General features: G+C 46.1%; 18 protein-coding genes across 18 annotated transcripts; 7 read left to right on the forward strand and 11 right to left on the reverse strand.

The window, feature by feature from the left end:
- Positions 1-651: 651 nt before the first annotated feature.
- HO173_000048 (uncharacterized protein) lies at positions 652-2,882 on the reverse strand (the record flags this gene model as incomplete). Its single annotated transcript, XM_037301999.1, has 9 exons — positions 652-858; positions 917-1,432; positions 1,480-1,747; positions 1,799-1,888; positions 1,936-2,060; positions 2,110-2,275; positions 2,353-2,422; positions 2,500-2,594; positions 2,653-2,882. 9 exons carry the CDS (start codon positions 2,880-2,882, stop codon positions 652-654), a joined length of 1,767 nt encoding a protein of 588 aa, XP_037170578.1.
- A 6,377-nt stretch (positions 2,883-9,259) lies between these two features.
- HO173_000049 (uncharacterized protein) lies at positions 9,260-11,294 on the reverse strand (the record flags this gene model as incomplete). The annotated part of the gene is made up of 3 exons (XM_037302000.1): positions 9,260-10,645; positions 10,748-10,755; positions 11,288-11,294. 3 exons carry the CDS (start codon positions 11,292-11,294, stop codon positions 9,260-9,262), a joined length of 1,401 nt encoding a protein of 466 aa, XP_037170579.1.
- A 1,026-nt stretch (positions 11,295-12,320) lies between these two features.
- Positions 12,321-12,997, reverse strand: HO173_000050 (uncharacterized protein; the record flags this gene model as incomplete). The annotated part of the gene is made up of 3 exons (XM_037302001.1): positions 12,321-12,651; positions 12,867-12,922; positions 12,965-12,997. The coding sequence occupies 3 exons, from the start codon at positions 12,995-12,997 to the stop codon at positions 12,321-12,323; spliced, it is 420 nt and encodes a 139-aa protein (XP_037170580.1).
- A 241-nt stretch (positions 12,998-13,238) lies between these two features.
- HO173_000051 (uncharacterized protein) lies at positions 13,239-14,354 on the reverse strand (the record flags this gene model as incomplete). Its single annotated transcript, XM_037302002.1, has 2 exons — positions 13,239-13,828; positions 13,895-14,354. The coding sequence occupies 2 exons, from the start codon at positions 14,352-14,354 to the stop codon at positions 13,239-13,241; spliced, it is 1,050 nt and encodes a 349-aa protein (XP_037170581.1).
- Positions 14,355-15,600: 1,246 nt separating this feature from the next.
- Positions 15,601-16,565, forward strand: HO173_000052 (uncharacterized protein; the record flags this gene model as incomplete). The annotated part of the gene is made up of 2 exons (XM_037302003.1): positions 15,601-15,803; positions 15,875-16,565. The coding sequence occupies 2 exons, from the start codon at positions 15,601-15,603 to the stop codon at positions 16,563-16,565; spliced, it is 894 nt and encodes a 297-aa protein (XP_037170582.1).
- Positions 16,566-17,411: 846 nt separating this feature from the next.
- HO173_000053 (uncharacterized protein) lies at positions 17,412-17,876 on the reverse strand (the record flags this gene model as incomplete). Its single annotated transcript, XM_037302004.1, has 1 exon — positions 17,412-17,876. One exon carries the CDS (start codon positions 17,874-17,876, stop codon positions 17,412-17,414), a length of 465 nt encoding a protein of 154 aa, XP_037170583.1.
- A 1,381-nt stretch (positions 17,877-19,257) lies between these two features.
- Positions 19,258-21,293, forward strand: HO173_000054 (uncharacterized protein; the record flags this gene model as incomplete). The annotated part of the gene is made up of 3 exons (XM_037302005.1): positions 19,258-19,367; positions 19,456-20,362; positions 20,433-21,293. 3 exons carry the CDS (start codon positions 19,258-19,260, stop codon positions 21,291-21,293), a joined length of 1,878 nt encoding a protein of 625 aa, XP_037170584.1.
- A 1,380-nt stretch (positions 21,294-22,673) lies between these two features.
- HO173_000055 (uncharacterized protein) lies at positions 22,674-23,591 on the forward strand (the record flags this gene model as incomplete). The annotated part of the gene is made up of 2 exons (XM_037302006.1): positions 22,674-23,016; positions 23,086-23,591. The coding sequence occupies 2 exons, from the start codon at positions 22,674-22,676 to the stop codon at positions 23,589-23,591; spliced, it is 849 nt and encodes a 282-aa protein (XP_037170585.1).
- Positions 23,592-24,306: 715 nt separating this feature from the next.
- HO173_000056 (uncharacterized protein) lies at positions 24,307-26,046 on the forward strand (the record flags this gene model as incomplete). The annotated part of the gene is made up of 3 exons (XM_037302007.1): positions 24,307-24,393; positions 24,451-24,904; positions 24,956-26,046. The coding sequence occupies 3 exons, from the start codon at positions 24,307-24,309 to the stop codon at positions 26,044-26,046; spliced, it is 1,632 nt and encodes a 543-aa protein (XP_037170586.1).
- A 637-nt stretch (positions 26,047-26,683) lies between these two features.
- HO173_000057 (uncharacterized protein) lies at positions 26,684-27,821 on the reverse strand (the record flags this gene model as incomplete). The annotated part of the gene is made up of 2 exons (XM_037302008.1): positions 26,684-27,615; positions 27,674-27,821. 2 exons carry the CDS (start codon positions 27,819-27,821, stop codon positions 26,684-26,686), a joined length of 1,080 nt encoding a protein of 359 aa, XP_037170587.1.
- Positions 27,822-28,663: 842 nt separating this feature from the next.
- On the reverse strand, positions 28,664-29,776 carry HO173_000058 (uncharacterized protein; the record flags this gene model as incomplete). The annotated part of the gene is made up of 1 exon (XM_037302009.1): positions 28,664-29,776. The coding sequence occupies one exon, from the start codon at positions 29,774-29,776 to the stop codon at positions 28,664-28,666; it is 1,113 nt and encodes a 370-aa protein (XP_037170588.1).
- Positions 29,777-30,410: 634 nt separating this feature from the next.
- On the reverse strand, positions 30,411-31,355 carry HO173_000059 (uncharacterized protein; the record flags this gene model as incomplete). The annotated part of the gene is made up of 1 exon (XM_037302010.1): positions 30,411-31,355. One exon carries the CDS (start codon positions 31,353-31,355, stop codon positions 30,411-30,413), a length of 945 nt encoding a protein of 314 aa, XP_037170589.1.
- Positions 31,356-34,298: 2,943 nt separating this feature from the next.
- On the forward strand, positions 34,299-35,958 carry HO173_000060 (uncharacterized protein; the record flags this gene model as incomplete). Its single annotated transcript, XM_037302011.1, has 2 exons — positions 34,299-34,411; positions 35,010-35,958. 2 exons carry the CDS (start codon positions 34,299-34,301, stop codon positions 35,956-35,958), a joined length of 1,062 nt encoding a protein of 353 aa, XP_037170590.1.
- A 1,309-nt stretch (positions 35,959-37,267) lies between these two features.
- Positions 37,268-38,332, forward strand: HO173_000061 (uncharacterized protein; the record flags this gene model as incomplete). The annotated part of the gene is made up of 1 exon (XM_037302012.1): positions 37,268-38,332. The coding sequence occupies one exon, from the start codon at positions 37,268-37,270 to the stop codon at positions 38,330-38,332; it is 1,065 nt and encodes a 354-aa protein (XP_037170591.1).
- Positions 38,333-44,345: 6,013 nt separating this feature from the next.
- On the reverse strand, positions 44,346-45,020 carry HO173_000062 (uncharacterized protein; the record flags this gene model as incomplete). Its single annotated transcript, XM_037302013.1, has 2 exons — positions 44,346-44,815; positions 44,894-45,020. The coding sequence occupies 2 exons, from the start codon at positions 45,018-45,020 to the stop codon at positions 44,346-44,348; spliced, it is 597 nt and encodes a 198-aa protein (XP_037170592.1).
- Positions 45,021-51,253: 6,233 nt separating this feature from the next.
- On the forward strand, positions 51,254-60,616 carry HO173_000063 (uncharacterized protein; the record flags this gene model as incomplete). The annotated part of the gene is made up of 12 exons (XM_037302014.1): positions 51,254-51,742; positions 51,803-51,892; positions 51,942-51,999; positions 52,052-52,385; positions 52,437-52,965; positions 53,012-53,573; positions 53,625-56,139; positions 56,289-56,668; positions 56,716-58,475; positions 58,524-58,847; positions 58,917-59,666; positions 60,443-60,616. 12 exons carry the CDS (start codon positions 51,254-51,256, stop codon positions 60,614-60,616), a joined length of 7,965 nt encoding a protein of 2,654 aa, XP_037170593.1.
- Positions 60,617-60,778: 162 nt separating this feature from the next.
- On the reverse strand, positions 60,779-61,567 carry HO173_000064 (uncharacterized protein; the record flags this gene model as incomplete). The annotated part of the gene is made up of 1 exon (XM_037302015.1): positions 60,779-61,567. One exon carries the CDS (start codon positions 61,565-61,567, stop codon positions 60,779-60,781), a length of 789 nt encoding a protein of 262 aa, XP_037170594.1.
- Positions 61,568-62,117: 550 nt separating this feature from the next.
- On the reverse strand, positions 62,118-63,128 carry HO173_000065 (uncharacterized protein; the record flags this gene model as incomplete). Its single annotated transcript, XM_037302016.1, has 2 exons — positions 62,118-63,066; positions 63,121-63,128. 2 exons carry the CDS (start codon positions 63,126-63,128, stop codon positions 62,118-62,120), a joined length of 957 nt encoding a protein of 318 aa, XP_037170595.1.
- Between the last annotated feature and the right edge of the window lie 338 nt (positions 63,129-63,466).

Here is a 63,466-nt window from a genome sequence, read left to right on the forward strand (position 1 = left end):
ACGGATGTGGGATTGCGGACGGGGTGGATGCGTTAGGAGGAAGGACGGAAGCAAGCAAGGAAGGAAGGAAGGAAGGAAGGAAGGAAGGAAGGAAGGAAGGAAGGGATCACACTGTCCCCCAACCCGTTCCGGAAGATGAGAGAGATCAGAGACAAACACACCGGAACGGAAACGGGGGAACGGGGATCCACGCTAGGGATCCGGAGTCGGATTTCGGATCTGGACGTCCTACCCATATTGCCGTACGGAGGTTGGAATGGGATAATCTCGCGCATCGAAATGTGTATATTCGTTGTTTTCTGACTATGGGGCTGCGGGACTCGGTGGCTGGCTGGCTGTGGAGAGGTTGGGTACGTTGGTAGGATGATTATTGAGGTTCGAAGATGCCTGCAATGGCTCGGTGGTTGATGATGCAGTTCGGGCGATCCGGCTGCCTTGGCCAATAGCTTTATAGGGTGGAGAGTTAGTGTGGGTGGTCGAGGGTCGAGGATCACTGGTTGGGGTTCTGTCACTCGACTTGAACCGCTTTGGTACTGGGAATGTTGTGCGATAATGTGTGGTAATTGTCACGAGAATTGATTTCTACAAGGATCGGATAAAAACTATGTACGATACCAAAATGCCAATCCATGCTCTTGGAGCTTTCCATCCTTACATGTTGTAAATGCTTGTCGGCGGTGCGTAGCCCACCAAGCGATCGTTCTCTCCAGGCCTGAACTTAGCCTCTTTGGAGAACTCGTGAGCGCTCTTCGACAGTTCTTCGACCTCGGAGAATTCAAACTCTTTCTTGCTCATGAGGTCGTAGACGGCCTTGGGATACTCAGGGGCGATGTTGTAAATCTGGGCCAGATACTTTTTCTATATGATACTTAGCGATCCCTTCAACGGCAGCCTATCGTCAGCAGAATTTTCATACCTGAATGATCGGATAATTCACGCGCGAGATCATTTTTGCGGTGTTCTGATGAGTGTGCTCTCTTGCAGTATCACTCATGACACGCCTATAAAGTTCCGTGGCCTGCGCATATTCACTCTTCTTGCCTTCATGCGCGTAATGGGACTTCCTCGAAACCACGTTGTCGGCAACGGTGTAGGGCGCCTCGGCAGTGTCAGGTCGGAAGGCATTCTTGAAGCTGTTCGGCACGTATTGCTTGTTACCGGCATGGTTGGCATCGACGCGCATTGCTCCGTCAAAGTTGAGACTGGAATAATTACCGGCCATGAAGGGGCAGTTGACCGGCACCTGATGGAGATTGACGCCAATGCGGTGGTACTGGGCATCACGGTAAAAGAACATGCGGAATTGCAGAAGCGGGTCAGGGCTATCTTCAATGCCCGGCACCATGCTACCAGGGCTGAATGCAGCTTGCTCCACGTCCCGATGGTAATTCTCCGGGTTCTTGTTCAGGACTAAGCGCCCGAACTCGTGCATCTGATGGTGTCAGCCGATACCAAGCTCGTGGGCATTGGGGAAAGTACCGGAAATTGACCTCTGGGCCACACTTTTGTAACATCAAAGGGGTCAAAACCCAGCTTGTTGGCATCGGCTTCATCGGGCTCCATGATCTGAATATGAGCCTTCCAGACGATCTCCTTGCCTTCTTCCATGGCATCCCAAAGCTGTCTTTTGGAATAGTCTGGATCTTCGCCGGAGATTCGAATCGCCTCGGGTTCGGTGAGCTGCTTCTGTCCGGTCTCTGCGAGGAAGTGGTATTTGATATACACGAATTTCCCATCCTTGTTAACCCTGCCTTCCATTAATAAGTGATACACTGATTGGTAGGAGAAGATCAGTTACCATTTGAATGTATGGCACCCATAGCCATGTTCATGGATCCATCCATCAGGAGTCCCATGGTCACTGAAGAACATCAATCCAGCATGATTGCTAGCAACCGTGTTAGCTGAAACTTGAACACGGACAATGTTCCCTACCCTTCTGGTGTACAAGCCAAAAGATCGAAGGTGGCATCGTAATCCAAGAGAAAGTTTCGCGGGTTACGTGCTTGAGATCGGATGACATCTGGTCCCTGGATTGGATCACGACAGAAGAAGATAGGCTGAAGATCAGTCAAACAATGCAGCACTTCGAGTTTCGGCAATCCATACCCAGTTTAAGCCAACGATATCATAGTTTCCTTCTCCTGTATAGAACTTGATGGCGAAACCTCTCGGATTGCGAGCTGAGTCGGGAAACTCGCGTCCAAGGGTGACGGTGCTGAAGCGGATGAAGATTGGCGTCTTCTGGCCCGCGCTCTGAAGGAAATTCGCTTTGCTGCAGGCTTCACCATCAATACCATTTTCTGTCCACCACGCCTACACATTTCTCAATGCAAATAGAGGGTGACCAACGTCAGATTGGACATATCCTTGGTGCACTCGAAATGCCCAAATGCCCCGCTACCACAGGGATGGACCATGCCTAACCAAAATAGGTTAGATGGTTGTCGTCAGGGCACCTGAGAACGTCATGTCAATTGTGGTGACGAGATGACTCACGTTCGAGATTCTTTGATCGGTTGAAGGTCTGCTGCTTTTGGAGCAGGAACGTATCGCTCACGAGCGGAAGGCCGCCAACGGTCTTACTATGAGCTCTGAAGATCTTTCAGCCATCATGTCGTAGGGCTTGAGTGGCGTAGGGAGGATGCTCACGGGTCAGGCCATGGAATAGCCTCATTGTTGGTGAAGTAGGCAGAATCATCCTCTCGCTTGCCGCCCAGGTTCACGCCGGAGATCTTTGCTGCAATCTCAGCCGGACCCTCGTTCGCACTCATGAAAAGAGATGTCTTGTTTGTTCGAGGGTCACCACCTGCAGCTCCAATGGCTGATGCTGTGGCTGCCAATGGATGCTGGATGGGGTTGCTTCCTCCTGCGTTTGCCATGGTGACGATGAAGGTGTGTTTTCGAGATGTTGGAATATGTAGGAATTGGAAGTAAGAGGAAAGACTGAAGTAAATGGAGAGGCAGCCCGGCCGTAGTATGTAAAGTATACATGCTTTTAGGGATGCGTCATTTACGGTATTGAAGAAAAGCTTCGACTTGCAAATGCAAAGGTAAAAAAGAAATACCATTCTCTCATAGGTCCCCTCGATTTGAAGAAAGGGTCGAAAAAACAATAAAACAAAATTATCCCCCTCCCCTCCATCCCATTCCTTTCCTTTACTCTCCTCCGGAGCCGGTAGAATCTGGGTATCGGATGCGAAATAATGATGATGGATGATGTAAGGTACCTTAGATAATACGCCCCGGTTTCATAACACCTGTTTTGGACTAGTAGACAGGTTTAGCAATGTGATTCAAAAGAATAATTTAAAACGAAAAGGGTAATAATCTAATAGGCTAACTATATAGAGTAGTTATTAGTCTTATCGATTACTTATAAATTAAATTACTATTTTATATTATAAAATAGTAATTTAATTATAAATTTATCCTATGTCAGGACCAGCATAGGTGCGATACCAGTATGGGTGAGGTAGAACTAGGATAATAAGGCTACCGAACTATGTAGGTGGGAAGGAGGCATGATATAGTAGGGGATGCCTCCGCCAAGGCCCGCTAGCCATAGGGCTGAGTGGTGTGTCAAGGGTACGCTCGTAACACTATACGACGTTAGCGTAACTACTTATTTAGATATACAAAATTAAAATTACGAAGATAATTAATAGTAGTAGTAATATAATAGATTTACTCTTTATAATCTTATATTAGTCTATTTAGTTAGCTACTTAGCTAGTTACTTAATCTAATATTCTATAAGAGAAGAAATAATATATTACGAAGAGAATTACGAAGATAGTTAGTAGTAGTAATATAATAGACTTACTCTCTATAATCTTATATTAGCTCGATATTTAATAAGAGAAGAAATTACTATAGTAGATAAATACGGAGATTATTACGAAGATAGTTAGTAGTAATAGTAATATAATAAATCTACTCTCTATAATCTTATATTAGCCCGATATTTAATAAGAGAAGAAATTACTATAGTAGATAAATGCGAAGAATACTATAGAGAAACTAAGCGATAGTAAGGCCTTTAGTATTAAAAATATAGGCCTACTCTCTAAAATCTCACGTTATATACTCTTTATAATCTCACGTTAGATCGCTACTTAGTAAGCGAAGAATATTACTATAACTTAATCTACTATCTCCGCGTATCTAGATAATATTATATTATAGTATATTACTATAATAAGTATATAATTAAAATAGAAAATAAGGCTATTTATATATTATATTTCTTTTTTATAATTTCTATAATCGTAATTACTCTCTCTACTATAATAGATATAGATTTAATTATATTAGACGTATTTCTAATAATATTACGCTAAGACGACTTTCTATTAATTAATATTAATATCTTATCTTTTTATCTATCCTTTTAAATTTAAATCTAGTTAATTTATATTTACTAGTCTTTATAATATATTATATCTCTTATTCTTTATTATTAAATCAATTAAATTCTTATTTTCTCTAATTTATAAAATCTCAATAATCTCTTATTATTTATATAACTATCTTAGATATAAAATATCTATTATTAATCTCTTCTTTTAGATTATCTCTAGCTTAATAAAATATTTATATAAAGATTTTAAGTCTATATATATAGATAAAGATATCTTTTTCTAGAGAGTATTAGAGAAGATTTAATTTAGAGTAAACCTTATAATAATTATAATATTAAATTCTAGAAATAATATATAAAGTTTAAAGGCTAATACGCTTCTAATAACTTAATAATATTTAATTAATTATTAATAAATAATATTAATCTTATTCTAAGCGTTAGCTAAGACTATTATATAGTTAATTTAAAAAGAGAAATCTTTATTATTAACAAATAACGAATTTATAAAAATTATAATTTTTAGAGATATTATATCTAACTTAATAAATATAAGACTTCTTTCTTTTATTTACTATAAAAGATAATAATTTAAATATTAAGTATTCTTATATATAGATTCTATAATCTAGACGATATATAATAAAGCGAATATCGCTTATAACTATAAAATAGTAGCGCTTATACTCGCTAGACGATATATTATTCTTTTATAAATAATTTTATAAATAATTAAATTTTCTTCGCTTATCTAAATTAGCTAATTTTTATATTATTTTTAAAAATAATAATAAATCTATTAAATTTAAGAGATTATTTTAAAATAAGTCTTTTATATAACTTAGTTATTAATCTAGCGATATATAATTCTTATAATTTTATATTTATAAACTCGATAATATTAATAAGAAGAGAGTTATCGATTTATAAGCTAATAATTACTATTATATTATTATTAAATAATAAATAAGTATCGAATATAAACGAGGTTATTTTTAGCTTCTTTATATAATATTTATAATATATCTAAAATTAGTAAATATTAGATTTAGTAATTTTATAGAGAGAGAGAATAATATAAAATATTATTCTTAAGAATAATTTTATTTTAGCTAAAGTAAAAATAAAGATATCTCTAATTAACTCGAATTAAGATTATATATATATTTAAGTAATATCGCGTAGATATAGAGATAGCTATAGAATAGCTAACGCTAAAGCGATAATAAGTTATTAACTAGTTTATTAAATAATAAAGATCTAAATAAGAATTCTATACTTCTTTAAGTTATTAAATACTTATACTACTAATCGCGACTTCTTAAAGACTTTCTCGATACTCTTATTCTTAATTTAATTTATAAAATAATAATTAAATATTTATACTTCTATAAGAATATCTTCGATCTTTATAATCTTAAATATATTCTTTTTAAATAGTTTACTAAATTCTTTTTATTAAGATATCTAAAAGTTCGATAAAGATAATTATAATATAAACTTAGATATATAAATTATAATATTAATAGAGTTTTAAAAATAAGTAAGAATATATTAATATCGAGAAGGGTTATAACGTAGTAAAGCGTTTTAAAAAGAGTCTTAATAATCTTAATTATCGTTATTTTTATACTAATTATCGTCTAATTATAAAGATTCTTATTTAGAAAATTTAAGAGACTCGATTAAAGTGTTTATTTTTTTAAAATATAGCTTAATAATAGTAATTCGAAAGTCTATAGAATTATTAGATAATTTAATAATATATATCTCTCGAGAAGTAACTAGCAATTTATATAATTTAATTTACTTTTTTTAATACGTTCTTTATATTAATATCGAGAAATTAATTAAAATATTATATATTCTTATAGTTTAAAAACTATTTCGCTAATATAAAACGTTATTAATTTATCTCTTAGCGTAAAGTTTTATAACTTTAACTATTACTATATTAATAGCTTTTATTCTCTTAATAATAGATAAAGTTAATATATTATTACTTATAATATAGAAAAAGAGTTTAAAAACTAGTAATATAGAAATAATATTATTATATTCGACTATATCGTTAATAGTCTTAATAGCTATTTATAAATAAACCTTCTTTTTAATATCTTAATTCTTTAATTTCGTAATAATTATTAAATAAACTTATCTTAATAAAGTATAATATTATTTTATTAAGTCGATAGAATTAGCGATTTTAACTAATATATATTTTATTTAAATATTTAGAGTTCTAGCGTTTTATCTAAACTCGATATTATTAAAATTAATTTTAGCGTTATAAATAATAATATTAAGAGATTCGATATATATATCTATTTAGTATAATCTAAGTATATTCTATATATAAAAGATAGTTATATTTATTAATTAGCGAGCGATTTAAAAAGAAAGTCTCTTATTAATAATTTATAGAATTAGATTATTATTAATATAAAGAATATTAATAATAATTATATAATTAAAATAGATATTATTCTTATTCTTAAGTAAGAATTTAAAATAATTTAAAAATCGAGAGTACTTTTAATAGAGTATATAGAACTTAATAATTTATTTAAATATATAATAATATTCGAAGTCGTTATAGCTAGCTTTCTTTAGAATTTAAATAAATCTATTAATTAAGAGATAATTAAATTAATAATATAATTAATATAACTCGATATTAATTAGATAGTTAATTAATATAAAATTCTATATTAAGAAATAAGATATTTATAAAAGCGAATAATTAAGATTATAGATTTATTTCTTAAAATAACTTAGTTTTTAAGATTATTTAGATAGATCTCTAATTTATTTATATCTTAAATATATAGTAGAAATAAGATATTAATCTATATTATATAAAAGTCGACTCGATTAATAAATAAACTTATTATAAGTTTTTTAATTAATACTATTATTCTAATTTTAAATTAAATAATAATATTATTAATAGTAATATTTAATTATATATTAAATTCTCTTATATAGACTTTTACTTAATTATATTTAATAGTAAATATATATATAACTTCGATATTTAGTATAATATTATAAAATTACTTTAAGATATATTAATTAATATTAAGAAAGCTATTAGATTTAATAATATTATAATATATAAAATAGCTAAAAAGCTTTAAATAATATATTTAAACTTAATTAATATAATTATAAAAGTAATTATAATAAAGTTTTCAATTTTCTTTAAATTAGTATCTTAAATATTAAGAGTTTAGATTTTAAGATTCTCGATCTTATTCTTTTAATCTTTAAACTCTTAAATATAAAAGTTATATCGCTTATTAATAAAGTCGATAAATCGCTTAGGGAACTTATTTTAAGACTTTTAATATTTTTTATCGATATACTTAATTAATTAGTAGTCTATCTTTTTATAGATAAAGTATTACTTTTTCTAAAAGCTATTTATCTACGAAGACGATCTATTATATTTACTCTAATTTAAAGATTAATTAATATAATACTTTCGATTAATAAAGTATATTATAAATCTAAATAACTCGAATCTCTTAATCTTTATAGTCTCTTTATAATTCTTAATTATAATATAGATATTATTAATTAGCTTTATAATTATAATCGTCTATTATAGAATTATAATATTATATATAGAAATATTACTATAAGAGATAATTATCTTATTTTAAAGTACTATATCTAATTAAAATTCGTAATTTAATTCTCTTTAAATTTAATGAAGTTATTAAATTATCTTATTAAAGATAATTTCTTTATTCTTTTCGAAATTAGCTCGAAATAAGTCTCTTAAATTAATATTATTTTACTTATAAAGTATAAGATAATAATATTCTTCTCTCTCGAAATAGCTTTAAAATTAATCGAAGAGTTATTAAATAATAAGATTAATTTCTTAATAGCTAGAGTAATAATATTTTAATATTATAGATTTTAATATAATTAAAAATACTATTTAAAGAATCTACTAAGGAATCTCGACTTTTATATAAAGATTTATAAAAATTATAAATTTATAGCTAAGACTCTCGATAGAATTTCTATTATACTTCTTCTCGATAATATATAATTTAATTAGAATAATAAGTTTCTTACTATAATTATAATTTTATATTATTATCGAAGTCTTAAATAACTTAATAAGACGAGAATAGTAGATATAGAGCTCGAATAATTTAGACTATAGGCTAAAGTTAGAGAAGAGAATTAAAGTAGAATTCTTCGGTCGATAAGGCGGTTACGGGGAGAGAGAAATAGTATTCTTCGGTCGATAAGACTGCTAATAAGGCTATTACGAAGGGAGAGAAATAGTATTCTTCGATCGATAAGGCTGATAATAAGACGGTTACGGGGGAAAGAAATAGTATTCTATATCGGCTATTACGGCTAAATTAGCTACTATAGAAAAGATAATATTATTACTACTTTAATAGAGAACGATTCTCGTCGTTTAATGGCTATAGAATTTCTTCTTTAATTATATTCATTAAAAATTCGACTATTAAAACCTCTTATTCTTTCTTAATATAGACTCTATTAGTTCGTAGATAATTTTATAAACTATATTACTAATCTTTAAAAAGAGTCTTAAAGTTCTTTTTAGCGAATTATTGAAATTCTTTAGTAAAGATATTAGAGAGAGCGTTTTATTTATTTTTATTATACTCTTATATTCTTCAAAGAATAAATTATTTAAGTCTCTTATTAATATCTATTAATTTAATTCCTTTAAATAGTATATCCTCTAGTTAATATAGAGTTATAGACTGTGTGAAACCCAGAATAAAGAAGCCAAGCGGAATCACAGAGCGGCGTTTCTAAGGCATCATCGAACCTTTTCACAAAATCATGACGGCCCAATATCATAAACACCCATTGAGCCTGCCGTCTGACTTGATATCAAGCAATAGCTGTCTCCGTATGGTCAGGCTCTCTCCAGAACCTTACGAGAGACTCCCATTCGCCGGTGACCGTGTTCCCGCACGACGCCAGCGTTCTTTTCAAGTCCTCGAACAGGGCACTCAGGTGATCAGATTTGGCTTGGCCTACAGGACCAAGAGTCTTCAGCTCGATAGGCGCGGGGTGAAGTTGCTTCGATTTGTTCTGCCGAGACACGATGTTTCTTACTGTAACGACTCCCGAGCCGAGGCAATCACCGATCCTTTGCAAGGTTTGGAAGGAAGAACGGGACATCTTTCGAATCGGATTGTGGGGGGCCTTTGAGATGAGAGCCGCAGCGAGAATCAGCCCGGTGGCGGCCCAGGGGCTCCAGGCGCCAATGTGTTTCGCAGATTCGCTCTGGGGAAAACTCGACAGTAGCACCTCCATCGCGACGATGTTGAAGACGAATAGAAGAACGCAAAAGACAGTCGAGAGGACAGCCCATAGGTAGGCTATGGTCGCGAGATATCTAGCGGTCCTTTTCTGCCCTTGTCCGCCGCTCCTTGACGCCATCCCGTGCCTAGAGCTACTCCCAATCTTAGGTATCCTGGCATGTCTGACGAAGTTGTAGATCACCATCCTGCATTGACGTGGACTTCTCCTACCAAAGCACATAGCCCAGATGCCTTGAAGCAACACGATAGGCCCCATTGCGGTGCCAACTATGAGGTACAAGTTGTAAAAGCGCAAACCATGGATCATTTGATAAGAGTTTTCGATCTCATGGAGAGACTGTAGTTGGAGATCGGAGAGCGAGCGGAAGATCGCTGCTGGTTGAGCAAACAGTCCCTGCGCGCAAGGATCCATACATCCGTTATCGCCAATCCACTCCGCATCGATGAGAAAGTAAGGAGAAGATTTTGCCAGATAGGGGCCTTGACCAGCAGTAAGACCCTGGCCAGCCGTAAGACTCACCGTGGTCCTTGGTGGCACGCAAGCGACCGTCTTCACGGTGCTCTCATTATATGGAGTAAAGCCATACCAAATCTTCCCCAGACACAAGATAAATCCCAAGGTGACCCAAAACGCCCAGTATATGATGATCATCCTTGTTCCAGGTCTACCACCATCGTGGGATCCCAGATTCCTCAGAGTGCTCGACCAGTTGACCAATGGAACTGCGATGAGGCATGATGTGCTCAATATGCCGCAAAGAGCGTAGAAATCGAGTTCGCCATAGGAGGGTCCGAACGATACCAGCATACACATATGAGCTGCTGCAGCGCCCGAGTATGTCAATGCAGCTGCTAAAGCACCCGCAATCAACCACTCGGAATGCGAAGACAAAAGGCAGAACACTATCGTGCAGTAGAATAGGTCCCGTGGAAGACGGCCGTAGTTGCCCTGGAGGGTGAATTAGTCAAACGTTCTGGCTCAGTGAGACGATCACCGTACGGATATGGGGTAGCAGCAAGGTGTGATAATGTTCGTCCCGCTGAGATTTACGTCGAAAGCTGACAAATGAGTGTAAGTAGGTGCATTCGGCATTGTATTCATATCTCGAACGCATGAAGACTCGTTATAGGAGCCAAGTGCTAGAATGTCTAGTTGAGCTTGTGTAGGAAATAAGGAAGGACGAAGAAAGCAAAGGACGAAGAAAGCAAAAGACGAGACATGGACTACGTGACAAGGTGTGTGTGGCAGAATATAAGAGATGAAACGTGCTCTGCAAGATACGGCCGTAAGGATCTTCAGCCTCTCAGCACTAGTCCATCTTTCGTTTAGGGTATGCAATTGTAAGATTGCCTTTCTTTCAGCCAATGCAACTAAGAACGAGAAATCATTCACCAGAGAATATGTAATCTGCATGATCTCCCAAGTAATCACAGGAGCTTCATACCTATGGATGTGGTTGTATGTACTACTATCTGTCATTCGAGTTTAAGGCCAGCGGTCGATAGATTAGCTGGGAAAAAGCTCGCTTAGCTGCTAGCGAGTAAATATTACATTTGGCACTGATGCCCACTCCACAGTGGCCAGGCCTACTTGCCATGGTGAATGAAACTTGTAGAAGTAGCTGTGTGCCTGTGTAGACCGTAAGGTATGTATATTGTGCCCAGTACCATAGAAATTTGGTGGTGATTTGTTGGCGGATTATCGATTTTAAAACTGCATTCTGTAAACTGCGTTTTGATAGTAGGGTATGCAATCCGTAGCCCTTCTTTCAGCCAATCGCAACTCAAGAACGAGAAACACTCACAAGAGAATATGTAATCCCGCACTGATTCTTCTCCGCCAGAGGATGGAGATAATGCTTCGTATGTGCATCATACCACTCGGTTTCACTTAGTAGATAGCTATAACAATATATGCCGAATAGAGATGAAAACCAATGGAAAAAAAGCCTTGTTGTAATTGTTCTTTTGTATCGAACTGTGATATCGGAAATTGCATATCCTAGAAGGTTGAATTTGGAAGCGAAACCGAGTATGAACATCTTATCACAGTTCCTCCAACCTACAAAGCTAAATAATCAGCCGTTATACTCCATCACAACAATTTCGGACAGCGTGCGGTGCGCCTGTTCTACTTTTCTGTTAGTCTAGTATGACGGAAGACTCGGAATAACTCGGTTTCCACAGGCTATCGATCCTTCTTGATGCTTCAGGTGAACTGACACTCCGTCCAGGGCCACAAACCCGCAGCTCGGGGTGCAAGGTCCAACCCGAGCTGTCATCTTCCCGCATCATTGGCTACCTTAATCAAAGACGAACTTCGCCACGCATCTTACGTATCAAAGACGAGCTTCGCTCCAAGCGTCGTCAGATACGCATGATGCCGAGTCCTAGACATCGTCGTAAAGGCATCAAATCCCAACGCCGCAACAATCTGCACCGCTCCCGAGCCAACAGACCATGCTCCGCCCCAGACCAAGAACCCACCTTTCCGTCCCCCGCTCCTCGGCAACCCCCAGGTTCGAAAAGACGGCCACACCCGACGTCACGGCCACCACAGGTAGCAAACTCCCCGTTGGGAAAAACATGAACCTTGTTGCTTTTTTGTTCCTCACTTTTCGACACTAACGCGAACCTTGGCGCAGCATGCCGCATCCACGGGGACGTATTCCTGAAACGCGCCCTCGTCCACACCATCCCGCAGCGTGGAAATCGCAAACCCGGACACGCGGTCTCGTTTCCCGAATCGGGTCACGGGGACACCTGATCCTTTCGACGGTGCCCGCCATGTCGCTGCCGAGGATCGCGGGGTAGGATTTGACGTGGACGTTGGGGTCTTGGATCTTCCCATCGGAGGGGTTGGTGGCAATGGCGCGGTTGCGGATCAGGATCTGGTGGGCGTGGGGACTGGTCGCGTTATGACCGCGAGCGGGGATTTGGGAGAGGGAGTGATTGCTGCGTGGTTGGTCATTTGGGATGATGTCAGCTCGAGAGAAATATCGTGTACATGTTGATCAAGAGGAGAGCGTTCGACTGTGAGGATAGCAAAGTGGAAGAATTAGTAATTGGTGTTCGGAGTTAGCAGTTTTGAATAGGCACTGTTTACATGCCGAGGTCTTATGTTTTGTGAACAGAGCTGCCATATAGCATTGGTTGATCTTTGTCATCACACTATGAGCTCATGAGCTGCACCAGAAGCGAGGGAGCGGCGGTGCTGGGCATATGTCTTGCTGCGTTAGTTGGATCGTCCCGCAGCATTAGTGATTACGCAAATGGCAAGATTTGTGATCAGATCGGTCATTATTGGCGAATCTTGATAGGTACTTCAATTGCTCTGAGCCCTTGTCGCGCCTTCCGCTCTCCATGAGATTTCGGAGCAGGCGGCGGCCCAATCTATCTGCAACCACCTTTTGAACACGCTGGGCCTTGTTGACACTACCTAAAAATTCACGAAGATGTTGAAGGCCAGTAATTGATTTAACTCAGCAACTCGTCTAGCCTTCCTACCCACTGCTTTGCTTCAAGGATCGCCAGATCTCGAACTATGATTCACGACGAAATGTACCTTTACGAAGCCATTGTTCCAACAAGGCTTCTGTAGCTGGCACCCTCGCTCTACCCGATAGTGTCCCTTGGATAGACAGTTTCGCTTTGTCTAGCTCGCCATCCAAGAACGAAAAAAACTCGCTCTGCTTCTCGAAAAGTTTCTGTTCCGAAAGTTTGAGCATAGCAGGCAGCGTGATATTGGAGTCTTGCCATTCTTTGATCTTGGCGTCCATGCTTGCCGACAAGAGCTTGTTGAAGTATTTCTTCAGCTGTATGTGGGTGCTACCATTGCAGTATATCGGAGAGGTTATGCGCTCGCGTGTGGAACCGAAGTCATGGCAATGTATGACGTCCTTGACATGAGATTGGACATAAACATCCCATGGGATGACAGTGGTGAATTGTCCATACTGGGCACCTGCAATGTCGAGCACATACTTCTCGCCATTCTTGAGTGTGACTTGAATGACCTCATGACCGTATTTCGTATTGTCGTTGTTATTAGGTGCTGTTATACCAGCGTTGATGAAGCGGCGACGGTGATTCTTCGTCGAGACCAGGACATCGCTTATCTCCTTGTAGAGTCCTGTACATATATGAGCGATCCAGCGCGATTCCTCAGGTATTCTCATCGGCTCCATGATTCACTCACCTTGAAGTAGACTCTTCACCAGTCCATGCATATATGCAACGGCGTCGGCGCAAGCCCAAGACGCCAACAAGGCTTGTTTGTCCGCGTGATCCACGCAGACCTTGTCTGGAAACGGGACAAAAAATGTGTCCTCATTGAGAACATACTGGATATTCGTCTTGAGGTGTTCCCCGTCGCGTTCAACACTCAAGACATATTTGTCAAAAACCTTCTCTCGGTACATGTAAAAAGCGTGCTGTACAACCTCTCCAGCTCTGAATAAAGACTTGCGAGCTTGGATTGCCTTACAGGCTTCCTTATGGTTATTCCAACCGGCCCGCTGACAACTCGCTCCACAATACCAGGTCGTCTGGACGATACCAGCTGCAGTGTCCGGTACTGCTATACAGCCAGCACATGCTAAGGTGGCCTTCTGCTTGCAGTGCTCACAAGTGATGTGGAGATTTGCCGGAGTTGACATGCTGAAACTTGGTCACCATGTGAGACTGGGGTAAGTTGTAATGTAAAGGAGCCTGGGTCTGGATGTGGGACCTCTGTTGATGAGCGCGTTTCATATGATATCCAGAAGGTACAACAAGGCTAGAGAACTAGTGTGAATGGTTGAGGAGACAGAGATCTTGTGGGCAGATTGAGTTATATGGTAAGAGATACTTGTGTTGAAGGAGAGACATCTTGAACACGTAGGTAAATCGTAGAATTCTGGAGCGAGCAATGTTTTCGGTCAATAATCCAACGAGATCAAAGGCATTTCCAGGAAAAAGTATGCATTCCGGGATGTAGGAATGACGAGAATCTCAGAAGTCAATCGAGGAAAGTGTTGAGCCTCGCAAAGTATGTAAGGTCTTATATCGTTTCCCTGCTGGCGTTCTCGAGGCAAGCTTTGAGTGTCAAAAGGCGATACCAAGCCTGAACAGACTCATCGCGAGTCGACGCGCGCAAATGTAAACACCATCCCTTCCTTAGGTGGGCTCGCTGGGGAAGTGGCCTACCCAGAAGGACGTGAGTGAGCGTGCCCAACGAGCAAGCACACCAATCTCTATACTCAACGCGGGAATAGTACACATCCTGTGGCGCAAGTGTCCCAAGTGTTCACTACTTATGATCGTCCATGCGTGCTTTTATCAGACTCGTCATCTTATTGTTGATATGTAGAACACAATAAAAGGCATGTGTGAGTAAGGTACTGTAGTATAAGGGCTGTACTACGTATATGTCAGTCTGTATTAAGATAGTGGCTTGGCGAAATGTAGCCCTCCGAAAGGTGGAGTGAAATCTTCACACACGAGTACTAGATTACCATGAAGCAAGTTAATACTCTGTACGCTGAATGCAATGAGGTCAATAGCGTCGAGCGGTACGTCTGGCAGGACGCAAATTGCCGAGGTTCGGCGAAGCTGAGGCTATTCGAATGGAGTTCTTCGGCTCAGTAGGCCCAGCCAAATCGGGTACTCCATATGCAGTGATGACTGGCTTACCACAGAGGATCCATGACGCTCTGGCCAGATTGTCCCCATCCCTCTAACCTGCAGTGCAGCCTCGTCAAACATTCTGCTACCACACACCAATCAGCCAATCAAAATGCGCAGTAAGCGAGAGCTGATCTGTCTGCACACGAGAGCTCCAAGAGCAATTCTTGAGGATTGACCAATCGGCCAGTAAAACACATGGGGTAAACGAAGGCTGGTCTGTCTGCGTAAAGGGGCTCAATGGGCAATTTTCAAGGCCTACACCTTTCGCCTACCTCAGTCTTCATTACTGCTGTCCGAAGAACATCGTACACCTCATACAACCCAACATTTGCCTCCTTACCTTTCAACTCACTCGCAATGCTTTCTCTAGGCATGGTCTTTCTACACCTAGTCGCGTTCTCGGCCATAACAACTACAAATGCCGCACCCGAAGCGACCGCGTACGTATACGCTCCATCGATCACTCCATGCACATGCATCAATCAATAATAACGGCTAACACTTCATCTAGCACCAACACAGTCAATCTTCGTATCGAGGCAAATACCTCCACCCTCTACGAAGGTCCCATAACGTCGGGCCCACGCAATATCACCGTCGGTAGTGGGAACAACAAGGTCACCTTCATCTGTGACGACGCCGGAGCGATGCCCAGTCCACCACCACCCGGGAACACCCCCACCGACGCTCTCGACGCAGCCGCAAAAGCCCGCGGCTTCACCTACGGTGGTGGCTTCGACGGCGAGTTCAACGATTTCTATTTCACGAGGATCGGGACCTCGACGGAATATGACAATGGCACATACTTTCAATCCTGGGGCTCCCTGGTTAACTATCAAGTCAGCAAATTCGGAGAGGGACTGACCCTAAGTGGGTGCCAGCAGCTGGTGAAGGCAGGAGATGAAGTCCTATGGGCTTTTATCACGGTAAAGGGCACAGATAGTAGCAATACGGACCTCAGTGTATTATTCTTGAAGTTGGCGCCGACGACGGTGACGGTGAAGAAAGGGAAGGGAACTACGGTGTCCGTGACGGACGGGAGAACTGGGGTTGTGGTGCAGAATGCGAGTGTTGCGGGGGTCAAGACGGATGCCGACGGGAAGGCTACACTTTACTTTTTCGAAACAGGGTTCTTCCAGTACAAGGCTCATAAGACGGGCGATGTTCGGTCTAATGTGATGAATGTTACTGTGACGGACTGATGGGGCTTTTCGACCCGCACGGGGGTATCCTGTACTTGGGGATTTGTATGTATTGTCATTACGATCCTCGTAGGCGGCGAAGAAGCAGTTGCAATTCTGATTATCGAGCTTGATATGGACTTCTTACAATTTGCGGCGCCGTGTCTCCTGTTCCTCCGCAAAATGACTGATGGTACTTGATAACACACAGCACTTCCAGACTCAGACGATGAGCAGAGACGCAATCTTCATCATGACTGCGTTGAGCAAAGATCGTCTAGAATAGCAAACGCACTTAAGCATAAGGAGACGCTCTTGAAGACGTAGCTGTTGAATTTATTTCGTTCAAATCTTCGACCGTGGAAAACTTGCCGTCGATAACTTGTTGGCAAGTCAGGTTTTGTTGCCTGGCGACAAAACACATACAAGATCAACTGCACCCGAGTCCTTCCAAAAGCCATTAGAGCAATCACACTGGACGAAGCAACTTCTACTCAACGTCTGGACACCAACTCATCCTAGATATGCCTACCCGAGCGCGTCAGTACTAGATCTGGTTCTCGTATAGGAATTATCCATCTTGAAACTCGAATCCACAAAGTCTCACTGCCCATGCGTCGACCGCATGAGTATGACCTCAGTTTGATCCAAAGCGGTGGCACAACCCGGCCTTTTGACTCAACAGCGCTTCCATTCCATCCGATCTAATTGACACAGTGCCAGAAGTTCTACCCTCTCCGCACCTTATACTGGTGTCGTGTTGCTCGACGATGCTTGCATCCACGACCCTCAAGTTCGTCGACCCGTGAACGATCAGTCGTTCGTTCACCACGCCGCCTTTGCCGCGTGGTCGCATCGCCCAAGTGCCTAGAGGGTGCCACGCCCGAGTACAGTTCGACCGAGATTTTCTTCCGCGGCTTTCAGATCCCGTCTCCCCGCTGCGAAGTCTGGCTTTCGGAGGCTTTGAGGTTTGAGGAGGGATGCCAACGGTTCTGTGGTTGAGGCGTTTCGAGGGATTGAAGATGATGGGCAAGAACTTCCAGATACATTTCCGCGCGACAAAGGATACGACAGCTGTGCGCAGATTATGATATAATGTCCTGATTTGTATCCCTCGCGACCATTTTTACTATTGCTCGCCCCTGCTACAAAACTGGCCCGAGCAGCATACATGGAGTACACCACGAAGCTTTTGTCATCACTGGAAATCACTGAGCCGACGGAGTCCTCTTCGGCGCTCGGGCTGGTTTTCGCTTGACCTGACGATTGAGTCTCAAGCAGAGTATTCAACGCGACTTCGCCGTCAGGGCACTGGGACTGAACAACAGGCATGAAAGCAAAGGAATTGATCGACGCTCCACCGAACGGGCCGGTTTTGCTAATTTGTTAGGCCTTCACGGCAGCTTCAACAGCTTTAGGATCTTGGCGGAACAGATCGTCCGAAGTTTCAACGCCGCCTCCTGTCTCGAATATTACTCCTGTCATTGGATGATCCTGCAAACTTCCGCCCACATTGAAATTTTCAATGACAACATCAATGCTGTAGAACTGGAGTATGTCCCTTTTGTCTGTCCCAGACAATTCTAAGGATCTTAGTGGAGTTCATCGTTCCCGCAGCCAAAACGACTTCTCTATTTGGTGTAAAGACCTGCCTTGTACCTTTATTCGTGACCACGACACCGTTCGTAATGGCCAAGCCATTTCTGTTGTCCAAGGTGATCTGTCTTACTTCCGATCCGGTCAGGAGGCGCAAAGTACATAATTCAAGTCCGAAATGTACTGGCCCATACCCTCCCTAAGGGGTTTTCCACGGTGCCAGTGTACGGGGTCATAATCGGTTCACTGCCACTTCCAACGTTTCTCTCTCTACTTAAACGAGCTCCGAGTGCGCGCAGACCTCCTCGGGCGGGACTATAGGCGTATGAAATTTCTCGTAGTGAGGTGACATAATCTTCCAATCCCACCCTGGGTTGCCCGAGTCGATCCAAGAGTTAATGTTAACCTCTGAAGGAGCGATGAAGAATTCCCAATTGAGACGACTGGAGCCTCCCAGGGTACAGCCTTGGGGGTAGGTGATAATCCGCCAATCGAGTTGATTTTTTTAGGGCCATACTACTTGGATCATCACGGAGTTAGGCGATTATGCTGCCGCAACGGGGTGGGGGAGACTCCGTCGGAATTTCGGCTGGGGGCGGGAGGAGGGGCGGGACCGCGGGGTGAGGACTCTCCCAACCCCAACCCCGCCCGGAAGCTCGGATTTCCGGGGTGTTGATCTTCGGACCTAGAGGCGCTCCCAGCACGCTAAAGGCACCGTTGGTTAAGACAGCAACGTCACTCGCCCGGTCGCCCCGCAGGACCCCGTGCTGTAGGGCGGGTGAGAAGTTTCGACACGGATCCGCGTTTGGATACATCACTACTCGTACCACTACAACGTACCACCCCGTCTCACAAGCCTTTGAACCACTGCTCTTGTCGACTCGAATGATATTTCCTGCAATAACCATGAATACGATATGTGGCTAATTTAAACATCCAGTGGAGATGAGTTCAGTGGCACAGCAATCACCGGTGCGGAGCGACTAAAATCAGTCGACATCCCCCAGAAAAAAGCTGAAATGCACTGCGACGCTCGACCGCCTCCTTCAAAATATATCTAAAATATTTCTAGAGCATTACTTCCCTAAATCTTAATCGACGCTGAGCAACAAGCGCAATGGGTGAGTCACACTGCCTGGATAATAGGTGTGGTCCAGACGACACATCTCTCAGTCTCGGCTGCCTATCTGCAGAGAATGCTGACTTGCTCTCGCAGGTTATTCAGAAGTGAGCCTACCACGTACAAAGTCAGCGATACAACGAACAGAACACTGAATGTGCGGCGCTAGATATACTGCAAGCTATGTGGCATCAGCTTCAATACTGGTCGTGTCCGACGGCCGGATGAGCCGTATCATGCAGCATGGAGTGGGGGAGAGAACCAACTTCTAGGCGACGATGGTCATTATGAAAGTTTCGTGAGCAAAGATTATCTCGAAAACGAACGTTGTCCGGCCTCAGCAGGGTGTCAAGATGTTCCTAGATCACCCGCACCAGTGGATGAAACGCTGAGAGCCGATGAAGAGACTGGTAAGAGTGATGTCAATTTTGATGATGACGACACAAGTGATGGTATTTATCTCCCGGAAAGCAAAGAAGAAGATGAAGCATTTGAGTATCAGTCGGACGAGGAGGAGGTTGACGAGGATGAGAATGCGGAAAGGAGCGGGATCAGCGGTGTTTACTCGGAAGATAAGTCTATGGAGAACTACACAAGATCTTTCTTGGAGGAAGAGCCAAGGCGTAGCCTAGATGTTGGAGATCAGGCTACCATGCCACATGAAACCCTACGTCGGCCAGAAGACAGCCCTGAAGCTGAAAAAGAGCACCGGCAACCGAAAAGCCAAGGTTCCATCAAGGCTTCACCGCATGATGAAAACGCGGACGATCACAATGGAACTGAGAACATATACAAAAGCTGGAGCGAATGCGATAAGCTCGAGCATTTGGCCGGACCTGGCTGTGAGCATCGTGCTGGCTATTCCGGATTCGAGATCACCGCCGAAGAAATGGGAGGCTGTACTGTAGCGCAATGCCTTGTCCGCAAGAGACCGGATTGGCAGCCTGAACCGGACGATCTTGACTTCGAGCTGACCAGCGACTACTTTCTCTCCGGCCTCATCGGCGAAATGCCTTCGCGTGACACTTGTTATAGTGCCGACTATACGCCCCGTCGTCACGGCTGCGAGGATCTGTTTCCGGACACAGAGCTTCGCCATGATGTAAGTTATGACGTCTAGAGACGGATCATTTCTGCAACAAGTCGCTAACGTGCTGACACCTCTCGTTCAGGGGACTGAGTTTGACACGCCTATGCCTTTCCACCCGACCTGTTTCGAGGTATTTATGCGCGCTTCGCGGTTCCGTCTTGGTCGCGTCGATATTGATGGACTGGCTGGGTGGCGCATGCTCGAATCCAACTGGAAACGTAGCGATGGGCCACCTCGTCATCCGGCCGTATGCAGAGGAAGGGATCAAGAATGGAACCATCGATCCGGTGACGCATGGATTGTCGCGAATCCAGTCCTCGTCCCATCGCTACGTTCTTTCCTGCAATCTTCGTGGTCTCCACCGTCTGCGAGCTATGCACAGACGCAACCAAGTCCAGATGATCCATTCCTGAAGCTACCGCGAGAGCTTTCGGACGCCGTTCTCGGTCTCCTCAGCCCGCTTGACAGAGCCAGTCTGAGATTAGCGTCATGTGCGACATACTTACCGCTTTCGCATTGGAGAAATTTTCTCAAGGAAGACATGCCCTGGCTCTGGGAGCTCTGGGATGATGTCGAGCCTTATTTCTGGGCTACAATGTCACTACCTGCTTTGTTCGCGGAGAAGAAGAGAAGAGACGAATTAGAAGGGTACATCTCCGAGGAGGTCAACATCGTTCAAGAAGAGATTGCAGAGATAGGGGAGTCCTGGAGCCGCGATCAGCCTTGGCCCGAGACGTCCTACGCGACGCTGCAGTCAGCAGCAAAGGAGCCGCCGATAACGCTTCCAGCGGAGAATCCGAATTGGTGTCGGGTCTACTATGAGATCATGACGCACGCGGACGAGCTTCATGGCCTGCGGAATCGGCAACGGATATGGACCGACGTTGAGGAGATTCTGAGGCGCATTCAAAAGTATCGTGACGAAGGTAGGATCCCAAACTAGACGGAAGGAGAATCTACCATGACTCTCGCAACACATTATCAAATTCAAACTTTTGTTGATTGTTGGATTTCTCCACTATGACTGAGGCTCCTCCGCGACCGGTGTACCTGTGGAAGCTACGGGGCGAAACACAGTGACAGAAGTGTGTGGGATTTTTTCACAACGCGCTCCAAGATTTCTCAAAGCTTTCTATGGCGCTGCGTAAGCGAATCAACGTTATTCAGCGCACCTGAGGTTTCGGGACCATCTCAGCGCTATTTACTCAGGCCAGCCAGCTTTGATTGAACTCTAGCAGAAAGGAGACTGGAAAATGGAACGGAGAACCCAGGCTTCTAGACGCTGGATGAAGTTTGTGTGTTTTCGGACACACAATGGAGCCGGCACTACAGACTGATACTGACAGGAAAGTGGCGACCGAAGTGGGCCCGATACCCAGAAGCTGATAAGACACGTGCGCTCACATAATATGGCCATCTTATCATGCTCCCCAGATATACAGATAGCAGGGACGATTCTGGTTCATTCTATTGGTAAATGGGATGCGATTTCAGACTAGAGTTGGGGGAAAGGGGGGGGAAAGCATTCTACCACTCGGCCGCAATGGGAACTCGCTCACGCTGAAGACCAACCAGGCAATTCCCAGACACAGTCCGCATGGAACGGTCCGTAAATTTTGCCATTGTAGATGAGCTCGAGTTTCGTGTAGGCCGAGTAGTACTTTATCTTCAACCTCGAAGGCGACTTTGTAGTATGAGCGCCCGTCAGCGCCGGTTACTCTGGGGAACGTTGCAAGCGGAGATCAGGGTGAGGTCCGCTCTGACGTCCACCAGTCGGGCCACACCGTCTGTTGCAGATGAGCATCACTCATGAGACCTAACGACCAGTTCACTCCTATTCAAACCTCTTGACAATTGACACGTTTGCAATGGGGAAAATTTTCGCGCGCTTTGAAGCGGGCGCGCAGCCCCATGGCCATCCCAGCATCTTCGGCATTGCAACCCCTTTCCTTGACTCCGGGATACCAAATTTTGCCCGGAAGAGAGGAGCGCACTGGAAAACGTCTCAAAGCTCCACCAGCGAAGGCCATGACAACGAAGGAGCATGTGCTCAGCCAACAATTGCAGGAGGACGGAATTGAGGATTTGTGAACCTCGTGCGTATTACAAAGGAAAGTTTTCGCGGGAAGAGGACGCGATGCAAAATCCGCTCCATGATCCGAGCACCAGGCGAGAGGCATCAAAGAAGAAAGACAGGGATATGCTCGGGCTCTCAAACGGCTTTAGAGGCACGCTAGTCGAAAAGGACAAGGAGATTGAGGAATTGTGAGGGTGTTACAATAGACTTCTTTATGCCTGTGAAAGCCAGGAAAAGGAAGGCAAAATGCTCCAGCAGAATGCTGTTTCAGAGGCGAGGGAATTGCGGGAGAAAATGACGACAGCTGAGCAAGAACTGGAAGTCTGTAGGGACGATTTGTTCAGACTGCAGCCCGTATGTCGGATATCTGACGGGAGCATCATCGGCGCCTTTGAGTCGCTCAGCGAACAGCTCATCAACTGGATCGACAGCGAGACCCCCGCTTTCGAAAAGGCCAACCCAGACGCCCATGAATCTTTCCTTATCTCCGGCAGGCAAAAACTCAGACGTCGCAAGTTTCTTACAAATGCTTCCATCAGCCGGCGAATACCTGTGCAGACACAAGATCAATCGCTACTTGTGAGAACATGTGTTTGACTCAAACATCTACCCCTTGGGACTTTCGGCGGATTATACGGGCATGCTGCTGACTATCAAGCACGGGATGGCGGTTTCAAGCCACCAAGTAGTTTGAGAGCACGCCTCCCAGACCCTCTCGCCATTGTGCTGTGTCTAATTATATCAGATTCCCAGACGGTCTATATCTGGCGCACGGAGACTCTGAGCGCTCTTGCGACGACTCAAGAATGCACAGACCTTAAAGAAGTACAGATTATTCAATGCACGCCAGCCCTTTTCGAGAACCTGTCGGTATCCTTCCCTGATTTCCTCGGACGAGAAGAGGTCCTGAACAGAATCCACGACCGAGTCACAGTGCCAGCAGCGATCATCGTCTCAGAGCTCCATGGATCAGCTTTAGTGTATAGACTCGACATCCAGCGTTTCACCAAAGACGACCTTGAGACAGTCATTGTGATCGATGTGGAGACAGAAAAGACTCTGAGGCCTGGTAGCGCGATTGTCTCGGATAGAGGCACAGTCATTGGAGATTTTGTCTTGTCTCTGGAGCCAAGTCTTCATCGTGTGAGTGAGGTGGGGGGGTGACATCCACCTGCGCCCAGAAAGATGGCCAGTGAGAATTGATAGGAAGGCGCCTGTTTGTCTTTGATGACATCTAAGTCATCATAGGCGTTGATTTTGATTCATGTGGCATTAGTCTTCAGAGAGAATGTGGATTTGCAATTCAGACTGGGACTCGTGTGGAAAAGATGCTGTGTACTTAGAAACGAAGTGATAGAAGGATTTAAAGATTGAGAAAGAAGGGTTCACTCCTGAAGAACCTGGCAGAAGCTAAGCGCATTGTCTAAGGTAGGTCGAGATCTTGGCGCAAAAGCCTTGGCGTTCATGACTTGGAGGTTAGACCCTAAGAAGCCATTATCCCGATGTCAAGCGTACCTTAGTGCCGTTGCATAAAAGCACAAAAAAGTCAATCTACAACCCAATCTCGCCAATCTCATTCATGCAAGCTAGTCTCAATCGAGACGTGCCAAGACAAGCCAAGATACGCCAAGGATGTCAAAAAGGGGATGGTGTCGCAATCCCGGCGTCATTATTCCATCATCATTCCCCAAATTGAGCTACTCAGCACGTGAGAAGAGAAATGTACAAGGGGGCAAAATATGGCAAAGTACAAGTTCACCATGTCCTTGACTTCCCGCCCCCCACAACTTCTTGACCCATTCAATACAGAGCTGCTGCTGCTCACGGCCAACGCCCAGTCGCTCGTCAATCCCCAGCAGAATATTCTACAATTGTGACCATGTCTTCTGAAGGACTCCTGAGTAATGACAAAAATGGCACGAGCAAGAAGAAGGTTGTCATCGTCGGCGGGGGTGCTGCAGGAATGGTGAGAATTCTCCGAAGCTTCCCACCGCCATCGGGTACTGACTGACACGGCCTCCAGTCCTGCGCTGCCACCCTCGCCCAGCACCCAAACAAATACAAAGTCACCATCATCGAACGTATGTCCGTAGTCGGCGGTCAGGCGACATCCATACCCATCGACAAGGAGAAATATGGGACATCATGGATGAACGATGGCGTCCAGGGAGGCTCCCCGGCCTTCAAGCATACCTTCAACTTCTTCAAGAGATATGGCCATGAGCCCGAAGATGTCAAGCTACAGGTCGCTTTCGGCAAAGGCAAGGACGGCTTCTGGACGAATTGCTTCCCAAGCAATCTGGTGGACCAATTCTCAGGCGACATCAAAAAGTTCGGCAAGGTCCTGAAGCTGATCAAGTGGACGATGCCGGTTTTGGGCATCGTGCCCATCAGGATCATGCTGCGCATGTTCTTTTTCAACAAGGACTTTGGTGACAAGATGGTCTTTCCCCTCATTGCACTTTTCCTTGGAACCGGTACATTCGGTCCTCTCGACTCCCTCACAGAATGCAGCTGACAGTGGACAGGAAACCAAACGGCGAACGTCTCCTGCGCAATTCTCGAACGTCTTTTTGATGATCCCAACATGAAGCTCTGGGACTACGACTCAGAAACTCTCCTTCCCAACCTGCCTCTCATGGTCACCTTTCCGCATCTGGAAAAGTTCTATGGCGAGTGGGCTGCCGATTTGAAATCGCAAGGCGTGGATATACGTACAAACACCGATGTCACAGAGATAGTATCCCGCTCAAAAAAGGGCGTCGTGCTCAAGACTGCGCCATTCGATCCCGAACAGGGCAAGACAGATTCGGGTCAGAGAGCTGGCGGCCACACAGGTCCAGAATCTACAACGGAGACTTTCGACAACCTAGTCATGTGCGTCCTCGCCGATGACGCTAAAAAGCTTCTCGGCAAGACCGCCACCTGGCGCGAGAAATTCGTTCTAGGTGGCGCTCACTTCTTCGACGACATCACCATCACCCACTCCGACTCCAAATACTTCAAAGAGAATTACGAGACACACTTCAATCCCGAGCTCTGCGCGAAACCCAAGAACAAACAACAGGAAGACCAGATCGCCTTCGCTAAGAACGAGCAAAAAGGACAAGATGGAGAGCCATCGGGGTACAGACCGATGTACTACACTCATTCTTACCCCGAAGATATGAAAAAGATCGAGATGGCCTTCGACTGCACAAACTACCAGCACCAATTCCGCATGGATCATGATGCAGATAAAGCACCCATCCCCTACGACAATCACGTCTTCCAATCTATCTTCCTCGACAAAACCCACTCTGATCTCTGGACGATTGACCAAATCGACGAATCCAAGATCATTGAGCGCAAATGGTGGCACCAGCTCGGTCACCGCTGGCAGCACTACGTCAGGGTCGTGCCAGGCATGATGTTCATTAACGGCAAAAACAATACGTTCTTTGCGGGCAGTTGGACGCTGGTGAACATGCACGAAATGGCGTGTGTAAGTGGTATTGCAGCGGCGTACAGACTGGGGGCGGAGTATGAGAAGTTTGATGATTTCGCAGAGGATTTGTTTAAGAAATATCTCTGGATTAGTCACGGGGTAAGGTATAAGGGGGGAAAGAAGGTGCAGTAACTGGTTGTGAGTATCAACCTTGGATGTGTGTCATTACTGCTCGGCGTTCGAGAGTCACATTCTACGTGGAAGGTCTTTCCGATTTCCCCCATATACCAACCTATCCAAGTCTTTTAGATCTATCACTGTGGATTTAATATTGACTCGGGCTGCTTTGCGGCCGCCAAGTTCCTTCCAAGCGGTGGTCGTTGACGATGCGCAACCTTTCCAGACTCGGGAATGTCACCATCTCACAGTCTGATGCGCATTCAGCCTACTATATGTATTCTAACAGTGCAAAATCCCTGCCATGAGACGACATTCCGCAGCTGACCGCTGGCGTACGACAGACACATGCTTCTGGCATTTCGCCGATTATCAGCACCATTTCAGACATCAGTCGTGCCATAAGCGCAATTCCGGGAGCGATGAGGGAAGCCTGACGGGGGCTACAGTCCCAAATTTAGCTGCCCCGCGTACCTGAAGCTTGGTCGCAGAGGAGGTACACAAGGCCATCCCTAGCACCTTTACGATATCTTTCGATTGTAAGTATTGACGCTCAGCATCAGCCCGATTATTTCGCTAAAAAGTGTTCGAGTTCCTTGATACATACTTGAGTCTTGCCTGTATTGCCTCCCTGCGGCTCATAGTTGCTCAGCTAATCTCCTCCCTTCATTACCCCAACGGCTCCAGCCTTAAGATTCTCCCCGCGGTATTTTCGCGGCTGAAACGCCAGCTCAAAAGCAAAGCACAACTTCATATCCGGCCCCGCAGTCGTCTCCGTGTACTGATCGAACACATCACTGACGACACAGGGCCCCCAGCACTGCTCCAACTCCACGCGCAGTCCTTCGACCATCTCGGCCACCGCAGTCGTGTTTGCAACCCAACCGTCACGTTGCCACCACTCCAACCCCACCGTGACGGTCCGGAATCCGACGCACTCCTTCAGGGTCTGGAAGAAGCGTGTGGCCGTGAAGAGATGGAAGTTCTCGTCGAAATCTCTGAACGTGACGAGCAAGTCGTTTCGTTCAATCTCGGTTCCTGTGAAGTGGTCGACCGAGGCTTCGCATCTCGGATCCATGGTTGCGGGACGATAGACCGTCGGAGGGCGCCTCACCTTCCCATCGTCCATGCTAACCGGGTTCATATCAGCCCCCCACGCGCTTCTTCCGTAAAACTCCACCTCATCCTCGATCATACCGACGGACTCCCCCTCCAGCGGTGCCCCCGTGTCAATCACGAACTCCACATTCGTCATCTTCTCCGTGGCTCCCTTCGGCGGCGGACGGGAGAGGCGATCGTGTCCGTCGAAGCGGATGAGGTAGGCGAAAATGGTCGCGTTGGAGAAGAGGCGGGCGCGGGCTTCGGCGCCGAGGGCCTTTGAGACGTGGAGGATCGCGAGGTCGGCGGATACGGTGGGGTTGACGCCGTCGGGCGAGGCGTGGCCGTCGTTGTGGTGGGAGGTCCAGAAGACGACGTAGCTGCCGTCGAGGACGTGGTCGTAGATTTGGTCTCGGAGTTCGGGCGGGAGGGAGGAGAGGGTTCCGATTGGGTTGGTGCTGCCGGTCGGGGTGATTGACATGGTGTCTGATTTAGGGTAGATATCAGTTGGGATTTTTTTTCGGGTGGGGGAACGTGATCGCACGGTTTGCTGTGAGATGGTTGTTAGGAGATCGGTTGAATGATGGTGGGAGTGTGGAGATTGTGGGTTTTATGAATGGTGTTGGATCGAGTCGAGGAGTGTTGACTGTAGTGCACAAAGAGCGGAGACTCATTTTGTCTACAGAGAGCATCGTGTCAACAAAGCCTCATCATCTCACGTCTTCGAGCAGAACCAGACTCCTATCACCTATTTCGGCTCAACTGCTAAGCACGAATACATCCATCCGCATCCATCTCAGGCGTTGACGTGTGCGCTTGGCAGTTAGGTGTGGCAGATGGATGGGCGGGTGATGGAGGACGAGTAGAGATGGGTTGGATATGGTGTGGTGGTGATGGTGTCATGTCGTTCTGAGGGAGTCTGGGTGGCAAGGATGGGTGTGATGTGGTGTGCGGCGGGTTGGGAATCCTGAAGCTCATGCTCGAGGCTTTGTGTGCGTGAGACAGCTCTTTCCATTGCGCGGGAGCCGCGGCTGTAGTCGGAGGGAGTATCGGGGGCCGCGCACCGTATACTCGCGGCGAAAGATCTTTGTCTCGGATCTCGTGTGAGGAATCGAACCGTTTTTGGCTGCGTGAGGACTGAGGCTCGGGTCATTGCGGACAAGTTGCTTGGGATCGGTGCTGAAGTGTGACTGTCTGTGTTTCACGGGCTCGGAAGTATTATCGTTGGAAAGATGGTGTAATGAAAACTGGGTGTCATTCACGGACGGAGAAAGGCGGGGATGTGGGATCGGTGGTTAGAGCTTTTGGGTGATCAGTTTCGTCAAGCGCGACAAGAGATGGAAAGTAATCTTGAATACTGCAATTCCCTCTGCGGCGGCTCATGATTGGGGACCTGCAGCTCAAGCCATCCTTATCCTTTACTGCCCTCGACGAAAACGAATCCGAGCCCAACATGTGCTGATATACCACAAAGAGGGATCTGGTGTGTGCAGCATCCATAAAAGAAACAGTACGACTCATGAGATCGTTGGCTCTAGCGGTAAAAGCACGCCAGACCCAGAGCGATTTCCAGACCGAGTGCGGCACAGAACCAAGCCAGTGAGGCTTTCGCTTTCAGCGACTTCATGGTCTCCCCGGATTCCGTCACAGCCTTCTCCATGGCCTCTTTCGATTCTTGTTTGGCACCCTCCAATTCCCTCCGAGCCTGCTCCTTGGCCTCAGTTACTTCGTTCTTGGCACACTCCAATTGCTTCTTGAGATCTTGGCCTTCCTTCTCGGCCTCTCCTAGTTGTTCTTGAGCCTTTCCCTTAACCTCTGCCAACTCTTTTGTGACACCCTCTAACGCCTTTTTAAACCTCCTCCTTTCCTTCTTGACTTCCTGCACTTCCTCTTTGATTTCGTGTAATGCCTCCTCCGCGTCCTGTAGCTCCTCCTCGACCACCTGCAGTTCCTCCTTGACATCCTTCAACTTTCTCTCAGCCTCGGACCTAGCCAGCTCTTGCCGCCGCGCCAACGATACCCGCGACTCTTCCAGCCCCCGCTCGAGCTCTTCTCGTTCCCGAACATAATCCTGCATCCGTGCCTCCTCATCCGCAGAAAGATTCAGGTCTTCCAACGCCGTCGGCTGCGCCTGCTCACAGAACTGTTTCAAGAACTCTTCGTACAAGAACATGACACGATGCATATGCTTGCCCGCCACAGTGCCGGTCAACCCTTCCCGCTCCAGTCCATTCAGCAACACATCGAGGGCGTTCTTCTTGGAAAATGTCGCCGGATCGCCGCCGAACATCATCAAGAGGCGCAAGAGCGGAACGGCCGCCTTCCAGCTTTGACCACTGGGGTTTCTGTCGAAGGACGTCGGCATGACCTGCGCGCGGCAGAGAGGGCAGCGGTTGGTGAAGTCGGATGTGAAGACGAGGTGGGCCAGACATTGGATATCGAAGATGTGGCCGCATTCGAGCTGTACGGGACTGTTGACTGTGTCTCCGAACTTCCACGCGTTGTTGTCGAATGGTTCTAAGCAGATGACGCAAAGTTGATAATGGGTTGGGATTTTCTTGATTTTGATGTTGGAGACGGTGAGGAGGAAGTCGAGTTGGGCTGTGGTCTTTTGAAGTTCGGATATGGTGTTTGAAGAGATCGGCATGGTGATTTTTTCTTGCTTTTAAGAGGGAGGAAGAGCTGAGTGGAGCGCTCTAGTATTCCAGGTGTGATGAGGTTGGCAGCCTTTGGTGGTTGAAAGCTTTTGATGATCCCTGAAATAGAAGTAAGATGTGGTATTTCAAGGCAGATACATCAGTGTGTTGACAGCAAGAGAGTTGGCTAGTCGTACAGTAGAGCGGCCAGGACCGGTGTTGAGGACAATGAAATTCATCGTATACAGCTGGGTGTTCTAGTATTGTTTGGGTAGAGGTTAGGGTGGAATCAATCTCACCACCGTACACTTTTGCGTACCTGGTCTCAAAGGTTGCACAGGATGCGCTGTCACTGTCGCCAGACACCGTGTCAACATACGGACAACCGCAACATGATACGGAACAGAATGGAATAATTTTCACCTATCGCGGTGATTACCCTAAAACGGCTATTGTTAATTCGGAAAGGAATTGATCCATCGACGTCACCATGCCATTTTCAACATCAAACAAATAGATTGACTACAGGCATTTCAAGACTTTCCCTCATTAGACTCAAACTAGGTATGCTTGAAGATCGAGACCTTTTTTGAAGAACTACAAGACAAAGAGGACTTCCCCCCAGAGCCTTCGCGCTGCCGAATTCTACTCGAAGGGTATGCCGAGCGTTACCAGGCTGAGAATAGCCAAAGTCGTCCTACTAGCAATTGTGCAGGCGATCAACCACAACCGTAGAAGGATCCTGGACGGGCGCTCGTACAGCGTCACCAGCGTACCCAAGCTTCCGGAAAGCCGCCCGCAGAGACCCAACAAGGTAAGAGTGGCCACCATTCCATACAGAAAAAACAACCCAGTCGACCTCTTCAACGCTTCCCGAGCCCCATTCAATGCCTGCTGCGACCTTTTCAATTTCTGCTCAGTGAGGTTGTGAATTTCCGTCATCCGAGCCTTTGACCGCTCGTACCGGCCATCAAGTTCTCTTCGTATGGCCAGGTGACGCCTGAGATCTCGCCTGAGATTTCGCGATCCTTCCTCTGCGGCTTCCAGGCGGCGCCCATCCTCGACTGGTGGTGGGAAATCGCAGAACTGGTTTAGGAACTCTTCGTATAGAACCATGGTGCGCTCCGTATGCTTTCCCGGCAAAGGGACCAATTTCTCCCTTTCGAATCCTCTCTGCAAGAAGCCCAAAGCTTGTTCCTTGGCGGCAGAAGCCACATCCCTGTCGAGTATCGTAAACAGTTGCAGGAGTGGGGCAGCCACCTGCCAGCTTCGGTAGCTCGTTGTTTTCTCATATGAGTCCGGAATAATCCGGGCGCGACACAGTGGACATGTGTTGTTGAAGTCGGAGGTGAAGACCAATTTGGCGAGACAACTGATGCCGAAGATGTGCCCGCAGTCTAGCTTGACAGGACTGTTGATGCTGTCTCCCTTCTTCTTCCATACGGTCTTTTCAAATGGTTCTTGACAGATGAAGCAATCTCTCCGGTCTGCGGGTATGTCACCGACTTCGACATCCAAGACGGTGAGTAGAAAGTCGAGTTGGTCAGTGATCTTCTTAAGATCGGATACTGTCTTTGGAGAAATCGGCATCGTGATAGCTCTTCACGGGTTTAGATGCTAGTCACGGGGGTGGCGCGCTTAGATGGTCTGGTTGCGCAAGCCCTACATAATTTTTTCTGTGGGAGGTAATATGACGAATTGTGGTTAAGTCCGCTGTGTTGAAGATAAGAGGAGGGTCCTAGACTTGGCGTCCATATGGCAGCATCTGGCGCTGGGTATGTGTTGACCGCAGCCCATGAGAACCTCTTGGTCATACAGAAAATCATACAACTTCAACGTGTAGTGACTGATCGAGACTTGGTGTCGGGATCCGGTCTCACGGGAGCTACAGTGTTTGTACTGTTCAATGTTCTGGTGCCCGTTTGATCTTAATACGTAGAATGGGTAACAAGAGCCAACTAGACTGGATTTCGAACTATGAGAACGGTGACCTCTTATCGAGGACTTGAACTGGTAGCCCCTATGCGCATATCCAAAACTAATAATGTTGTACCCGTGACATACCCCAACACAGTCAGTCATTGGGGCACTGTGGAATCATTAATCCAAGTACCACATCGCCCTTCTGCGAACTAGATAGGTCTCATAGGAGGGCCCAAGAACATTGCCGAAAATGAGTCTCAGTAGCTGCATCAGCCATTGGCACAAAGTGCGGGTTTTGAGTCATCGACCCTCATCTTACCACTGTCGGGTCGATAATCAGACTGCGATCATGATGCCCCAGGGTTCGATGTTGACGTCATGGCACTGAGGCTTTGTGGGCCAGGTATCTCCGTGGGCGGGCCTCAAGGCAACGAAGCCGCCATTCACCCAGCACCAGCCGTAAATCGGTACTGATTTTGGCCCTAGTACCATCCCAGTATGCGGCCTTCGTCTTCCCACACGATTTACTAGAGGTTTCCTCGCTCATGGTTCCGAAGATTTCACTGTATTCAATGGTCGAGGTATTCGAGACAAAGACGTTTTGCAACCCTCCCAGAACTACTATTGTAGGGTGACAAATTACAATTGGACTTCACAAACACTTCATGATTTTGAACCCTCAATCACACCCCCTTCCTATCCGGTTCCCTCGAATGATACGCCCCAGTATGATCGATATCTTGCTCCCTCACCACGTTAGATAGCTCAATTTCGAATTGCCTAAAGATTCTCGTCAGTCCGATTTGCGACCCTGCTTTTGCAAAGCTGTGTTCTTTAGTTAGTAAAGCACTGATAGAGTCTTTGCTGCAGGGATTATGGGGCCTGCGAGACTTATTATATGCCAAGACAGCCGATCTTGCGAGGAATGCAGCCAACGCCGGGGTATATATCTCCCTGGGCCAGGGAGAAAGTGCGTATCGTAGGAGTTTTGGTTTGAGGTCATAGAGAGGCGACTGGTTTGTTTTAGTCAGCGTCGACGCAAAAAGACTCGTACTATTAGAGCCTTTGGATAGGGAGGTGTAAAAGTGATAGGGGCAAGGAACCCAGATGCCAACATAGTTTACGTAGGATGTTCATAGCTACTTACCCCGGCTTGTACGAGTCAAATGCTCATACCACACGTCAATATGAGCCAACACGCTCGTAGGCCTCGGAAAGATGCCAGGATGAACGTCCTGCAACGATGCATCTCCACGGCGCAATCGCCAAGCTAGTATCGATCTCTGGTATTTCTCGCGGATAGGAGGTTAGCTCGATGATGTCAATCGTCGTAATTAGGCTCGTACCATATACTTTTTTCGAGAACACTCCTGCGATAGCAAGTGGTCTCATAGCTGACGCGTCGACCTCCGCACATGCAAGACTTGCGGGCTGGAACCAGATGGGTTAACGTTCTTTATAATCCTCTTCTTTAATCGAGGGAAATTCCGGTGGAAGAACGCTTCCTAAGTGGCAGCGTCGTCACTCTGCATGAGGGTTGTCCTGTTCGAGAGTCCCGAGAACGGAATCCGAGATATTTAATGCAATTTCGGTCATGAATCGTGACAGAGCCTAGCGCACCGTCTAGCGCCAATCTATATTCCTCTTTCATGAAATGATTCCTTCCAGCAAACCATCAATGCTTTGATCAATGGCTTGGTAGGACCAAGGATGGATGATCATACCATCTGACCTCTTGCATTGATATTTGCACGACAACAGTGTCAAGAGCCACTAGCTTCCTCCGTATCCGGAGAGATGGGGCCTCATTGAGCAGAAGGCGACCACGATGACTGATTCGAAAATAATAAGGAAAATGCCTCACTTGTCTGCGTGTCTTCGAGTGCAGCGACCCTGGTTCTGCTGTAGAGATCTCAAAGGCACTGCTTGCCGAACGCGGATCGCTGCTGATTTCGATTGCAGCAGCGGACTTCTTCCCGAAGTTGAGAACCATGAAACCATCTTTGTAATATATGTCTAGGATCTTGTCGGTCAGCCAGGAGCCTGGATCATACAGTTGATTACATGCACTCGACTGGTCATGCGCATATATAGGCTTGCTGCCGGTAAGTTTGCAGTCATATCCACGGGTCCGTTACAGCGTAACGATGTCAATAAAGATACTAGGAGTTCATATCGAGCAAAACCTTTGTTTGAAGCGATTTCAGATATCGAGTGCCGAAGGTTTCCGGTTTAATAACCAAAAATCCTGTACTTTGGCTGAAGCTAGCATCCACGAACGCCAATGTGTCTCGCAGCATGCCTGTTTTCGACTCAGTCGTTAAAGTTCTCTTCTAGCTATGCGTGGTGCGTGTGGGAAAGGGTTGAGAATACCTTACTACTCGAAACTCCCTTAACATCACGATCTGCGGTGTGTGATGGTGGTAGGCCAGGCTGCCAAAGTTCATTTGAACAGCGAACTTCATTCGCTTTTTACTTTTGCAATTACCGGCCCGAGCTGGCTCTTGTATCTGCGTTGCGCAATCATAAAGTCTTGGTCAAGGGTGATATACTGTGAGCCATAGGTGGCTGCTGAAGTTGAAGCCATATATTATTGTTCTCGGGAACATAATGATGCCCTTTGAATTCAGGAGAAAGAAAGCCGTCTTTTCTCTGTCGAGCAACCGAAGTCTTCTCATTGGTCAGAAGGTCATAATCCTGCGTCTCGGCAGAAGTCCATGGAAGTCTGCGGTTCGTTCGTTTTTTCTCGGTACACCCCCAAAATAGGGCCAAGTCGCAGGTGTTCTCTGCAAGGTATCATCCTTCCACATTTAATCTCAAGGCACGACACAAGTGCAAGGCTCATCTGCCATCTTACTGTGTCACGTTAGGGATAACCGTTCACCCTTATCCACCTGATCAAATCACAAATTTGTGAAGGAGGACTCTCAGATTTGTGAACTCCCATCTCAGATTAGTGAGCCTTCGCAGCAAATTCGTGAGTCTTTTTACGGAATTGTAAATATCCTTCGCAGGTAACCGCACCTCTGTCCAATTGTGTTACAAACATCTGTTTGTTGCCATCGAAGCTAACCATCTTGACAGACTATCCACACTCCGGCTCGAGTACCGCTTGCACATGGATAGCGAAAGCACAAATTAGAACAGCTTGGCTCCAGCGCAATTTTTTCGTCCATCTCCAGAGCACTTGCAAACTGTTGGAAAAAAAGTTTGGTGAATCTCTGCACTGATTTCTATCAACAATCTCGGTGTCAGGATTGAAATGGGCAATGTCAGTGAATTGTCTCCACTTCGATGAGTGTACCACTGACGCCCAAACAGTGAGCTTTACCTACCACAGCTTGTGTCTTGCCCAAAACTCCTCAATTCCGATCAGACTATTTTGCCGCTTCGATACACTCTTCCGCCATCTTTCACTGAACGGTCAAGATCGGGAAATATGGCTGGGAATAGTTGGTCCAAGGTCCCTCGAGAGATCAGGGATCAGATCTACATCAATATGGTCCAAGGGAAAAAGTACGTGCTCGTTGACGCTGAGGGTTCCCCTGACAAACCCCTGAGCGCCTTTTACTACCGCGAGCTCGACTATTCTCCTCCAGCATACGCCGGTCTGCTGCGAGCGTCTAGAACCATCAGCAACGAATTACAAGAGGTTCTTTATAAGGAATGCGTTTTCCGTGCCTACCTCTCCAAACACCGAGACCGCCTTGTGACACCCCCGGATCCACGAGAATTCGCCCGCATCCAGAAAATGGAAATCGTTCTAGACAATGCTATTTACCTAGCGAACCCAATTACTCTACCAGGAACAGATCCACGAGATTTCGATTCGTATTACGGGGAATGGTTCGAGGCACTTGGGGGTTCTGGCGCCGACCACGAATTTTGCCGGATCAGGATCATAAACATTGCTCCAGAAACCTTTTACCTCACGCCGGTCTGTAGACAGCTTCTGTATGCACTCAAATCCTTCACCGGCTTCGGCACAGTGATTGTGGAGCTTGGAGACTTGCCAGATTCCCAGGCCATCCAGCTTCCGGCTTCCCATGGACCGAATCCTCAGGTAAAGGATGAACCACCTGAAGAGCCGATGTATGCAGGAGAAAGATTCGAGGCTTTGAAGAGGACTATAAAGATCGAATTGGAACCATATCTTGGGAATTGCATCTACTACGACCGTGATCTTCTACGTTGTGTGGAGTTCCGCCCAACGACTGATGATCCGATACCACCAGGCTGCGCCCCATACATCGAGGCGTGGGACGAGTGACCGCGCCATCAGAGACCAAAGCGTGTCGTCAGTGAATGGGAGAATTGCTGCTTGTACTTACGGAATTGGTAGAGTCAGAGCTGTTTCATAAGGAGGGCTACAAAGTTTCGAGATGGAAACAGACGTCGTCTTGCATGAAGAGAGAATAAGACTAACAAAACCCCCTCTACAACAGGGTGCGTGGACAAAGAAGCCTAAGTTGAGAAGGGCCTCGCAGAACGACAGCAAAGGCTATTGTCAGATTCTGGGTATTAGTCTTGTTACGTCAATTTCCGATAAAACTCCAAGAAAGAGCCGTCTTTTCATAATCAAAACTGCTGTAGTCCGAACGTCCAATGGCAAGAACTTCTAGCTGGCTCGGATCATGTCAGCATATCGAGAAGTTGTACCGCTTCGACACTAACAGGATCTCGAAACCCTTAGCTGTCATCTCCGAGTCGAGGATCTGAGGATTCGATCATGACGATATCGTACGTGCAAGACCCTCCGAGAGAAAGCCGCTCATCACAAACCGTTTTCGGTCAGCCCACATCTTTAAATTACAGCCTGCTCTCCTTCGCTCGTCTCTCCCTGAATTGAACCTGGACCTTCCAAATCCCATCATTAGCCTTCTGCTTAAGGTCGATTACAACAGATCTGAGAAGATCATGAGAGCACATGACATAATAGACATTGCGACCCCATAGGTAAAAATCGTACCGCAACATAGTGATACAACAATAGCACCGCTTCCCCCTCCGCACCCCCTTCGAAATTGTAGATCTAGACTTCCATTGCAATCCATCAATTAAATCTCGTTGGCCGATAAAATCTGTTCGCCTTCGCTCTTTCTCCTTTAATTTTAGGCGTGGGTTCTAGTCTCTCATCTCGCCACAACGGGGATATTAATATTATTTTCAATCTTCGATAAGATTTTCTATTTTTAAATTGTTTATAAAAACGATGGCGTATATATGAATATACTATTCTTTCTATAATGCATATCTGCTAGATGACGACATAGCTTTTTTCAAGAAAGAAGGAAAAAAGAGAGGATTTGTGTGTGTTTTTGATAGGGGATCGCTATTAGTCTCCATTTGGTTAGTGTGCAGGCTTTTGTTTTTACCCGCGAGGCTCCATCTCCTTAACACTCCATCTTCAATGGCTCTCCAAGTCCCTACATCGATCCCACCAACCACAGCAACTGATATGGTCCCTCCTCAACATTTCGCTTCGTGTCTCGGCATTGGCTACACATTGGTGAACTCTCATGGCTAATAACGACAGCAACTCCATAAATCAACAGCATCTTCCATCTGCCTTTCTCATCATGGACTCGCCATCAGCGTTCGGTACATTATCGGCGTTTCCAGTAGAAATCAGGCGCCAGGTTTGGCACGAAATTCTCTGCGAGCCCGTCGCAGTCCTCACGCCTTTATGGGTCCTCCGTTCCCGGGATGGATTATACTATGTCAAAATCCCTGAGCGCCCTCCTGTAGACGTCGCCATTTTCCGGTCCTCGCAAGCATGCGGGGTCGAAGCGATGGAAGTCTTTTACTCGGAACACACCTTCTCCTTCTGCGCGCTTCCGAGCCTATGGGAGCTCGAGTGCATGGACATCAACTACAGCCTGAGGGTGGCTCAATTCATCACAGATTTCAGAACCAGGATGTCGTCGTACCCCACACAGTTGGCTGCCCGTCACATCAGGGACGTCAGGATGTCGATCAGTATTCCGCGTTCCAATGGCTGCTTCGGGAGCTACCAAACGTCAGACCATTCACTGTGTATAGCGTTGATGCACAAGTTGCAAGCCTCGGGCAAAGCTCGCAAGACCTGCTCTATCGACCTTCTGTTCTTCGGCATTGATAAGTGCCCGGGAATCATTGAGGTGCTCGGACCACCCTTCTTCCGAGCCTTCAAGACCTTGACGGCATTCAACAAGGTCACCATCATCAGCAGCGGCTTTCCGAGACCTGCATACCTGACTTTCAATCCTGACAAATCATACGCATCCTGTCTAGACTGCTACAAAAATACAGCTCTAATATGCTACGTCATGCAGAGAATCGTGGAAGAGCTAGAACCGGCATTGGGACCTGCGACCGTTCTGGACGATAGCTACAACTATACGCACGTCACTGAGTTTCGCCCGCGGATTCGTCTAGCGGGATCTGGGAAAGCGGGAACAATATTGGCGGTTCAAACCAGCATGGGCAACAGGGAAATCGGGCTCAAATCATTGATTGAGAGGCTTGGACGTCACCAAGCTATGAGAACTAGTGAATGGGGCTTGTTTCCATGCGGAAGGCGTGCCATGAGCGATGGTGTCTTCACAATCTGGTCGTACTCTAAGGAGAGAATTGCAGCAGCGATCTCAAGGATGATGAATTGAGGCTTGAAGACAGAAGCGTTCGATAGCCTGCAACTTATGACATTCGACTCAGTAAGTTTTCATGCTAGAGAGGTCACTATCACGACAGCATTATCATGCGTGACCGTTTTTGTACAATTGTGTAAACCTTCCTGACATTGCAAGATCTCAGTACGTAATGGGTATCAACCGCTGCAATACTGACGTAGCACGCCATGACTCGCTTTGTGACCCTTGGTTACCCCTCGCCGCCAACACTAGATCACCACCGCCAAACCTTGCCGCACTATCAAGTTCCTCCCCTTTCCCATGGAGCGCGACTCCCTGCTGAGTTTCAGCCGGGCAAGAAGGGTGGCGAAAGGTACGTGAGCGCATCATGCGCTCTTTCCCAGGTCGACAGGATGTGTAGATCTGAATGATCTGGGAGGCATGTAGTGCAGAAGTCGAGGGCCAGAGTCTTTTTGATCACGGCGATACGCTTACATTTGACAGCGGTAAGGATAAAACGCTGGGACTACTCTGTGCTTCTGCATACCGCACCAGTGAGCCTACAACTACGAACAGGATCAAGTGTGACATGACATCCTCAGACATTGATGCGGCGGCAATCCATATCTCTTTCAGTCCGCCTGCTATCATACTTGCAAACAATGCACGGCCGAGCCTTGCGAGTGCCGGATCCTCAGGCTGCAGACTTCATCCTTGCCGGGAAGAAACAGCCTCAGATCTTCGTCTGAAAAATTCACTGGAAGTTGATGAGGGCGACGAATTTGTGCGTATACTGTTTGTGCGATCCCCTAAACCCTTCATCCCCTTGTTGCTCTCTGAGCAGGGCGCTTCTTTCTGTATGTTGTAGAGGCGATTGAGCGAGACGATGGCAGTGGTCACCATGCCTCACCACACGGAGATGGTCCGTTAGGCAGCGCCAGCAACTCTCATAGTTGCACCGACTGCCTCGAAGCAAGAAATCAGCAGAGTGAGGTCGAAAAGATGCCGGATTGTACGGATTAACTAGTGGTCATGCGATCGCACCCCCTTCTCTGCTGAGTCGGAACCCTGCAACGTGTGCAGGCCTTTGTCCGCTTATCCGCAGAATTGGCAGAAGCTACATCCTGTGCAGACTTTGTGGCGGCCTGATCTGTTGCCATCTGGGCGCAAGGAACGTTTGGGTGGGTGTCCGTGAAGTCTGCATCACAGTTGACGCATGCGAGACCTCCACAATCTGGGTAGATGGTATTGATCTCAGACTGTTTTACATGGTCTTCGTCCACGATGCTAGCGTGTAGCGTTCGTATCTAAGGGTTCGTTTGACTCGCTTTGTTTCTCTTAATGTGACGGAGGACTAGATTGTACCTGGCAAAGGTCTGTGGATCCACGAAGGCCTTCACGAATTGATATCCGAGCAACTGCGGACACGATGGACACTTGAGTTGGTCGGCTCTCTTGCTGTCCAAGTCTGTCCCGAAGAACTCGGCGATGCAAGGAAGGCACACGTCAGTCTCATGACTGCAGATATTGGTGACCATCCATCCGCCTCAGGGTAGTGGTTGGAATGAAAGCAGTAAAGGAAACGATGCAGTCATGACCAGTTGCTCCACTGCTATGTGCAATTGATAGATTCTGGCCTAACGAGACAAAATCGATGGCCAGGCAAAGGAAGCTCGGGAGGACGAGGCCAATAAGGACCAAACGAATGATGGTGTAGTCGTCTCTAGCAATGGCATGCGATTAGCCATGACTGTTGCCATTATGTTCCCAGCAAGAAGATCTCAGGGACGTACGTCAGAACCCGCTCAAGTATCTACCCTCGGATCAACACATATGTCAACATTGCGACAGCGGGTGTGCTTGATCAAAGCTGGATCGATTGGTTGTCCAACAAAAGGGGTGTCTTTGTGTAGTTTGGCGGGTAAATATAGATGCCTGCCTGGATGCCGTTCCAGACCTCAGGCCATGACAAGGAATGTTGGACGCATATACCTGATTAAAGGTGCCAAAGAAGTTGGGATTCAATGGCTTAGACTGAAAATATTTCGGAAACTCATCAAACGTCTTGTACCTCAAACTCTCTGCCCAGTGTCGAAAATCGAGAGATCCGGCGAGGAGACTTCGAGTGACTTGCAGTCCTAGCACAGAGTATCACCGCATTGCTCTCCACTTTTCCACTCGTAGAAAGCATGTGAGCATTCAGCTCATGTTTTCTTGCTCGCTCGTTGGAAGCAGGAGTCACAGGCGTAGTGACACTGGGAGACAATATGTGGTATCGCCGGGTCCAAGCCAGAATCCAAAGCCCGCACGCATCTGAATTGAGTCAGGGGTGCTAGAGTATGCCTCATTGACCTGCGAACTCACTGTAATGGTCAGTATCTCGGGTACTTGCCGCGGATAAGGATAGGTGTGCCAGTAGAGGTCATAGAGCGAGATCAAGCCTTCCGGTCAGAGATCCGTCTATCCTTCTTCTCCAATGGATCATCAGGTAGAGTACGTACGTCACGAGTCAGCGATGCGCTGTAACAAAGCTGCGTATCCTATGACCTCGCGAGGTCTTCGTTTCAGGGGTAATTCTGATCCTTTGAAGTATCCTCAGAGGAGATCGCCCCCACTCAGCATTGAATGAAGTCACAATGAATCTTTTGGTGTCGTAGTTGTTGTTTAGCATGCGATCTTAAACATTGTCAGCAAAGGTTTATTCTACGAATACTGTTACGCGAAAGATATTAGTTCATTCAAATTGAGTTGGAAGGCTATAGTGTGTTGAGTGCTTATTGAGGCACTGCCAATCATGGACTGCTTCTCAAGACTAGTGGCAATAGTACGGGGTGGGGAGTTTAGCGGGACGCTGATTAATGCAACGGAACGATTGGGGCTCTAGAGCTCCGTCGCAAGAGAGCTTTGGGATCAGAGGTACACCTGGAGGAATTTGATGGTCTGGGAAGTTACGTCTTTGCGAAGGCAAATCACGTACTCATATCCCTCAGTTCTGCGATATCAGGTATCAACGAGATAGTAGAGCCCAAGATGTGGCTCTCTAGTCTTACCAACTGCCACTCACTCTCAAGACCAGAAAAACTAAATCATGAAGTCATGTTATGCCGACATGACTAGAGCCGGCTGGCGGAGCAAAGCTTCGCATGTGTCATTGTGAATCACGCATCCCAGCCAGCCAATCACGAGCCCAATGCTGCAACTCCGCGGGCACTACCCTGAGTGGCGCAATTTTTGGTGCCGCTGGCTGTGTCTGGCTATCTCCGTTGGGTTCAAAGAACCCTCACGTCGATTACTAATGCCACTGGTGCACAGCTTCGCAGCCCTTTTCCTTCCATTCAGGTGAGAATCTGCCCGAAAACGGTAGAATAGCTCATTCGAGCGGCGCATGGGTGCTCGCTCAGGGCACCTGACGAGCAAGAAGTTTTTTCGAGGCACCCTTCCGTGTGGATCAAAGGCGTGGGCTTGTTGGCTTTGCATTTAGAGTCTTGACTTGATTCTGGACCCTGCTGGTTGCGTACTTGCCATGCTGCAGGCCGGAAATGCTGCAGACGGGAACTGCTCCGGGTAGGTCGTGCTGCAAACATGCATTTGACGTACTGCACAGCGCACAATGGTCTCTTATGGAACCATGCGTATGAATCCCACAAATTGGGTCTGTCACTGAGTCCAACCAGAAAAGGGGAGCCTTGTCCAATAGTATAACAGTCACATCGCAAAGAACAACAAAATGTCAAGACAAGCACTTAGGATTGATCTTTGGCCTGCTCGGTACGGGATCCTGGTAATCCTTAGCATTGAGCTAGCTGATGGTCTAGACAAAGCAGAAACAGCCACACGAGGCCCCCATCTAGTCGGTGCGCACATGCAGAAGAGTAACGATGATGTCGTAAAGCCTTGGGCCGTCGGATGCTATGAGAGATAACAGGTACTTGGGTTGGCCCACTAAGTCTCGTGAATGGCATCAACTCATTTGGGACAACAATATGGAATCACCATCGAGCGCTGCATCTGGAGTGCCGCGTCTCGCTCTTTATGTTGTAACCAGCTGATTGAGACCGTGCGTTCTATGCAGATCTATTATGCAGCTGGCCCAGACCGGACACTCCCTTCACCTGCAAAAACTCCCACGGGCTGGACGGCTATGCGACCGCCGTATGTATGGGAATAAATTAGGCTCGGGACCTCTTCTCCTGCTCTTCGGCTGACAATAGGCTAGGCTCTGTGAAGCCCGATCGAGCAGCTGTATAGCTGCACTTCAGCCGGACAAACGCGTCGGAGACTCTTCTTTCTTTTTTATCACTCCTTTCTTTTGTGGTGGGGATTAAGATGGTACGTGAAGAGGCGATGTTCTCCATTGGCTTGACTAATTGGGTTATGTGCGTTGGCGCGAAATGGACCACTGCGAGTGGCCTGCCCACTTTCCTGCAAAGAGCCTAAATGAGTCGGTCCTGAACTCCTTCGGGTTCATTAAGCCGCTTTTGTCATGTTTGCTTCATGACACGTGTATTGTTCCCGCAAACGCAACAGTATGCGTCAAGTATGCTTTCATCGGACGCTCCACGAGTCTAGTATACGTACATGCAATCCTGTCGTCCAGGATAGACCACATTGCCGAGCTGCGCTCAATGGACATGTCAAGATAGGACTCCGTACGGGGTACAGAGGCCCCTCATGCTCTTGGAACCGCTTCGCGCTTATATGCTCGGAACACTTGATCGGGGGACTCTTCAGATGATGCGTCTTCCTATTATCCACGGTAGCAAATGGTTCCACGACTTGTCACATTTTTACTTTCGGAGAACGATGAACCCAACACATTCAAGCTGCTTGCTTTTCTGGACTACAACAGGTGTCTTAGAAAGCCGAAGGCCCCCTACGAACTCTTGCCGGACCCTGACAGCCCTACGGCTGCCAACCCTAGGTACTCTATACTCCAATGATAACCTCCAACACAAGCCAGCTCTAAGTGCGATATCCGAACGGTTAGAATTTTTGCATTAGGGGCACATGAGAGCTTGATCGACAAAATTGGAGTGGTCATTCAAAACGCGTCAACAGACGATAAGATCTGAACACTCGAAGAGTTAGTAAAGATCAGGGTCCAATGACATAAAAAGACTTGGTGATTCTGACGAATCATCTACCTGTAAGAGGCAATTTGCTGGCCCTGGCAGTAGGGCTGAATATCGATTTGAGTCTACATTTGCAGCAATCCTCAATCCACCACAAATAGTCCAAATGGGATCCAACTCGAGAAATAGGCCATTGAGATGCCAAAGCTTGATTTTGTGAAGTTTTCGTATCTCGAGAGGTTGTGTTGTGGTGGTATGGTTGTTTGCAGTGCGCCAAGACCGGCAAATGGTTCAGTTCGGGGCCAGCCCAACGTCCCTATCAGGCCCTGAGGTACCTCATAGAAGTCCTTGAATCTCAATCTATGCGCTCCCAGAAGAGAGAAAGTAAAGGCTAAGGCTGCTACTACACCTCAATAGGGTGCGAACCCCCAATATCGGCCACAGGCCCGAAGCAGATCTAAGCGCATTATTCACTTCAGGCATCCTTTCAGATGAAGTTGTTGGTGGTGTAGGAGACTTGGCGCCTAGAACTTCGCGTGCTGACCTCCGTATTCAAATGAATTAGCCCAACCGAGATGCCCACCGGGGTCCAAAGTGAGCGTACATGTAACGTGATCCACGAATTGCTCTGATCGTGCGTTCGTGAGATGCAAATTGGAATTATCAACTATAATATTAGGCGTTTGCGGGATGCAAATTCGAGTACTCGATGTGACTTTGCATGCTTGAACACCGTCAACGACATCTTCCAAGTGAAGACCCCGAGGCATGAAGGAGGACCAGAGTATCGAGACCTTAGAGACAAGCAGCTTCCCTTGGAACACATAAACGGGAAATAATACTGCCTTCGGCCGGTACGACGAAGAGCGAGAAGAGAGTGGTGCTTGTTCAGGTGAACGTCACAAAGGGGCATTATCATGGCGCTGTGCCTGCATCACAGCTTCGGATGACAGAACGCAAGACCCACTTAGACATCACTCCTTGTTCAAAACTTCCACCATCTTTTGCGCTATCTGTGCCCACATGCCTCGCTCGCTAGAATTGGGCACTTCATGCCCGCCTTTCCATGAGTATACTGTCAAGTTTCTTTCGTCCACAAGCCCCTCGGTCAAGGCAACGAAGTGTGCCCACGGATCGCTCTCTCCACGTACGAAAAGTGTGGGGATCCGAACCAATGGTATTCCAGAAAGCGAGACATCTAGCCTCCTGCGCCCGCTCGCGTCGAATGGTGGAAATGGAGAAAGAAGCACGAGGCACTGGACACTAAGTGGGCGGTGGAGGAGGGTGGAGAGAGCTGCGGCCCCGCCTTCAGAATGCGCGAATATGACGTCCGGTTTGTTGGTGCTGACCGAAGAGGCTATAAGCTCTGCTGCGGCAAGGACAGAAGATGGGGAGTCGCCATCCCAGTGTCTATAGAATGGAGGTGAGAAGAACTCGGCGACTCCTATTGCATGGCATTAACAGAAGTACTACGAAAAGCAGTCATAAGTGTGAGGGATGGAGAGCGATCGTGGGCCTTTACCTGGATATGGTGTTGACTCTACATGGCCCTGTAGGTAGGTAAAGTCGAGTCTAGCATCATCACCCATAACCCGGCGCAGCTCTTGCTTTAGCGGAGCTATTGGAGAAGGACTTTGGTCAGCAACCATGCTTTGGTCAACATTCCCTCAGCGGCATAGGACCTCCGACTGCTCGAGTGTTGCGCGCATACCAGCTTGTGACTTTGTTACCTAGACAGGATTACGTACGATAATCAATCAACGGGTTCTTGCCGCAGATAAACAAGGTATGCTTACATTGGAATTGGACCCATAGCCGTGCAGACAAAGTACTCGCATATTTCGATCTTTCTATTAAGTCTCACGAGACTCGCAGCAAGGTCTATTCTTCCAGTGGTTTTAGCATTGGTAGCAGGATTTTTTTTCTTTTTTTTTCTTCTTTTTTTGGGAGCTCAGTGGAATCTTGGGGAACGAAACAGAGAGCCAAAAAAGCGCCCGAGGATTCTCAATGTAATCGTGCCACGCTCTTAGCTCGTTCGTCGCTAGTGACCGAGCTATGTTTGGGTGGATGGCATGTTGCCAACGAGCTTCGGAGTAATCCAAACGCGGCGCGAGTCCCGCAGGCCCCCTGCATTGGAGCCGGCTGGCCAGATGACCTCAACGCTTTCCGGAGATTCGAAGGTACAAGAAGAGTTTTAGCAACGATGTTAAAGAAGAAACAAAATTGCAAAGGGTATTACGCATTGAGTACGACAGCTAAAGTTCTCACTGCCAGGCTTGGCGTTCATCCTGGTCAGTATTCGAATCAAAGACAAGTAAGCACAAGCTACTATTTCCCGCATGTCTTCAGAGCTTACGGCCGTTTATTCGCATCAGATCATTCAAGAAAAATAGAATCCGACAATGCGGACGCTTTAAGCCTTTGATTGCTCGCAGAACCCTATGTGCCGCATCGCGAAGTTCTCTGACTATTCTATCTCCTTAGTGATTTCGCAGAGTTGCATGAGGAATACCAAAACGGAAAAAGGATTGGAAATCACCACAAGGCTACGCATACCCATCCCCAATCAAAGGGCTGCCTTACGGCCAAGCAATGAGCGTTACAAGCTGTCCGATGAATGCCTCAAGGCGACACGAATGAGGTTTGCATGGCCTCACCATCATGCTTGATGCCCGAGCGTTAAGTGCTTCCATCTCGCACGCAGCAGTCGCTAACTCCAATATGCATTGTAAGAAAGTGTGAATGTCAAGATTCGATACAACTTGGAGCGTATCTGCCAAACCTGGTAGCATGGAATCATCGTGGTATTCAGCGCGCAATGCGCCAAAATCACATGTGCTCAACGTCCCTGTGGGTCACATGGGCGTGTGGCACCGGTCATGTGATGATAAGCTGGCCTGAAAACGAAAGGTGTACAGCGCATGCGATAGGTTTACTCACGCTCTTGGGCTCCTGGAAAGCAGAATTGCTGGCATAACATGCACTGATCTGCACCAAAATGCTCCGAGCCGTCCACTTGCGCCTCGATTCCATTAGCTGCCTTATCTCACGTCGTCAAGGTTGAGAGGGTACATGTTCATGCCTAGGTTTTGATTGATTGATTACATCATACTACCCTGAAGTCTTACCTAGTGGCCGACTATGCGAGTTACGTAATCTATCTGATCCTTTCGGCCAATTATATAGTCTTAAATAAATAAGACTATATAAGTCATCGTCATAGTTCTACGTCTTAGATACTTGATCCTTAAGAAGAGGTATATTCTATATCGTCGAGACCCTCCCGTCTTAATTATATCCTTCTTTTTAATCTGCAAATCTGAAAAGTTCCTTTCCGCACGATTTCCGCCGGGTCCGCACCATAAGCACGATTTAGCACGATTTAGCCTATTAAGCAGACTTTGCCTATGTCCAACCCTTTCCGCCAGTTCTGCCAGTTTAGCAACTTCAAAAATTTTCAGCAACTTCAAAAATTTTGCGTAATACACTCTAATACACTCTAAGTAAGTATTAGTACTATTCTATATACATATAGTATCAATATATATTATCATCAACATGCGCATCATTGTGCGCTATACCAGAGCATCACCCACGCGACTAATTTCATTGAATCGTCCAATTCCGTAGCCAAATTTGAATTGGCGTTGATACTCGTCGCCGTAGAACCTTGCCGTCGCAACGTCGATCATTAGAACTTTTCTTTTTTCGTGCGTATTGCTGCTAAACTGGCAGAACTGGCGGAAAAGGTTGGGACAGTTGCTGAACCGGCGGAATTTGGGCGGATTCTAATCAGATTTGCTGATCCGGCGGATTTTGTGATTTCCGCGACAAACGCGCGATCAGCAATTTCAAATTTTGCAGGAACTTTTCAGATTTGCAGATGTTTAACCGCCTACTCTAGTAAATTCTTATTATTAATCTTTATTAAAGGCTTAATATTACTTAATAAATTTAGTATTTCTTATAAAGTCCGTTACTATAGAGGCGTAGCGTAGCTTTATTAGCATATTTTTATAAGTAATAACTCTCTCTTTCCCTTCTTCTTTCTTCGACTTATTATATTCCTCGCTTTTTACTAAATAGCCTATATTTATAAAGAATATATCGAGTCGTCTACTTCGCTCCACACTCGTATTCTTTATTCTTTATATTTAATATTCATCGATTATAAAGAAAGGCCTTAAGATTTATTTTCTCGATTTTTATTTATATTATTAGCAACGTCTTAGCGCGCTTAACTCTCGAATATAAAAGTTATATTTATTTTAACGATATTAATTAAATTCTTTTAAGAATACTATCTCGCTTCTTATTAGTTTATTTAATAATCTATTATTCTATCGCGTAATCTCTAATAGCTATCTTAATTATCGATATTATTCTTATTTATATAATTAATAATTAAACTATTTCATTAGTATTTACCTTTACTCTTTTATTATAAATAACTCACTCTCGCTAGTTAATAGCCTTCTTCGCCTTTCTATCTATCTATTTATTATCGTTAATATTAATATATATCGAAATTTAATATAATTCTATTACTATTTTAAGATATCTTAGCGAATTAATAATCTATATAGTCTATATTATATAGATCTATCTTAAATACTTATTTAAATCTTCGATAGCTTAAATTAATATTTAATTATTTATATTTACTATAACTCTATTAAATTATAATCTTATTTAATATATAATTATTATAGTTAGAGCTTAAAGAATATTATATAACTTTATTAAATATATTATATATTAGTCGCTTAAGTCTAAATAGATATTAAAAGTAGAATTAATATCTAATAATATAGCTAAGCTCTTATCTTTTATTAATTTTACTATCGTTTATATATATTATTATATAACTCTTATTAATCGATCTTTTAGCTAGTTCTTTAACGACTTTTTAATTTTATAAATTATTATTTTAGAAGACTCTTAGTTAAAAGCGACGCTAAAAAGCGTAATTTCTTAATCTTATTAATATCGTTATATTTATTTTCGAATCTATTAGTATATCGCTTTAGTAAACTTAGTTTTTATTCTTTTTAGATTTTTTTAGTTTTTATCGCTCGAAATATAGCTTAATAATCTCGCTATATATTAAACTAGTGGCGATTTTAAGTGCTTTTAAGATAATCTTATTTAGTATTATTTAACTAGTAGAAATACACTTTTTATTAAGTATTAAAATAAATATAATCTTAAATACTTTAATTATCTTTTCTTTTCTAAGATTAAATTCTTTATAATAATAAGAGATAAATTTTATTATAGTTAATAGTTCTTTGCTAATATTATATTAAGTAGTAATATATTATTTATAAGATAATTACCGCCTAATAGAGCTATCTTATACTCTTTAATTATTATTCTTATTAATCTAATAATTCTTACTAATATATTAATACTTTTAATAGCTTTAAATCGAATCTTCTTATTATAATAGCTTTATAGAGTTTAAAGTCGATTTCGACTTCTGTAGCGAATAAAGTTCTCGTCTTAATATTTATTTCTTATTAAATTATAGAGGATAATTTAAACTAAATCTCTATTTTCTACTAAGATATAATAGTTAATATTTACTAGAATTAAATTTTAATCTATATTATAATTTTACTTTATATAAACTTCGTCGTAGTTTTCGAGTTTTATGTTTTTTCGATAGAGTCTTCTACTATTAAAAGGCTTATATCGTCTATAAAGCCGATAACTATTATTTCTAAATTAGCGCGATTATTATATTTATTAATAAGATTTAAGTTATAGAAGAGATAAAGTATAGGCGATAGCGATAATTCTTAAGAAATTTCGTTGCTATAAGAGTCTTTAATATAAAATATTCGCTTATTTTTAGTATTATTATTTTATTAAATAAGAATAATTCTATCTAATTAACTACTCTTATATCGTTTTTCGCTTTCGAAAATTATAAAGTAGTCGAGAATAAGGACTTTATTATATATATCTAAAATATCTAGTAATAATATCGTAGCTACTTTATTAGAGTTTTAAATTTAATATATTCTTTTTTAAAAGATAGTAAATACCGTATTTATATAATCGTAATCTACGGCTTTTATATATATAGTTAATAGAGTCTATATATTTTCGTAAGATACGCTATTCTTCTAATAAGAATAAACTTTATTATTTTTTATAATGTTAAGTAAGCTATTAGTCGATATTCTTTAAGATTAAATAATTTTTACTCGACTTCGAAAGAATAATTATTATTAATATTTTAAAGTACTCTAGACGTAGTGTTTATTATATATATATTAAATATTCTATATAGATAAGAGGTAATGGCTTTAGGATCTCCTTGAGAATTAGATTGAGAATCGTATTTTTTCGATACTCTCTTTGACGATATCTACGTTATAATCTTTCTTATCTTATTTATTATAATCGTGCTTATTAGATAGCTTATAAGTATATTATATCAACGCTAATATTATCTAACTCCGCCTATATCGATAGTAAAAGAATATTCTTATAAGAAGATCTGCCTTTAAGCCTAGTTCGTTATATTTTTTTTATCTTTATTAAATAGTAGAGGGAGATACGCCTATATTATAAGTTGTTTTTACTTACTTGTCTTTTTATATTATTTTAGCGACTTATACGCCTTTGCTATAAACTCTCTAAACGTCTTTCTAATAGTTCTCTTATTGTTTTTTTGAGTTCTTAGCGACTTTATACTGTTCTTGTTCCTTCGCGTTTTTTTGCTTCTTTTGCGATTTGCAACGCCTTTGTGTTTCTTCATTCTGGCGTGAATCCCGGTCTAGACCGTGGCGACAACCTGATGACCGGGTGGACTCCTTTGGCCGCTTGGATAGGTCAATAATGGCGCTACTTGTGATCTCGGTTATGCCTTGGTGCAACGACCGTTCACAAGGTAAGTAGAATTTTCTAGCCGGAAAAGTTTCCTAGCGCGCGGGACCTTTCCCGCTGCTCGGAGGGTTTTAACTTTCAAGCTACTGCTGGGTCATACCCTAAAAAGTAGCCTGTACTTTTAACTTGACCACCCTTTGCCCTTAGGAAACAAAACAAAGCAGAACCGAACTCACTGAGACTTGAAGACTCTGATATTTCAAGACTTCGTGATTGCAAACTCATTATCTCATTTGCCACACTGCATTTGCTGCAATAATTTTGTTTGGGATCAATGAAACTATACTCAGCACCTGGACATGTACGAAATCTCCTCTTCAATCCCATCAAATTCCATCCCTCCTTCCATCCCCCCATCCTCATGCTCCAGTCGGGTTTCTTATGCATTCACCTTCTATCCCTCTCATCGCTTATATCCTCCCACCCTCTATCAAAATCCTATCACGCTATACCCCCCAATCACGTTCCTGCTAGTCCAAGAATCTCGGCCGTTCTCGTGCATATGCATGGCCACCCATCGCACACCATCTTCCAAACAGGTTTTCTCCAGGAGTGGATCATCAGAGGCGTCATACCAAAACACTTGATTGCAACAGCGACTCAACATCGTGCTCGCTGGGTCTAAAGTGTCCTGTGCTTGTGGACCTTCCAATTCCAGTCTTCAACTTAGCCAACTAAGAGTTATCTTGCCCCGAAATAGCGCTCCCCGACCGCATTTGGTCACATTCGGATCAGGAACCCACGCTGGCATGCATCGAGGACAGGATTATAGACGTGGGTCGTCCGCCGACTTCTCTCATCCACTCATTTGTGTTCAAGTTGAGTCGAGTCGGAGAATTCTCTACGATGGACACTGGACAGGTGCTTCAGAGGACATTCTTGGGCTTTATGATAAGCCTACTGCTGAGGTTTAATGCTTTACGACACGCTTCCGCTTCAACACTAGCAGACAAGACAGCCGTCAGAAATTTCCTTCGCTCCAATGGATGTGATACTGCGCAACGGCTTTTCCGAAAATCAATTGAAAGGCGTGGATCGTGATGCCATCTTGATGGCTTATGGGCAAGACCCCACAAAAGCGTCCATGCCGAAGTCCACGATTGATGGAGTAAAGCCACCAGTTGTGCTTTTCCAAGAATCATCTGCTGTTGCGGAGCCTAGAGATAATTTCCAGAACATCGATACCAACGGGGATCTCAGGGAAGAGCTCAGACCTGCCTCTACCAACGTCAACGGGCGCCAAGGCTCACAACATCGTAGAGCAAAAGTCGCATCGCCAATTTCAGCTCCGGAAGATGGAGTAGTTCCGATTGCCATTGTTGGAATGAGCTGTCGTTTTCCTGGTGGTGCTAGCGACGTCGAAAAGTTCTGGGAATTGGTTTCCGAGGGTCGCTCAGCTTGGTCGGAAGTTCCAAGAAGCAGGTTCAATGTTGATGCATTCTATCATCCGAACTCCGACCGTACTGATTCTGTAAGTCTTCGAGCGCTATATGGCTTGACATGGGGGACAAATCGCTGGCTAATAATTTAGACGAATACCAAAGCCGGCCATTTTTTACAAGGAACAGAGCACAGTCAGTTTGATGCTTCTTTCTTCAACATAAGCCCAAATGAAGCCAAAGTAAGACTCGGCTCTACTGTGGAACTCGAATGGCCGCTAACAAACGCAGGCAATGGATCCAAGAGCCCGGATGCACCTGGAAGGAGCCTATGAAGCTCTCGAGAACGGTAATCTTTCCCAAGTATGCAATAAAATGACAGGCCAATGACGGCAAAATAGCTGGTATCCCACTCTCTGAAGTTACGGGCTCTGACACTGCAGTGTTTATTGGGGCCTTCGGTGCAGACTACGGTGATCTAATGGCCCGAGATCCCGGGATCGTCCCAGCTTACAAGCTGACTGGCCTGGGGGTCTCGCTTTTTTCCAATCGCATTTCGCACTGGTTCGACCTAAGAGGACCATCGGCAACAGTAGACACAGCCTGTAGCGCCTCTACAACTGCGCTTCATATGGCCTGCGAATGTCTCCGAAAGGGTGACTCCAAGATGGCGATAGTGTCTGGAGCGAATCTCATGCTCGATCCAGATATCATGCTGGCCCTCAGCACCTTAAAGTAAGCACTCTTGGTAAAGGGTCACCACGCTTCCAGTTCTAACATTTTAAGGTTCCTGAGCCCCGATGGAAGAACCTACATGTTTGATCAAAGGGCGAACGGATACTCAAGAGGTGAAGGAATAGGCACATTGGTCATCAAGCCTCTATCAGAGGCACTCCAGGCAAACGATCCAATCCATGCTGTCATTAGAAATACTCGGACGAACCAGGATGGCCGAACCCCTGGCATCACAATGCCCAGCCAAGAGGCGCAACGATCGCTCATACAGACCACTTACCAAGAGGCTAGACTCAATCCATTTGAGACCGATTTCTTTGAGGCTCATGGAACTGGTACGCAAGCCGGAGACCGGGCGGAAGCCGAGGCACTATCATCTGCACTTGGCACAGCATCTCGACCCTCGGAGAAACCCCTTCATGTCGGGTCCATCAAAACACTTCTTGGCCACACGGAGGGTTGTTCTGGTGTCGCCGGTGTCATGCATGCGGTGATGGCTTTGAGGAATAAAGCCATCCTGCCAAACTGCAACTTTGAAACTCCCAGTGATCAGATAAACTTCGATGCATGGAAAATCAAGGTTGGTGAGCTGTGCAAAGAAGCATGGGTGATGCTGACCTGTCTAGGTTCCCACAAAGCTTGAAAGCTGGCCTACAAATCATCCACGTCGGGCCTCGGTCAATAGCTTTGGCTATGGTGGCTCTAACGTTCATGTCATTCTAGAAGAAGCTCCAGAACAAGTTAGTAACAGAATGGACACCAACGGCACCATGGTGAAACCCGATGCCGACTTGGTGCACGGGCGGAAGATCTTGTATCTTACTGCTAACGACTCAGGCGGGATTGAAAGGCAAGCCAGGCTACTTGCAGCATATCTCCATGGTCGTGTTGGCTTAGGACCTATGAATGATCTGGTGTACACGCTTTGCCAACGGCGATCCATACACAAGCACAGATATGCACTTCAAAGTGATTCCCTTCAGGGATTTCAATCGATCCTCAAGAAAGTGAAGTACAATCCTCCAAAACTTGGCGGATTCCGGAAATTGGCTTTCGTATTTACTGGCCAGGGAGCTCAGTGGCCGAAAATGGGTTGCGAGCTGTTGGCTGCATACCCTGTCTTCAAAAATGCGTTCCAAGCCGCAGATAAACACATGGGCAGTCTCGGCGCTACGTGGTCTCTATTAGGTATATCCAGAGTCTTGTAAATCCATTGACCTGCTTTGACCAAACTTACAGATGAAATTCACCGAGAGGCTGCTGAGTCAAAGGTTGACGAGGCCTTTATCAGCCAGCCCCTATGCACAGCTTTTCAAATTGCCCTGATCAACCTGCTCCAATCTTGGGCCATCAGACCTAGCATAGTCGTGGGTCACTCCAGTGGCGAGATTGCTGCTGCTTACACCGCAGGAATGCTGTCGCTCGAATCTGCTATTAGTATTGCATACTATCGCGGCAAACTAAGCTCGCAACTTATTCCCGAAGATGGGACTCCTAAGGGCGGAATGCTTGCGGCTGGACTCTCTGCTGAAGACGCAAAATCCTACATTGAAGGCGTTGACTCGGGTAAAGTCACGATTGCTTGTATCAACAGTCCAAAAAGCGTCACGCTCTCAGGGGATGTGGCGGCTATTGACGAACTTCACTCCAGGTTCGAAGAGAAGAGACTGTTTAGTCGCAAGTTGAAGGTTAATGTGGCTTATCATTCGGTCCACATGAAGGCTATCGCAGAAGAATACTCCAGATCTCTGCGTGGCCTGGAAATCCAACCTCGACATCACGGAGTGAAATTCTACTCCAGTGTCTTCCCGGGTATTTCTGTGGAGACCAACACAGAATATTGGGTCCAAAATCTTCTTTCTACCGTTCGGTTCAGCGAGGCGATGAAAATTGTACTCGAGTCGCAGACTGAGCACGATCTCGCGTGCATCGAAATTGGACCCCACTCCGCCCTAGCCGGCCCTCTCAAGCAGATCAGTCAGTCGTTGTCCGCAGAAGCAAAGGCAGAATACTTCCCCTCCATCCTGAGGAACGAAAACGGTGTCGAACAAGCCTTGAACCTTGCTTGCAATCTATTTAACAATGGCTGGCAGATCGACCTCGCCTACATCAATTTTCCATTTGGCATGGCAGGACTCCGAGTGCTGACAGATCTCCCATCTTACGCCTGGAACCACAGCACCCAGCATTGGCATGAGGGAAGACTGTCCAAAAATTACCGTCACCGCACGAATCCGCCTCACGATCTCCTCGGTACGCTCCTGGATGACTCCAGCGATCTTGATATGCGATGGACTAAGCACATACGTCATTCGGATCTTCAATGGCTCAAAGATCACGTCATTGGGTCTGAGATCCTCCTTCCAGCCGCTGCCTATCTCGCGATGGCCATGGAAGCAGTTGGTCAAAAAGCGTCGATCAGCGGTCTGTTGGTCCAAGGGTATACGCTGCGCGACGTGACCTTCTCCAAAGCTTTGGTAGTCCCCGAAGCCTCAGATGGGGTCGAGGTGTCACTCATCCTGGAGCCATTCCGGCAAAGTTCTGCTGCAGCTTCTACAAATTGGGACGAGTTCCGGGTTATCTCTTTTGGGCCTGATAGAAAAGCTTATGAACACTGTCACGGACTCATCAGCATAACCCACAACCCAAATTTCAACTTCTCTTCTAATGATGAGACTATGCTAGCCATGATGCGCCATGACAAAGACATGAAGCCAGAGCTTTACAAGCAATGGCTATCTCAAGCTGCGTCAAGTGGTAACGAGCTGGGCTCGTCATTCCAATTAGTCTCGGAATGTTGCTTGAAGGGTGAATATGGCTTCTATAATCTACGCGTGCCTGATAGATCTGGCTACGAAAGCCCCCTGACCATCAGCGTTCCCCTTATGGACTCCTTTCTCCAGATCACAATCTTGGCTCATGCCAATACGGCCCGCCCACTGGAAGGCACAATAGTCCCTACTTCGATTACTGAGCTGGCTATTTCATCGTCGATTGGCCGGGAGCCTGGCCATGTGCTCTACTCTCGTGGTTCGACCACGGAATTGGGTCCAAGGAACTTCGAAGGTCAAGTCATCGTAGCCCAGGACCGAGGCGACATCTTGGAGCCTGTGGTCCAAATCATTGGAGTGAAGTACGTGTGTATTGCTAGAGACGAAGAGAGCAAAAGCGACAACACAAAGACAAAGCTTTGTTGGGACGTGTTATGGGAAGAAGACCCTGATGACCTATCGCAAAATGATGTTGCGAAGCGTTGGCCGATTAATGAGCTGGCACCCCACGAAATGCCCCAGATAATCATAAGAGAGAGAGCCGCATGGTATTGCCTTCGCTCAGCGCTTGGATCTCTGACCGATACAGATATCGAGAAAATGGCTCCCCACCATCGAAACTACTACAATTGGATGAAGAAAAAAATGGAGCTGGGACAGAACGGCAACTTACCTTTTCAAAAGAATTGTCATCAACAAGAGTGGTCCTCTACTGACGAACATACTGTTGAGAGTACTCTACAACAAGCGGCTGCCTCTGGCGCTCAAGGCTGCATGGTGACTCGTGTGGGACGTAGGCTCTTGGACGTATTAAGAGGAGAGGTAGAACCGCTCTCGTTAATGCTTGAAGATGATCTGCTGAACCGATATTACGCGGAGAGCCCAGACCAAGACCGTGTCTATGAGCAAGCGGCGCGCTTCGTGGGGCTGGTTGCTCACAAAAACCCTAAGTTGAGGGTCCTTGAAATTGGAGCTGGTACTGGGTACGTGATCTCTTGGCTAATCCTTTCAGGTCTATGTTATTTTGCGAGAGGGGAAACGGTGCTAGTGGGACCAGCTTATATTGATTTGCAAGATCTCGGACCTCTTTTGCACACAGCAACCCTAGAAGCTGATTTAAATGATCTAACAGGAGTGCTACGTCTTTCATTCTGAAGGCGCTCGGTGGATATGATAACGACTATCCCCAGTTCTCAACCTACGTCTTCACCGATATCTCGACTGGCTTTTTTGAAAAAGCTCAGACTAAATTCAAAGCCTGGGGAAGTCTTATTTCTTATAAGCCACTGAACATTGAAGATGATCTGAAAGTGCAAGGATTTGACGAGAGCGAAGGGTACGATATCATAGTCGCTGCTAATGTTTTACACGCCACTCACAACATGCATCACACCATGAGCCAAGTAAATAGGCTGCTCAAGACAAACGGAAAGCTTATTCTGGTGGAGGCGTTCGCAGGTCGCCGGATATACGGGGAACTCATCTTCGGACTGCTTCCGGGATGGTGGATGGGTAAGCGGTAGATTATCTTTGCCTCAATAGTGCTGATCTCTTTGCAGGCGTTACCGAAGGGCGAACAGACAGCCCACTTCTCTCGGAAGGGCAATGGGCATCTCTGCTGAAGCGTACTGGGTATTCAGGGCTTGATATCTGTCTCCGAGACAGCTTAGATGAGCAATTGTGGACCATGTCGACCATGATCTCAACGAAAGAGAGCGGTAATTCGGGGGTTGATCCCTTCGACATTCGTATCATATACGACACACCCCAAGAGCGAGACCTTGTCAATATCTTGGCCAAGAACGTCGATAGATTCTCGAGCACCAGACCTCTGATCTCGGCTTTATCGGAGACCGATCCTTTGGAGCAGCTTATCGTCGTTGTTGATCATGCAAGTGGTTCTCTTCTTCTAGAACTTAATGAGAGAAAGCTCGAGATTCTCAAATCAATCTTTGCCCAAGCCAAAGGCGTCCTATGGATTACATTTGGCGGCTCAGGTAATGGCAAAAACGCAGGCGCTGGGGCTGTTTCGGGCATTCTCAGAACACTACGGTCAGAGAATGGTGGCATGAACTATGTTGCGTGCGACGTAGAAGCCGAGGACTTCTCTAAGCCAGAGCTCGCTCAAACCATCTCTAAGGTTTTTGCAAAGGCATTCAGCAAGTCCACCATGGATCTCTCGCCGAAGGACTTCGAATATGCCATATGGAACGGGCGAATAATGATCCCTAGACTTGTGGAGGATAAGCTTGCCAATAAAGCTATGATGACACTGCCCTCAAAACGCGAGCCAGAAGAACAATGCCTATGGCAAGAGCATAGCTGCCTGTGTCTTGATATGGGCCAGGTTGGGCTTCTGGATACTTTCCAATTCGTCCACTCCGAAAAATGCTCAGGTGAAATACAACTTGACGAAGTCGAGATTGAGGTCAAGACGGTCGGTCTCAACTTTCACGATCTCCTTATCGCAACGGCTCAGCTGCCCGATCCGAACGGATACGGGGTTGAATGCGCAGGTATCATTACCAAAATTGGGAAGGCAGCGCATCATCTTAAGGTCGGTGACAGAGTCTGCGCAATCGCCCCTTCTAGCTTTGCCAATCGTGTCAGAACACCTCAAACCCTCGTCAGGATCATGCCGGACAATATGACTTTCGAGGTTGGCGCTTCTATTCCGTCTGTGTTCACGACATCCTACTATTGCATTCATCACGCGGCCCGCCTGCGAAAAAATGAGTCTATTTTGATACACTCCGCGGCGGGTGGTATAGGTCAAGCTTGTATCAAAATGGCGCAGCTTGTGGGCGCAGAGATCTTCGTCACTGCAGGGTCGCCAGCCAAGGTGGACTTTCTCGAAAAGGCTTTTGGTCTACCCCCAAGCCATATCTTGAACTCGAGGACTCTCGACTTCAGGCACGAAATCATGGCCCTGACGAAAGGCAAAGGGATTGATGTCATAATTAACTCCTTGGCGGGAGACGCCCTTCGCGAAAGCTGGAGGTGCTTGGCTATGTTTGGACGATTCATAGAACTAGGTAAGAGAGACGCCGTGGATAACAGTAGACTCGACATGGCGCCTTTCGAGAGATCGGCCAGCTTCATTTCCGTGGGTTGGGATCATTTTGGCAACCACCGACCAGAATTCGTTGGCAGTGTTTTACAAGAAGTCATGGATCTATTCGCCAACGGCACTCTGACTCCACTGGAACCAATCACTATCTTCCCCATGTCGGAGGTTGAGCCAGCGTTCAGGTTCATGTCTTCGGGAAACCATATGGGCAAGATTGTTGTCACAGCTGACAGAGATTGCCTTGTTAAAGTACGTAAAAAAGCGGATGTTCGTTTTGCTGCTGACAAAGAGACGCAGGTTATCCCTCAACTACCGCCACCTCTCCAGCTTCGTGCTGACGCCTCGTATCTCCTTGTCGGCGGACTTGGCGGCATTGGTGTAGAGATTGCCAAATGGATGGTAAATGAGCTAGGCGCTCAGAGCCTCATTCTAATCTCAAGATCTGGCATGGACGCAGCAGGAGCAGTAGATACCGTCGAGGCTCTAAGAAAGCCAGACGTCACTATCACAGTGCGTAAATGCGATGTAGCAGATAGAGAAAGCCTTTCAGCAGTGCTTCATGATTGCGCTCAGACCTTACCGCCAATTCGAGGCGTGGTCCAAGGTGCTATGGTCCTCAAGGTGGGCCCTGACCTTTCTCCTTTCCTCCCAACAGAACAAGCAAGCGCTTAGCTGACATGATTCATTCAGGACGCGATCTTCCCCAATATGACCCTTACCAAATACAACCAAGCCCTCGATCCCAAGATCCGCGGCTCGCAAAATCTGCACGATCTCTTCTCGCAGTCTTCAGACCAACTCGACTTCTTCGTCATGCTCTCCTCCCTATGTGGCCTCCTCGGTAATGCGTCGCAGTCCAACTACGCCGCTGGCAACACATTCCAAGACGCTCTAGCCCACCACCGCGCATCACACGGCCTACCCGCTCTATCCATTGATGTGGGCAAAGTCGTCGATGCCGGATGGGTCGCGCAGAACCAGGACGTCGTTTCGCGCGGCGTGTTAGCCATGGCCAAGGACATCCGCGTCAAAGACCTCACGGCTCTGATCGAACACCACGTGCGCGCGGGTTCCGGCAGGGCCGCAGCCCAAGTCGCGGTCGGTATCGAGGACTACCCCGCCTTTGACGCACGGTTCTCGCACGTCGGCGCCATCCTCGCGGGCGGCCTTTCGCAGGGGCGCGAATCACAAGCCCAAACGCGATCATTGGAATCGCAGATGGCGGCCGCCGGTCACGACAGCGCACGGCTGCTGTCGGTGATACTGGAGGCGTTCAAGCAGAAGCTGGGGCGGTTGTTGGCGCTGAAGGTGGAGGACGTGCATGAGGAGGATACGATTGCGGGACACGGGGTTGACAGTCTGGTGGCGGTTGAGATTCGGAATTGGTTGCGGAAGGAGGTCGGGGCTAATGTCACTGTCTTCGAGATTTTGAACGGGAAGGTGAGTGTGAGGGGGGTGGTGGAGGGGATTGTGAGGGAGATTGTAAAGGCTTGACCGAAAGGAGGGGAAGGGGGGAAATGCTGGATGATGGAATCTTGTTGAATGTGTCGTATTGCGTTTGCGTGTCTACTTCTTGTAGTTCGGCCTGTCTGACCTCTTGATACACTCATTCCTACGCGGCGAGATCAACCGTCCGTCTCTGCCACAGCCATACAAATTGATAGCTCTCGACTGCACCCCGTCACTCTCATCCGCGTATTTCCAAGCAAGCATTTATCACTCGACACGCCAATCATCCCATCTGTCCCAGCAGGATTATACACCCCACCCCACCAGCAAACCAAAAGCACCCCTCTGCCCACAAACTCCCCAACAGCTCAGAGGCCACATAATGATCGAGACACCGCGCCCGTTCCATCAAAGTCTCTAGATCCGCCACAATCCCATTACATGCCAAGCCCAGTCTGTCCAATCTCCCATTCCGTTGTCACACAACCGCAAAACAGTGTAATTACATCCATCATCCAGCGGACAGGAGACCATACAAGGGCGACCTTTTCCCTTTGAGAACGAGCTCGCTCCCATTTCCGTCTCCAATCTCATCCCTCGTCGAACCTGACGTGAATGCTGGGTCCGAAATACTGTATTCGTGATTCCAGCTGTAGGCCGTGTCTACCATCACGGTTTTGAAGCTGCTGAGCGTTTTGATTCCTTTCGCGACCAAACCCGTTGTTTCTTCCACGAATTGAATGGCGTTCTATGCTAAGTAGGACCAGATCAATAAGAGGTTTGATTCAAGAGTGCGTAAATGCGTTCAGTCATCAACGCAGAATTGGAAATCGCTGGGACTACGATTGCTTCCTGAAGAGAATTGTGCAAGATGGTCAAGGGTCAATTTATGCATTGAGTGCGGGCGCACATCAGTCAGTGAACAGGAATTTGTTGAATAAATAGTGTCTGGGATATAGTATACAGCAGCAAATGAGATCCCCGTCAGCAATCAAAATGTAAATCTTCTCATGTCATCGCGACCCCACTCCAATCTCTCAAAAAGCTTCTCTTCCGCCCAGCATCATTCCAACATGAGAACAACATATCCCTCAGCATCACCCTCAATCAAAGTCCACATACACCCGATTCCAATCCTCGGGGACGGGCTCAAGAGGATGGAACTCAAGATGATGACCCTCCACGCTATCATCGAACGTTGCTGGTCCCAAGCTGCATTCCAAAAACCTCTGCACATTCTGATAGCCCTCCCTATGGTGCGACACCAGCCTCGACTCATAGGGGAAGACGTCTCGGAATTGCTCTTCGGTAAGAAGCCCCTCGAACTCGCTGGCCTGGTATCTCCCAACCACGATCTTGAACACCAAGCGCTTGAAACCAGTGAGGCGTGCGAGCTGGAGGTAGAGTCTATCGCGATCCATGGTATAGGGAGGGGACGCCTCTTTGCCGTAATCGACCGTGACGACGCAGGACTCTCGGGTGGCCCCGTCGCCAGCGAAGCCTGAGATGAGATCGACGTTGAACGGGAAGGCGCCCGAGTTGCAGTCGAGGCGGAACTCCACGCGCGGGACGGAACCTACGGCCGGAGCGAAACGCGCCCAGTTCCCGCCGTGGTCCCAGTCTGTGGGGTCGAACGGGGCGAGGTTGAGTCGGAGGACGGCATGCTTTGGTAGGAGCTGGGATGCCTCTTCGGTGACCAGCTTGCTGATTCGGAGGATGGCAAGGTTGCCGGCCGTGATGGAATGGCGGTAGATTGTATCGCGGAGCTCGCGGGGTAGGTGGAGCCAGGGGAAGATATCTCGCTTTGATGGCTGGAATAGGAGGTTGTTCTCCACCAATGCCTTCCCGGTGTGCGTGATGGGCGTTGGCGAGCTGTTGTTGGTGGAAGACATGTTGTTTTGTATTGTTTACTGGCTTCCCAGTGAAATACTTTTGAGGGTAGATTTGGAACGGTCGAAGGAAAAGCAAGCAGTGTGGGCTATTTATACACGTACAAGGGGTGGCTGTGTCATGGTAAGCAAGGTGTCAACAGATCTCAATGTGGACTTCACAAGGAGCTCGTATATGTGTCCACAGTGATTGGTGTGTTGAAAGTTGCATTCGGAAAAGTTCCACACAACTGGCAGCGCTTACGATGTATCATTTTACTCCGTGAAACATATAGAAGGAAGCGTACAATCGCGCGGTGTATGAGAATGGGAAGAGAGAGGGTACCGATCTGTAACCCAGGAAAAGCATCATGTCTGTAAAATTTGTATGTTCATTAGGGTTCTAGTCCGTCTCCAGTGTCCTTGCTCTAAGTCTCGTACTCAAAGATATCTGGCGAGTAACCCGTAATTAGTAGGAGCTGTGAACTACTAGTAGCTAGAATGTCCTCAACAAAAGCCTTAACGCCCAGAGAAACCGTTCCTGCTATTCCATTGTCCCATCTCCCACGCATCATCAATAGCGCTCTCGTGTTGCACTATCTGTTGGACCATTCTCCTCGGGCTTGAAGTCGCTTGGATGGAACTTTAAATGATGGCCTTTGAGGCTCTTGTCCTGAATCGCTGGTCCGAGCGTGATCTTCAAGATCTCACAAAGAGTCTGGTAATCATCCAAGAGCCACTTGTGAGGGTAGCTGTCCCCAGTCTGGGGTAATAAATGTCCCAGCCGACGCAGGCATTGTTCCTCAAATCTGTAGTCCCTCTGACGCCTGATCTTCACAACCAATGTCTTGAACCCGGTAAGATCGGTGATAGCGTGCCACGCGGTCTCTCGTGCAAAGGTCCCTTCGTCTGGAACACTGTCGTAAACTGCGATATCAAGATAGATGGTGCACGTTTGGCGCGCAACATCTCTGCCGCCGAAGGACTTGATGATGTTTGTGTAGACGTCAAAGTAATCTCCTTGGAAGGCGGCCAAATTAAATTGAAGTTCAACATGCTGGATAGTTGGGGTAGCGTGGATTTTGAGAGCACCTGTGAAGTTGAGGTTCCCTGTCAGCGGGAACGAGGCCGAAGATGTTCGATTGGCGTAGCCAAAGTTCATCCGGAGCACAGCGTTCTTCTTCAACAGGTTCTCCGCTTCTTTGTGTACGAGCTTGTTTGTCCTCATAATGTTGAGGTCTCCGGCCGCGATCAAGGCTTCGTAGATCAGCAGACGTAGCTCGGAAGGTAGCCCGAGCAGAGGAAAATTCGACGGACTTGAGACTTCCAATGATGGTCCTCTTATCGTCTCCTGATTCCCAGTACCTTGGCCAGGAACTGGAAAGTGGCTGTGGCCACTGTCGCAGGGGTCAAGGTTGCTGAAGTTGAAGGCACTGGAGCCGACATCGCTATCATCGCTGAAGTCGCTGGCTCCGCTGATCTCCATATTGTCGAAGTCGGGGTTGCCTATGGAGGACAAAACTCTGGTCTGTGACTGACTTTGTGAAGAGCTTTGGGGCTGGCTTATCGATGAAGACGGTTGCATTCTGCACTTGGGAATGTTAGAAGCGGGCGTCAAAGATGCGGGAAGGCTAAAGGTATAAGAAAGAGGAATTTGGAAGGAATGAAATTCCTCGAAAGAAGAGTACTAGTATAGTAGGTAACTTTCACAGGTATTTGTGCTGAGCTCATTAGACACAAAGACGATGTCTTGGTGTCGAGCGGCTCATTGACCAGGCTCATTGGAAACTTCAAAGCGAGGAAAAGAGCAGGCGCAGGAAGGCAGCAGACGTCTTTGTGCAATTAGTCGTCCCAGTATCAAAACTACACGTCACATGTCCAAATAGAGGCCACATGGGATATAAACAAGTGGTTGGCCATCCT

Source organism: Letharia columbiana, assembly GCF_014066305.1.
Source record: "Letharia columbiana isolate WasteWater2 chromosome Unknown Sc0000000_s0, whole genome shotgun sequence".
NCBI lineage: Eukaryota > Fungi > Ascomycota > Lecanoromycetes > Lecanorales > Parmeliaceae > Letharia > Letharia columbiana.